Source organism: Mustela nigripes, unplaced genomic scaffold (assembly GCF_022355385.1).
Source record: "Mustela nigripes isolate SB6536 unplaced genomic scaffold, MUSNIG.SB6536 HiC_scaffold_148, whole genome shotgun sequence".
NCBI classification, from domain to species: domain Eukaryota; kingdom Metazoa; phylum Chordata; class Mammalia; order Carnivora; family Mustelidae; genus Mustela; species Mustela nigripes.
This window is the reverse complement of record NW_026739562.1, coordinates 8,037,483-8,100,160: the sequence shown is the minus strand read 5'-3', so window position 1 is coordinate 8,100,160 and position 62,678 is coordinate 8,037,483. Positions and strand designations below refer to the sequence as shown.

General features: G+C 43.8%; 1 long non-coding RNA gene across 1 annotated transcript; it reads left to right on the top strand.

Annotated features, from left to right (window-relative positions):
* Positions 1–2,264: 2,264 nt before the first annotated feature.
* Positions 2,265–42,766, top strand: LOC132008436 (uncharacterized). The gene is made up of 3 exons (XR_009401636.1): positions 2,265–2,972; positions 39,291–39,363; positions 42,200–42,766. It is a non-coding gene; the product is annotated as an uncharacterized LOC132008436 (long non-coding RNA).
* The last annotated feature ends 19,912 nt before the right edge of the window (positions 42,767–62,678 follow it).

Below are 62,678 nucleotides of genomic sequence, written 5' to 3'. Positions count from 1 at the left end.
GGGGTGGGTGAGAATTTCAAGAAGAATGAATGTGATTTGGAGTCTACTCTCTAAAGGGATTCCCAGGGAGATCACCTGAACCCTGGGGTTCAACACTCTTTTTTTTGGAATGGGTGAGGACCAAGTCATTGAGTATTAATGGATTTTCCAAAAAGACAAAAACTGACCATGTATACCTTAAGCATTCTGTCTTTACTAGGGTGTTGATGTTGAAAATCTATTCCATCTGAATAATCTGGAAAGCTGAAAGGGCTAGTGTTCTTCCTTCCCCTCATTATTTTGAATCAGTCAATCCCAAGATTCGGTAACAAAATGACCTGAAAGACATACCCACTTGCCAGCTCGTCACTGTAGTTTGTTTAAGCCAACACTGTCCTTTGAACAGTGGGGTATTATTGGCACTATGGGATTTTGTTGTTGATGTAACCGATGCTTCATAAATATGGCCCAAGCTGTTAAGGTCGCCCACAATGATCATCTGAGCTGAAGGCATGCCAGCTGGGGAAGGGCAGGAAGGAGTATGGACAAGTACATTTCCAGGCCCTGCTTCTGAGGGTATATCTCAGGGCCCAAACCTCCTGCCCAATGGATGTCACCAAGGTGGTATTCTGGAGTCACAGAGCGTGGCCTCCTGGAGCTATCCAGAATGTCAGATGTGCCTGAGCAACAGTCCCCACCTAGAGAAGCAAGTCATTGACTATTGTGGGGCATGAAAGTGGAGCAATGAGGCCAGGAGCTGGGTAGGAACTGGTGAAAGTAAGCTTGTGAGCTCATGTTAGCTTCTCTGCTGCATTCACAACGCTTACACACAGTGGGCTGTCAATGCATGTTTCTAGAATGAATGTCCTGAAAAAATGAGGGAAGGAGCAGAGAGAGGTAAGGTCGGAGAAGTCCAAGAATTTTGCAAGAAGCCTCCTGGGATGCCCAGGGTTCTTCTGTGTTGGGCAAGAGGGGAGCCCTTGTAGTTCAAAGACATAGGGCAAGAGAATCAGAACTGTGAAGTGACAAGTCTTCCGAGGTTCCTTCTGCCTCGGTTTCCCTGTTTGGAAAGGCCTCCGTTAGTGACTCCAGAGCTGAGCAGTCATTGTATTTAACCAAGCCTAGTGACATCATCATCAATAACAATTGCCTCACCTTGACTCAATTCCCAGAGCAAACTTCTGGGAAAATAAGGGGTCTGAGGCAGGGTGTGTGACTAAGACCCAGGGGACAAGAAAATCCCCTAGAAGCCACACTCTAAAACCATAAGCAAAGTGGTGGCCCAGATGGTTAGATGATGCAGACATCCACCAAAAGTGTGATTCGTTTTCCACATTTCTCGGGCACTCACCGATTTTAGACACTATACAGAGCCCAAACCCAGACAAAGCTCCTGTTCTAAGGGCTTATGATCTAAATTCCTTGTGGAAAGTCTGTCTTTCAAATGTTTAAAGCACCTCATTCAGTCCTCATTTCCATTTCAAGTCATGCATCTCCTTCCTGAGAAACCCACCAGGTTTGAAGTTTGTAGCTGGCCTTCCTTCTGTTTTTGCTATTTATGTGCCAATTTAAAGGGTGGGGAGAGCTACGTTAATTTAAAAATAAAACACAAATAGTGAAATGAGGCTTGGTTAAAGTAAAAAACCACAGAAGGCATTTTTTTCCCCTTCTCATATTTTTCAGATTTTCCTAGAACCACCTTTATTTCCTCAGAGCGCAGTCATAGAAAGTGATGCTCTTCCAAGTGAAAGCTACAAGCCTTATTCCTATTCTCTCTCATCGCACCTTCAGGTTTTCTTTTTCCTTTTCAGCCATTTGAGGGAGCAACTGAAAGCCCCTAATTCACATGTGGTATTTCTGAGCACTCTAAGAGTAGATTTTGGGTTGTTTTTTGCTCTGTTTGTATCTTACCTCTTCTGTTCAGTTGGCTCGGCTTGTACATTCTGGGGATGGGAACACGGCTTTAAAGTCAGATCCTCCTGGCGGATGCCCAGACCACCATTTATCAGTCTTGTGGCCTCTTCTATCAGAAGGAGAGTAATGGTGTACTCCTCCCAGGGTTGTCATGAGGATTGAGGAGTCAAGACACATAAAGGGCTCAGCACAAAACAGGCTCTTAAGACACAGTAGCTATTAAAAACAGATCCTTTCAACCAATCTGCTCCTTCCTTAAACAAGCTCCTCCTCCTGTTTTGGAGAATAAAATCAGTTATCTATTCCAAGTCGATGATTTATCCCCATTTTACATCACCAAAGGGCCCGTGAGAGGGGGAACAAAACCGAGATTGACCTTGCAAACGCGCGAGCCTTTTAATGGAGTGAAATCAGTTTTCTTGCCTTTCAGCAAGAGGCGACCAAATCAGCGGGGCAGGGACTTGGGGGAAGACTTGAAGGCCCACGGTGGGATAGCAGGACCACAGAAAATGGGGGAGAGTGATCAGGGAAAGCAGGTCCAGGGCTGAGATGAGGGGCCAGAGGGGCGACAGTCGCCAGGTAAGAAAGCTTCCCACTTGGGGAGTTCTGAGTCCAAGCGTGTGCCTGCCGAGGCTGCCGGGCCCCGGGGTTTGGTGACCACGGGACCCGAAGCGCGTGCGACAGCGCCCTCTGCCGGCCGCGCCGAGCAAGCCAGCGACCCAGCCGCTCTGCAGGTGGGACCAGGGATCCATCTCTCGCAGCCTCCGCATCCCATCTGAGGACCGCGCCGCCAGGTCCCGACAGGATTCTGGGAGACGCGTCCCTATCAGACGCCTGCGGGCTGAGCAGAGACGATGCTCGGAAACGTCCGATTCACCCGGGGATCGGAGGCTGCGGGAACCCACCCAAACCCCGCAGAGGCTGCGCCTCTTGGGACCCGGGGCCAAAGCCTGCTGGGCTGTCGGAGGTGTTTGGAAGTGGCATCGCCTATGGCCAAGACCGCGGGTTCTGCGGACAGAGAGGAGCCCTGGGTTCGCTTTCTGCCTCATCCATTTTCCAGCTAGGTGACCTTGGGCAAGGTACTTAAATTTCCATGTGCCTTAATTTCCTCATCTTTAAGATGGAGAGAATGATCCCGATCTTATGGGTTGACATGAGGATTACATGGGATCAGACAGCCTGGGTTGGAATTCCGGCACTGACATCAACTAGCTGTGTGCCTGGGGCAAATTACTTAACCTCTCCGTGCCCCAATTTCCTTAAAATAGGGATAATAACGGTACTTACCTCCGAGGGTTGTTGCCTGCAAAACGCTTAACACAGTGCCTGGCACAGAGTAAGCGCTCAATAAATGGTGGCTCTTATGGTTGTTGTCGTTATTATTGTTCTTAAGAGCGCTGAGCACACGAGCAGAACTCTAGCGGGCTGCTATTATTAGTCTCTTTCTTGGGTCCGGCTATTTCTTTCCGGGCATTGTTAAAATCTTTACCATGCGGTCGCGTCCTTATCAGTAGTCGAAGGACAGCCGGCCTTCCTGAGATTGGAAAAAATCGAGGTTTCCCTGGAGGAGGGCCAAGGACGCGGCGGCGGGCTGCAAGGACCGGGACCTCCCCGGGGGACACCCGCGCCGCGCCGCCTCCGCCCGTGCCTCCATTAGCGCGCGTCAGAGCCGCAGTGACGTCGCCAGGTCCCGGCGCTGGGGAGGCGCGGCCTGGGCACGCGGGGAGCCTGGGTGGGGGGCGGGGGGTGGCCGGGGTGGCCGCCCCGCTGCAGGAGATGTCCGCGGCCGCGCGGTGCCTTGCTGTCTTCGGCGGCTTCGGCCCAGGCAGCCCCGGGAGCTGCGGGAAGTCCGCGGCCGGTGTAGGCTGTTCCCCGCGCCTGCCCGCGCGGTGCGCCATCGGGCTCCGCCCGCACCCCGCGGGGAGGCCTCGGAGGCCAATGCCAGGCCCGCCCAGCGGGCACGGGGCTGGTCTCCCCGCGGCCGCTCCGCGTCTGCGTGGTCCTCCCCCTCCCACCCTCTCTTCCCACGCCCGCCCCAGTCCCATTACTCGTTGTCCCGGAGAGACCTGCTCAATTTCTTCTTCCTCTACCCTCCTTCCGAACCAGCTCCTTTGCTGCGAGTGGTCAGCAGCCGCCCCAAGGAGGTGCCTCAGATCCCAGCTTGCGGCCCCCCGCGACCCCATCCCTTTGCTCTCTGGAAGGTTCCAGTAGACTTGCCCAGCACGCACCTCCAACTCACCGAGCCTTGTCCTCATTATTGCCCATGACGGCGGTGTGCCCCCACCCAACCATCGTCCTATATGTCTCACCTTCCCTCCTAAATACCTCTCTGGGCACTCTCCACTTCTTCCAGGATGGCTTCGGAGTTCCAGCCATCCTGGTTTGGGCTATTGACATATTCCTCTCAAGGGGATCCTTGTCTGCACCCCAGCCTCCTTCACATGTGTCCTCCACGCGCTACGAAAGCCTGCCACCTACAACCCATGTCTGGCTATGCCTCTCCCGGCTTGACGCTGGCTGCCCAGCCTGGGACCTCAAACCCTCTGTCTTCATGGACACTCTTGTCTGCCATTTTTGAGCATGTCGGGAGGTAGTCCTGGGTCTACCCACTCTATGAAAGGCCCTCCGTGTCTTTATTGCTGCTGGTCCCTCTCCAGGGAATTTGCACCTCACTCCCTCCTTCTCCTTCCCCAATTGGCTTCCTCTTACTCATTCTCCACAACTCAAGATATGAGTCACCTCTGACAGGAATGCCTTCCCTGTTCTGCTATCTTTGGAAGAGAAGTCTCTCGGGGACCCAAAGCTTCCCATCTCTGTTGCTTTCCTCATAGGGTAAAGACCTGACTTTCAAGATGGCTCTGGAGGCCCTGCATGGTCTGTGCACATGCCCCACCCCCCATCATCTCCAACTCCAGTCCTTTTTTCCCTCTGCTCTAGCCACACTGGGGTCTCAGTTCCCAGACCCTGTGCACACCCTCCAGCCCCAGGGTCTTTGCACAGCTTGTTCTCTTGGCCTAGTACAACTTTATGCCCTTCCTCACCTACTTAATTTTTGGCTCTCATCCTAGGTGAGCATCATGTCCTTAGAGACAGCTTCCCTGTCCCTTCCCATAAGCCCACCTCCAATTCAGTCCACTTCTTCTTGGGTAGATCAAAGCTTTTAAAAAAACTACGGGAGAGTAAGATCATCAAACTGGTTTATTCTGCACCCCTCCCGGGACCCTCCAACCTTTGCCAAAGCTCAACATTTGCCCTAATTTCTTCAAATCTTTTTTTTCGAGAACATAAAACATCTTTAGATCTAGATAGGGCCCTTTGAACCCATGTCTGTCCCTCTCCTAAGGTAACTAACCACTCTCCTGCTTCTGGGCTGTATCATTCCTATACAGGCTTTTGTATTTTTACTACATGTGTTTCTGCCTATAAACACGTCATAGAATTGTTTGGCATGTTTGTCAACTTTGGGGAAGTGGCATTATACTGAATACATCATAGTGCAACTTGCTTTTTTTTTTTTTCACTCAGTGTTAGGATTTCAAAGTGTATTCATGTTGATATATGTAGTTCTAGATCATACATTTTCACTGCTGATTTGGGTCCTATTGTATGAGTTCACCACACCCTATTTACCCATCTCTTTCTGAAGGATGCGTAGCTTATTTTCGCATTTTGTGTTGTTAGAAACAATGCTGCAGTTGATGTTTCTTATACCCATCCCCTTGTGTGAAAGTGAACTGTCGGGCCGATACTTGTGTGTGAAGTTGCTGGACCAGGTCATGTCTATTGGCAGCTTTACTCAGCATGGCTGAGCAGTTTTTCAAAGTGGTTGTACCAATGTGCACTTTGATAGCAGCACGTAAGAGTTCCCGTGCTTGGCATCCTCGACAAGACTTGGTAATGTCAGACTGAAACATTTTTGCCAAGCTGGTGGGTGTGAAATGGTATTTCAGTGTTTTAATTTGCAGTTCCCTGTTTACAAGAGAGACTGAGCAGACTTTCATTAGTTTGTTGGCCATTTGCCTTTCATCTTTTAAAAATTGCCCTTGGTTTGACAGTGCTTCTTGGATTATCTCTTATTATGCGTAGGAGCTCTTTATGTATTCTGGATACTAATCCTTTGTCAGGCTGTAGCCCATCTGGTGTGTTTTACTTCACTCAATTACAGTTTGAATCTGTGTGATTATTTGATTAATGTCTGACTTTCCCATAAGACTATAAGGTGCAGGAGAAGAGGGACCATTTCCTGTGACTAATGCAGTGTCTAATACCTGCTAGGAACTCAATAAATACTTCTGGACTGAATTACATTGACCTTATTTGTCTTTTTCTGTGATTCTGCTCAGCCCTCACCCTGAGCCTCTCACAAGGCTATAAATTCCTCTCGAGCAGGAATCTGGTGCTATTTTCCTCATCTTTGTATCTCCGTCTTTGGCTCCATCACGACACAACACCCCTGGCTCAGAGGATCTATCCAATCATTTCTGCTTGAGTTATTTTATTTGAGCTTTCTCTTTCCTTTCTCCTCAACCTATCTTTTATCTCTAAGCCCGGGTAGATATTATTTATAAAATGAATGAATAATCAAAACCTCCTTGGGTGTTTGTGAAAATCACAAGATATAACGTTTGCCGGTAAGAAGAGCAGTGCTTAGCACACAGTTGGCGCTCAGTAAATGGTGACTTCCGTTGTTCCCACAATAATCATTTGGGTGACTAAAGATATATTCTGTTTAACTTTAACAGACCAAATTCTTTGAGAGAGAGAATAAAAGTGAACTTCCTGAAGATCTGGTGAGCGGGTTTTTTTTTTTTCCTTTATTGGCATTTGACCCATTATATAAGGCTCAGTCCCAACACGATCTCTGAAAAGCATCAAATATCATTCTTCTCCTTCTCTTTTATAAATTCCAGACATATCAAAGGCATATGAACCATACATAGAATTCAAACCTTTAAGTGAACACATATAAAGGCCAATTCCACTCCTTTGGCCAGAAGTCAGAGAGCAGAAAGGAGGTCTGTGGGTGATACCAGGGGTGGGATTGAGTGGCTGCAGCCAGGGACAAAAGCAGAATTCTTACATCTGTTTCCTACATCTGCCATTGATTGTGTGACCTTTGATCTATTTATAAAATGAAGACAATAATTCTTGCTTTTTCTGGGAGGTGGAACTTCATTAATTGCGCATTTTAAAAAATGCCTTGAGATCCTTCCCATGAAAGCCGAAAGTTCCGCTATATTTAAACAGTGCTCCGGAAAAACGAATGGCCCAGCCCCACCTGTCCACACAACAGAGGAATATGATCTCTTTCTTACCAGAAAGCAAAGCTCAGGAAGGTCGATTTGCATGCCTGATGTGGTGTGTTGCCGGCAGACCGGGGAAACCCCCTTCATCACTGGCCCCAAGCTCAAAGGCATGAGAAATCTCAGGGCAGCCTTTATTTGATCAAGATGTCGCGCTCTACAGAGACCCACCCTCTCTAGGGTTTTATCCCTGCTGCAGGAAAGCAGGTGACTGTGATGGGCCCACTACAATGTGAGTCCACCAGAGAGAACACGGTGACCGCTGGCAGGGGCTTTCCCCAGAAGACCCAGAAGGAACGAACTTTGCTGCAGGATGTAACTGGAGAAGGTTGGCAGCAGCTTCCCGAAGGTGGCGTAGGCAGGGCCCCCTCTGGAGCCTGACCTTCTCTTCAACTCCGGAGTCTGGGAGAGGGACCTGAAGGCTCAGGGAGGGCTGAGATCCCCAACTGACAGCTCTGTGCAGTGGCCTCCGAGGGTTATGCCTGCCCCTACAGTGGCTGTTGGAACCAGCAACACCATCTTGCAGGCGCTTGAGGAGAGAACCCTGGAACCAGAAGACCAGGCTGTAAACTCCAACTGCAAAAAAAAAAAAAAAAAAAAAAAATCCAGCTGTGCCATTTGGTCACTAAACCCAGTCTCTGAGCCTCAGCGCTGCACCTGTGGGCCGGGGCTAATGATAACTGTGGGGGTTGTTAAGCAAGATCACAAGAGAAAAAACATGCGACAGTACACGAAACACAGACTGTGGAAGGGGGGAAGCCAATACTCATCGAGAAGATGAAAACCCTAACAACTCATTTAAGTCTGAGCAGAGCTCAGTCCCTTATCACAGTTTTTTTCTTTCTATTCTTTTTTATTATTATTTTTTTAAGATTTTGTTTATTTATTTGACAGACAGAGGTCACAAGTAGGCAGAGAGGCAGGCAGAGAGAGAGGAGGAAGCAGGCTCCCTGCTAAGCAGAGAGCCCAATGCGGGGCTTGATCCCAGGACCCTGGGATCATGACCCAAGCCGAAGGCAAAAGCTTTAACCCACTAAGCCACCCAGACACCCCTCTTTCTATTCTTATTTTTTTTTAAAGATTTTATTTATTTATTTGACAGACAGAGATCACAAGTAGGCAGAGAAGCAGGCAGAGAGAGAGAGAGGAGGAGGAAACAGGCTCTCTGCTCTGCAGAGCAGAGAGCCCGATGTGGGACTCGATCCCAGGACCCTGAGATCATGACCTGAGCCGCAGGCAGAGGATTTAACCCACTGAGCCACCCAGGCGCCCCCCTCTTTCTATTCTTAAGGTAACACTTGCACCTGATTAAAAACAACAACAACAACAACAACAACAACCTACACCAAAAACCAAAGAGCCCGAGAGAGGATACAGAGAGAAATGAACATCTCTGCCATTGGAACTTCTTGTAACACTTTCTCCTTCCCTGGTGGCAATAAATATTAAATAACAGTGCCAGGTTCTGGTGTATCTTTCCAAAGATCACCAATGCATGTATGAGGATGTATGTGGATTATAAGCTGTGCCTCCTTTTGACACAGATAACATGCGATCTATGCTTTTCTTTTCTTTTCTTTTTAAAAAGATTTTATTCATTTATTTGACAGACAGAAATCACAAGTAGGCAGAGAGGCAGGCAGAGAGAGAGGAGGAAACAGGCTCCCCACGGAGCCAAGAACCCGATGCGGGGCTCAATCCCAGGACCCTGGGCAGAGGCTTTAACCCACTGAGCCACCCAGGTGCCCCGATCTATGCTTTTCTTATACTCTGCATTTTTTTCTTACTACACAGTGTTCCTTGACATGACTTGCATGTCAGTATGTATAGAGGCCCCTTTCTTTGAAGGCTGCACAGTATTGCATTTGCTCAGCCAGTTCTCTGCAGATAGACATTTAGGTCTGTGGAGTTTCCTGAGGCTGCTGTAACAAATTAGCACACGTTCAGTGGCTTAAAACGACAGAAATCTATTATCTTACGGTTCGGTAGATCAGAAACCCAAAAATGGGTCTTGCTGGGCTAAGATCAGGATGTTGGCAGGATTGCCTTCCCTCTGGAGGAGACTTGAAGGGAGAATCAGTTTCCTTGCTCTTTCTAGCTTCTAGAGACCACCTGCCTTCCTTGGCTTGTGTCCCCTTCCTCCATATTCAAAGCCAGCAATGAGAGGTTGAGTGTTTCTCGGATCACCCTGGTCTCATTCTCCTCTTCTGCTCTCCTTCTTTCACTTCTGAAGACCCTTGTGATTACATTGAGTCTGTTCGGAGACTCTCCCTATTCTAAGGTCAGCTGTGTAGCAACCTTAATTCCATCTGCAATTAAAAAAAATTTTTTAAAGATTTTATTTATTCATGTGACAGACCTCATGAGAGATCTCAAGTAGGCAGAGAGGCAGGCAGAGAGAGAGGGGGGAAGCAGGCTCCCCATTGAGCAGAGAACCCAATGCAGGGCTCGATCCCAGGACTCTGAGATCATGACTGAGCCAAAGGCAGAGGCTTAACCCACTGAGCCACCCAGGCGCCCGGCATCTGCAATTTTAATACCCCTTTGCCATGCATTGTCACAGGTTCTGGGGGGTGGGGATGGGGGACCTTTTGGGGAAGCCATTATTCTGCCCGCCAGAAGGTGATTTCCTGTCTTCTGTTATTACAGACAAAACTGATGAATGTCTTGTATAAATGCCATTTCCTACCTGTGACTATCTGTGTGAGATTAAATCTGATAAGTGGACTGTGTAAAAGGACATGTGTTTTAAAATTTGGGAAAGGTATTGTCAAATTTTGTTCCAAAGGGATTGTACTAATTTACATGCCTACTGAATACCCCTGTATTCTTGCAAGTTTAAAGAAAAATTGGTAGCTTTTATTTATTTTATTTTTATTTTTTTAAGGTTTTATTTATTTATTTGACTAAGAGAGAGAGAGAGAGACAGTGAGAGAGGGAACACAAGCAGGGGAAGTGGGAGAGGGAGAAGCAGGCTTCCTGTGGTGCAGGGAGCCCGATGTGGGGCTCGATACCAGGACCCCCAGGATCACAACCTGAGCCAAAGCAGAGGCTTAATGATTGAGCCACCCAGGTGCCCCAGTAGCTTTTATTTTTTAAAAGCAGTTTTAGGTTTACAGGGAAATTGATCAGACAGTATAGTTCCCACATTCCCCACCCCCCATAGTTTTCCCTCTTGTTTACATGTCGTGTTAATGTGGCATGTTTGTTACCACCGATGAACCAATGCCCATACATTATTATCACACAAAGTCCATACTTTACAGGAGGGTCAGTCTTGGTGTTGTACATTCTGAGGGTTTGGACAAATATATAATGACATGTACCCATCATTGTAGTATCATACGGCGTAGCTTCACTGCCCTAAAAATCCTCTATGCTCTGCCTATTCATCCCTCTCTCTTTTTTCCCAGACCCCTCACAAACATGGTTTTGCCTTTTCTGGAGTGTCATATAGTTGGAATCATATAGTATATAGCTTTTTCATATGGGCTTCTCTCACCTAGCAATAAGCACTTAAGATTCCGTCCTGTCTTTTTGTGGCTTGACGGCTCATTTCTTATTGCTCAGTCATATTTCCTTGTATGGACGGACCACAGATTGTTGATCCATTCACCTATTGAAGGACATTCTGGTTGCTTCTAAGATTTGGCAATTATGAATGAAGCTGCTATATAGTTGACCCTTGAACAACGTGGGGGTTAGGCGACCGGACCCCTGTGGAAAATCTCAGTAGAACTTTTGACTCCCCCCAAAACTTAACTACTGATAGCCTACTATTGCCGTTACCTATAATAACATAAACAGTAGATTAACACGTATTTTGTATGTTGTATGTATGATTTGCTTATTTTTATAGTAAAGTAAGCTAGAGAAAAGAAAATATTATTAAGAAAATCAGATGGGGGGGCGCCTGGGTGGCTCAGTGGATTAAGCCGCTGCCTTCTGCTCAGGTCATGATCTCAGGGTCCTGGGATCGAGTCCCACATCGGGCTCTCTGCTCAGCAGGGAGCCTGCTTCTCTCTCTCTCTCTCTCTCTCTCTCTCTCTCTCTCTGCCTGCCTCTCCATCTACTTGTGATCTGTCAAAAAAATAAAATCTTAAAAAAAAAAGAAAAGAAAAGAAAATCAGATGGGGGCTCCTGGCTGGCTCAGTCATTGGAGCATGTGACTCTTGGTCTTGGGGTTGTAAGTTCGAGTTCTGTGTTGAGTGTGGAGATGACTTAAAAATTAGATCTTAAAAAATTAGGGGAAAAAAATCATATGGAAGAGAAAATGCATTTGCAGGTACTTTACTATATTTATTTTTTTAAATCTGCATATAAATGGACCCACGCAGCTCAAACTTGTGTGTTCAAAGGTCAGCTGTAAACATCCGTGTGCAGGTTTTTTGTTTTTTTTAAGATTTTATTTATCTGAGAGTGAAAGAGAGCACAAGTGTGTAGAGGGGCAAACAGACTCCCTGCCAAGCAGGGAGCCTGGTGCAGGGCTTGATCCCAGGACTCAGATATCATGACCTGAGCTGAAGTCAGACGTTTAACCAGGGGAGCCCCCCGGGTGCCCTTGTGTGCAGATTTTTATGTGGATGTAAGTTTTCAGTTGTACCACTTTTTACACATCTTTGAATGTACAGTATTTTAGAAAATTTTTTCGCCTTGGCTAATCTGGCAGATGAAAAATGGTATCTGGTTGTTTTAATGTACATTTCTTTATTTAAGAGTGAAGTTTGACATCGTTTCATATTTACATTTTTATTTCTGGAAATGGTCTGCTCATGTTTGTTTTTCTGTTGGGTTGTTTTTTCTTAGTGATACAAACACACGTTATATAAAAAGGAAAATTAGAAATGTGTTAAATTTTTGCAATTATTTTATCCGGTTTTCTATTGGTCTTTTTTTTTTTTTTTTTTTTTTTTTTTTGATTTTTTTAACCTTTTTTTTTTTGGTTTTTTTTTTTTTTTTTTTTTTTCTGTGTAGAGATTTAGAACCTTTATAAGTTCAATTTATACCTTTTCTTTCTTGGGGGCCTTTGTGGTTATGCCTTGCCTTTTCTACTCTGAGATTTAAGAAAAAGTTCCCTGTTTACTTCTTGTGTTTTTATGGCTTTCCTTTGGACATTTAAGTCTTTGATACATCTGGATATATTTAGGTAAGAGGAGTAGATAGGTTTCCAAGTGCTGCCCTCCTCCCATTGTTAACCTATTAGGGAATGTATGTCCAGGATCGCTTTCCAGATAATCCATCTTTCCTTTTTTTGGGGAAATTCCACCTTGATTATATACTGAAGTCTGGCAGGGAATTGTATTTTATTCTGGTCTTTGGAAGTAACTGTTTTGCTTACCAAAGTTTTACACCATTTTTTAAAAAGATTTTATTTATTTGACCAGAGAGAGTGAAAGAGGGAACACAAGTCAGGGGAGAGGAAGAGGGAGAAGCAGGCTTCCCCTGAGCAGGGAGCCTGATTAGGGGCTCGATCCCAGGACCCTGGGATCATGACCTGAGCCAAAGGCAGATGCTTAATGGCTGAGCCACCCAGGAACCCCTACCTCCTGGTTTTAAAAGTAACACTTTATTGAGATATAATTCACCCTTTTATATAGAAAATTCACCCTTTTAAGTATACAATTCGGGTTTTTGCTAGCTTCACAGCATTGTGTAATCATCACTGCTATCTAGTTCTACCGCATTTTCATCACCCCACAAAAAAACCCTGTACCTGTTAGCAGTCCTTCTCCATTCTCCCCTGCCCCCAGCTCCTGGCAGTCATGGATCTACTTTTCATTTCTATGGATTTGCCTGTTGTGGACATTTCATATAAACAAAATTCTACAGTATGTGGCATTTTATGTGACTTCTTTGTGACTTCTTTCACTTGCCATAATAGTCTCACGGTTCATCCACATTGTAGAATGGATCAGTACCTCTTTCCTTTTCATTGCTGTGTAATATTCCACTGCGTATCTGCACTACATTTTATCTATCCATTCATTTGTTGATGTATATTTGGATTGTTTCCATGTTTAGGCCATTATGAGTAATGCTGCTATAAACATTTATGTATAGGTTTTTGTGTAGACATATGTTTTCAATTATCTTGGGTCTATCTTTCTATCTATCTAGGAGTAGAATGCTAGGTCATATGACTACTCTATATTTAACTTTTTGAAGAACTGCCAGACTGTTTTCCAAAGTGGCTGCAGCATTTTACATTCCTTCCTAACAGCAATGTATGTGGATTCCAACCTTGTAGGTGTGAACTGGTATCCAATTGTGGTTTTGATTTTCATTGCCCTAATGACCAATGATGTAAGGCATCTTTTCCTGTGCTTATTAACCATTTGTATATTTTGTTTGGATAAATGTCTATTGCAATCCATTGCCCATTTAAAATTAGATTATTTATCCCTTTTATTGTGTAATAAGAGCTCTTTATATATTCTGGACACTAGTCCTTCATCAGATACATGATTTGCAAATATTTTTTCCCATTCTGTGGGTTGTGTTTTCTCTTCTTTAATGGTGCCCTATGAAGCAGAAATATTTTTAATTTTGTTTTTTTTTCCTTACGTTTTTAATTTTGTTGAAGTCTAAATTTATCTGCTTTTTCCTTCTGTCCGTGGTTTCTGTGTTCTAGCTAAAATGCTACATTATGTTTTGATGTCTGTTAAGGAGTCTGTCCTTCCTGCCCCCCCACACACACTCCCCATGCTTGTCAGGCTCTTCTTGCTTATATTTCTATGTGAACTTTCGAATCAGCCCATCTTGTTCCAAAGCAATTCTTTTTGTATATTTTAAAAACTGGAATCACTGTAGGTATAATGATTTGTGAGAACTGACATCTTTACAATAGTACACCTTCCTATTTGAAAACAGGGTATGTGTTTACATTTCTTCAGACTGTTAAAACTAGTGGTGTTCTAGAGCATTCTTCTTAGAGACTTAGCACAGTTGTAAAGGTTGTGTTTTTGTAGTGGCCCATCTGAATGGAATCTTTTTTTCTTTTTAAAAATATTTTATTTATTCATGTGACAGAGCTCACAAGTAGGCAGAGATGCAGGCAGAGAGAGAGGAGGGGAAGCAGAGAGCTCGATGCAGGACTCAATCCCAGGACACCGAGATCATGACCTGAGCCGAAGGCAGAGGCCCAACCCACTGAGCCACCCAGGCTCCCCTGAATGGAATCTTTTAAGAATTAGTTTCTAACTGGTTGATGATTGCGTATGAGAAAGCTACCCACTTCTGTTTATCGGTCTAAAATTGGTCATCTTATTCTATTGATACTGAATGATTTTGCTGATAATTCCTGAGTGAGTTATCTTGCATTTTCTAGGTTTCCAGTCACATTGTCTAAAAATCATTATAATTTTGCTTTCTTCTTTCCTGTTTTCATACTTCTTGCTTTTTTCTCCCTGTTGTATAATTGTATAGGCCAGCACTTCTAGAACAATGTTAAATAATGCTGGTTAGTGAAGATCTTTATTTTGCTCCTGACTCTAAGGGAAATGTTTCCAGTGTTTACAGACTTTGCAGAGAGAAGGTTTCCAGCATCTCTTTTCTTAGTCTTTTCTTTTATTGTGTTCTTTTTGTCAGGTTTCATACACGGTTCTGTTGGCTTCATAAAAAGAATTTGGAAGTTTTCCTGCTTTCTCTTTGCTCTGGAACAATTTAAATAGCAGGTAGAATTCACCCATGAAACCATCTGGACCTGACACTTTTTTGGGGTATATAGCTCTTTGAAAACATTCTCAATTTATTCTGCAGTATTTAATAGGTTTCAGTTTTTTGGAATGTATTTAAAAAAAAATCTTCTGGAATTAGCTGCCATATTTTCTATTTTCCTAGAAAATCATCTCTTCTCCCCAGGGTTTAAACATTTCTGCTTTTGGTTGACCAAAGTAATTGCTTAGGGTTCTGTTAATTTGCTCAGTGTCTATGCTAAGGTGATTTCTCAACTCTCATTTCTTATTTTGTGTATTTGATCTTGACGAACCAGGTTGGGGGGGGGCGGGTCGTCCACTGCAGGACTGTCTGTTGATACGGTCAGCCTGAAATTGAGGGCTCCCAATCATGAAATACCACCCCCCCGCCCCCCGCCTAGCCAGTTCCATTCTGTTCAAGATGGCAGAAGATAGACACTTCTTCCATTACCTGGCTTTAGCTGTGACGGTTTGCCATGTGCCAGACCCTGTGCTAAGCTTTTTACTTTTGTTTTCTCACTGAATTCTCACAGCATCTCATGAGAGACAAAGAACTGCATTATTATTCCCATGTTGCCAGCGAGGAAACAGAGACCCGGGGAGATTAAGTAACTCACCCCAGTCCCCACAGCTAATTGCTGGCAAAGCTGAGGTTCTGACCAGGGCTGTCCACCTCAGGACCCATCTGAATGACAGGGCCCTGCCCCACCCCCCCAGCCCCATTCTGCATTTGCTTTTCTCCTCATCTGCTGTCAGCAGCACAGGACTGGCCCGAGGTGGTGGACTTCTAACTCAGGCCCATGTTTTCTGTACTTTTTTTTTTTTTTAAGATTTTATTTATTGATTTAACAGACAGAGATCACAAGTAGGCAGAGAGACAGGCGGGGGGAGGGGAAGCAGGCTCCCCGTTGAGCAGAGAGTCCGATGTGGGGCTCGATCCCAGGACCCTGAGATCTTGACCTGAGCTGAAGGCAGAGGCTTTAATCCACTGAGCCATCTAGGTGCCCCACTTTTTTTTTTTTTTAAAGGATTTATTTATTTTAGAGAGAGAGTGTGCACACAGGGGATGGAGAACAGGGGCAGAGGGAGAGGGAGAGAGTGAAATCTCCAGTAGACACCCCGCTGAGCGTGGAGCCCAACACGGGGCCGGGTCCTAGGACCCTGAGATCATGACCTGAGCTGAAATCGAGAGTCTGACACTCAACTGACGGAGCCACCCAGGTGCCCCTGTTTTCTGCACTTCTCGTGTCTCATAGTGTGACCCCACTCCATCTCTTCGATGATGTTTGAGGGCTCGTTCTGTGCTAGCCACAGCGCTAGGTGCTGGGACAATGGCTCTCAGGCATGGTGCTTATAATCCAGTGGGGAAGGAGCTGTGTCACCTGCAAAATGATGAATCTTATTTAAATAGCAGCCCCCTCACCCCACCAAAAAACCAGGCATCAAATCATAATGCCTTGAGGTATAATTGTTGAGAGAGCCCGGGACTGGTTTGAATTGCGCAGGTCTGCCCCTTAATAGCTATATGATCAAGACTTGCCCCTCTGTTCCTCCGAGCCTCTTTCCACGTCTATAAAACGTGGATAACAATCGCACGCATTTTTCACGTGGCAGGCATATGTCTTAGAGTTGATGGGTGTCTCACAAGGATCCTTGACAGTGTCGTTGTTTCTGTTGCCTGTGCCACGAAAGAGTGGTGTGTCCTATGGATGGTCTTCGATTTGATGACACATGATAATAATCACATGGTTGTTGTGAGAATGAAGTGACATAAAAGAAAGAGGAAATCTCTGTTAAATAGTGCAGGGAGATGGGCTGGTGCTCTAATCCCGAGTCGGTCATCATTACCTTGCTGGGTGATCCGGGGTTGGGGGGTGGGAGGCAGGTGACCGACATCGTGTGGTTCCCCCCAGTGTCCTTCTCTGGTCTTCCATCTTAGCAAAATGAGAGATTTATTTAATTTGTTAATTCAGCTGGCATCTCCTGAGCCCATTTTCTGGGCCAGGCACAATGCCCCTGGGCCATGGGAGTGCCTGGCTCAGTGGAATGCTGACAGGGAAGAGATTTTCCTTGTGAGCAGTGCAGATGACAAAGATACAGACAGGAAGGGTGAGCTGATCTCATGGGACTCTTCCAGCTTTAAATTCTGTTCTTCTGGAAGGAGGAGGGCCAGATAGGACTGGTGTGTTTGGAGAAGCCATATGGTGTAGGGGTTAATGCACAGGCTTTGGGGTAGGGCCATCTTAAGAGCACCAGTGCTTTTTGCTGTGTGACCGTGGGGCAGTGACTTAACCAACCTGAGCCTCAGGACCCTTATCTGTGAATGGAGAGTAACAGTAGTCCTGAGCTCATAGGATTGCAATGCGGTACGTAAATCACTCAGCTCAGTGAGGGGTAGTAATAAATGACTAATGAATGGTAGTCCTCTTTCTCCTTCCTTCCTTCCTATTCTGCCTCTCCCTCCTGTCCCTCCTCCTTTTCCCCAGTTCACTTTCTGTACTTGAGAGGCAAAAACCTATTGGTGCAGGAATTCCTTGTCCAACATTTCCTACTTTCTGTTTGGAAGTTGGCACAGAAAAAACAACTCTGGTGGATAAATTTGCCTCTCCCATTGCCAGCCTTTGCAGTGGCTCCCTAACCTTGCTGGAAAAAGTAACCTCCCTAACCTCCCTAACCTCCCTTACCTCAGTTCACTGTGCTTGCCCTGTCGCTGAAGGGACTCAAGTGGGGCATTTTCCTCTGCGAGGCTAGGTAGACACAGAACCCAAGGCTTAGGTACTTTTCAAGGGCCTATGAAAAGGTCTGAATTCCAGAAAAAGCTATTGGCTCCAAAATGTGAAGAGGAAACTGTAAAATCAAGAAATGTTTAATTAGAAGCCTATTAAATGCCACAGCGTGTTAACATCATGAATTGTTGAAATTTACGGTTTCTTTATGTTTGAAAACAATTTGTAGGTTGGATTTTTCGCACTTTGCAAGAGTTCCCAAACATGTACAATAGTTATTACTGAGAAATTATAGCCAATTATAAATTAAGTGAGTTGTTCACCAGTTGTAAATTAAGTGTGTTTAGCCAAATTCAATAGCAAAAGTATAAAAAGCCCCTTCAAAAATTTTGCAGTTAAAATTGTTATTATGGAATATTTTAAACAATGTAAGCCCTCTCTTGGGTCTAGGAAGGTCTTTAAAATGCTTATGCTGTGCTTGGGAGGTTGTTAACCCTCTTTTTACTTTCCTCCTCTCCCAAGGATAGCTGATTTTTCTAGCCCTTTGTGAGACATCTAGCATTTAGAATTTGTAATAATTTTTGCAAATATTCACAGTGTAATGAGAAATTGCAGGACATTAAACTATAGATCAGTTTGATCTCAAGTAGTTTAAAAAATTCATACATGCATTAAAAAAAAGACTAGAAAGAAAGATACTAGAATGTTAATAGACTCTCTTGGTAGAACGACGTGCATAATTATCTTTTCTTTTTTATAGTTTTCAGACTTTCCAAATTTTCTACAATGAAAATGCATTACAATCAGAAAAACAATTTTGGTAGTTAAAAATTTTTTTCTTACTACAAAGTAATTTATGCTCATTATAGAAAAATCACAAAATACATATAAGCATAAGGAAGGAAAAGAAACATGCAAATTCCACCCACCCAGAGACAACCACTGGGTCCTTCCAGACCTTTTTTATGCATACATAAACATTTATATTTTTGTCACAAAATGGGATCATTCTGGACATAGTACTGTTTTGAAACCTGCTTCTTTCCCTCACAATATATATTGAGAACATTTTTTTTTTTAATGTCAACAGCACATTTCTACAAGATGATTTTAATGGCAGCATACCACATTTTCAGGATTAACTATAATTTACGTAACCTCTAATTATTAGACATGTATATTGCTTCCCAATTTTCCCTATTACAAAGAGTACTGTAATGAAAATATTTTAAAGCCTTTTAAGAAGTCTTTATTTTCACGAGGAAATCATAGAGCACTACCCAATTTGTTTCTGAATGATGCCAGGCTGAGGATCCAAAGGTGTTTAAGTAGTGATCTGTGCTCTGGAGGAGTTCCCAGTCTTGGTGGGGTAGACTGTGGTGGGAGCCATGAACCCTGCCTGAGAAAACTGAGAAAGACTTCTACGGGAGGGAGACAAGCCTGGGACTTGAGGACTGAGTAGGAGTTCACCGGACAGATAGGGTGGGGTGAGCAGGGAGCCCTTCCCTGGCCCAGAGAATAGGACAGGAGAAAATGGGAAGGTAACCTTTAATTTAAGTACCTGCAAGATGTGCTGGGTACTTATACCTAAGTTTTCTCATTGAATACTCACATCAGCTCTGCAAAGGAACCATTCTCATTCCTGTTTCCCAGCCAAAGAAACTGAGGGTGCGTGTTTGTTTCCAGAGGTAGAGCCAGGATTTGGACGTGGGTCTCACTTTAAAGTCCATGCTCTTTCTTTCTTCCTTTCTTTTTCTCTTTTCCCCGATGATAGCAGAGGCAGTTCTGTGCTCCAGGGAAGGTAGGAAAAGGTCTAATTCATTTTCTTTTCATGTGCTTTTTCTTGGTAGCAAATATCCCAGCTATTTTAAGGCCTGTGCTATTCCCTGCCACAAAGAAGGGCTTAAGTCCCAGCCCTCTTCCTTCTCTTCCTTACAAAGCTTGAAAGTGAGGTGGGAGCATCCAGCCGCCATCTTGGGCGCTGTTCTTTGCCGGTCCTTGAGCAAGCCTGTCCCTCTTCTGTACCTCATTTGTCTTGGTGCAAGGACACAGAGTTAGGTGCAGAGAGGCCCATTTTAGGAACAGTGAGACGGAGCCTGGGGGATGGGGTGGAAAGTGGAAGGCGAGGGCAAGAGAGGTGAGTTGGACAGGTGGGCCATGTCAAGGCCTATGTTACTGATGTTTGCTAGGGGATGGACGTGGTCAGGGGCTCCTAAGGCAGAAGAGTCAGACTAGCTCGGGAAAGGATGGTGTGTCCTAGAGATGGATACAGGTGTTGGAGAAAACGTGATGTGGACCTAGAATAATAATAGGTAACAGTTTTTGATTGCCAGACACCATGCATGTAAAATATTCTTAATCTTGATGGGGTAGATGATACTATTATCCTCGTTTTCCAGGTGAGAAAATTGAAGCACAGAAAGGTTAAGTATCTTGTCCAAAGGCACACAGTAAGTGGAAAAGCCAAGATTTAGACCAAGGCAGCCTGTTTTTACCTTTCTTTTATTTTATTTTATTTTTTTAAAAGATTTTATTTATGTATTTGACAGAGATGACAAGCAGGCAGAGAAGCAGGCCGAGAGGCAGGCAGAGAGGTGGGGAAGCAGGCTCCCGGCTGAGCAGAGAACCCAATGTGGGGCTCAATCCCAGGACCCTAGGATCATGATCTGAGCCGAAAGCAGAGGCTTTAACCCACTGAGCCACCCAGGTGCCCCATGTTTTTACCTTTCCATTTAACTTAACTCTCATGGAGCTCTGTGAAGACAGGGGTCCTCTAAGTTTCACCACCTGTGCAGGGTTGGTTGAACCTGTGAAACAATGCACTGTCAATAAATAGGGTTTATTAATATTTATTATGATGATAGTACAGTTAGGTGTGATGTATTTAATGTATATTATGAGAATTACATATATTAGTGATTAAGTGTGGAAGCGACGAACAGACTAATACAGCAGCACAGCAACGGGAGGGAAGAAATGTTTCTGAATTACAATTACAGGGTTTGGTGACAGGGTGTGGGCTGAGGAGTAGAAGGGGAGGATTCTGGGTAGGTGACTCGGTTTCCAGGTTCGAGAGCAGGGAGATGGTGGGGTCATTAATGAGGGTCTGCTTGGGGGGTTGTGGTAGAGAGTTATGTTTGGGCTGTGTTCCTCCGAGGGGCCCGTGGGCCTTGACCTTGGTCCCTGAAGAGCTCCTCTTGTGAGAATCCTATAAAGCTCGTTCTTCTGATTTGGATAGCAAAACTAACAGGTTTACAAACTTCTCACATGCTAATTAAAAAACTAATTAAAACCCATCAGTTCTAAAAGGCATATGGTTTATTTAAGGTTGATCCAAGCTTGATGTTTGGTTAAACAACATTTTAATAAATCATAAAACCAATTGGCTCTAATGATACTAGTATGCGTTTCCAATTTACTGGGTATATTTCACATGTGGGTCTTTTTTTTTTTTCCCCCATTTGAAGGACATTAAATGAGGCAGTGTAGATAAAAATGCCTACTGCCTTATGATCATTTAAAATTTGTTTTCTTGGGGCGCCTGGGTGGCTCAGTGGGTTAAGCCGCTGCCTTCGGCTCAGGTCATGATCTCAGGGTCCTGGGATCGAGTCCCGCATCAGGCTCTCTGCTCAGCAGGGAGCCTGCTTCCCTCTCTCTCTCTCTCTCTCTCTCTCTCTCTCTCTGGCTGCCTCTCCGTCTACTTGTGATTTCTCTCTGTCAAATTAATAAATAAAATCTTTAAAAAAAAATAAAAAAATAAAAATAAAATTTGTTTTCTTGCCAGGCGCCTGGGTGGCTCAGAGGGTTAAAATTTGTTTTCTTTTCCTTGAGCCCCTCGGCAACTCTGTGGGGCAGGTATAGTCTTTATGCCCATTTTACAGATAAGGAAACAGGCACCCTGAGGAGAGGTGAAGGAACACGTACAAGATGCCTTGGCACGAAGTAGAAAAGTCAGAACTCGAACCTAGGTCTGCTCCATGGTTCCTCTCTAATAGATTATCCCCAAACATAGCCGCTTAAAACAGAAAATATTTATTATCACACAAAGGTGCTCCAGGTCAGGAATCTATCTGGAAGTGGCTTAGCCAAGTGGTCTGGTTCAAGGTCTCTCGGGCAGTTGCTCTTGAGCCATTGCTAGAGACTTCGATCTCTGGAGGCTGGGCCCGGGCTGGAAGTACCGTCTGTAAGCTTCCTCACTGGGCTTTTGGCAGGAAGTTTCAGCTCCTTGGCATGCGGGCATTTCTCTGGGAGTGTTCATGACATAGCTTTACCCAGACTGAGTCATCTGCAAAAGAAAAAGAAAGGGTGAGGGAGGGGGAGAGAGGGAGGGGAGGAGAGCAACCAAGCTGGAAGTCAGAACCTCATCTCAGTAGTAACATCCCCATCAATTTCACTCCGTAGGAGCTAGTCCCTGGGCCAACCCTCCTTTAGGGCAGGGGACTTCCCAAGGGTGTGAATGACAAGAAGCAGGGGTCCCTGGGGGCCACGTTAGAGGCTACCTATCATGGGCACCTTTTCCACTCCATCATACCATATCTTGTCATCTTCATCTTTGCAGCCCCTCCCCCGCTCCGCATAGAATTACTTTATAAACTTCATGAAGTTGCAGTGTGACCAGTTTGGGGCAACTTATATTTTCTGGAAACAGACAATAGCACTGAACTACTTAGCAAACCAGGAAATGGAAAATGGTTATGAGGAGATCCAGTCTTGTTCATTGCCAAGGCAGTGTAAAATGCAACATGTACAAATGGACTTAACTGGTGAAAAATTAATTAGACGATTAAACTTATTTCTGCTTAAATACACTTAGGTGTTAATTGGTAATTTGACTTGAAGTTTATTTTAAGGTGGATTTGTTATCCTGACTCTGTCCTTTAAGAAATGATCTCTTGTTTTAATATGCCATGAACACTCCTGGTCTTGCTGAGAAACAACATCTAGTTCATTGTCATGGTTCTTCTCCAGATGGGACTGATCAGGGTCAGACTGGCCCAGAGAGCAAAAAAGGCATTTGCTTTGGAAGCTCCATCAAGAGGAAAATCTTTCTGTTGCCTGAGGGGCTTTTCTGGGAAGGGTGAATGGTACTGGGAAGGACGACCTAGGATTACAAGTGGAAAAAACAGGGACTCCTTACATTTCTCTGCTGTGCGACTTTGGGCACGTTACTTCTGCTGTCTGGGTTTCGTTTTCTACATCTGTAAAATGAAGTGGTGAGAGTACATAATGTCTGAGGTCACTTCACCCAGAAAATTCCATGGTTGTCAAGAGCTCTCACTACGGCGGGGCAGGGGGTGGGGGTACTCTGCAACAGTTTTCTTTTCCTTAAAAAGAAAAAAAAACAAAAAGAACTCTGAGCCTTGTCTGTTTGCTAGAATTTGTTTCACAGGGTTTCCTATGTTCTGGTTAAACAAAGTGGGTTGGTTACGTGTTTACCGTCATGTTCTCTTCAAGTCCCATTTAAGTGAAAAGGAGAAGGAGAATGGGTAAAGGGACATCAGTGGATAAGAGAAGGGATAGAAGGAGTAGATATTCAAGCCCAGCATGGGGAAATGCCCACAAGAGGTCCAGAAGCTTGCCCTTCAGAATCCCAGAAAGGCCCAGGCATTTCAGGGAGTCACCGAAGGCGGAGTGAAGAGAATTAAATGAAATTTAATGGTGAATTACATTCGCCTCCCAGACCTCTTCCTTCTCTCACCACCTCCAGGCAGGAGACTGGAAGATTCTTCTCTGGAAAACCTAAGCTATCCCAGAGGAAGGAGCTTCCCATTTGCCACCGGTGCAACTAACAGGGAACACCACCGGCTGACAAGCCCCATGTCACAGAGACAGAACTCTCCATCAGCCTGTAGCGCCTCTGTCTCTGTGAAGGCTCAGCCAAAGGTCACCAGGCACATAAGCAAATCATCCTGACAGGAGAGAGGTCAGGAATTTTCCTCAGGTAGATGAGAAGATGCTCATTCAGATTTCTCCTCAACGGTCAGCTCATCGGAGAGACTTCCCCTGGCCACTATGTCTAAAACAAAACAAAACCTTCCACTACTCTCTACCCCTCACTCTGCCTAATTTCAGAAAGAGAGAACAGAGAAATGGAAGGGAGGACATTATCAAAATAAGTAGTAGGAAGAATTTCCTCAGAACTGAAGGAAACAAGCTTCTGGTTTGACAGGTCCATTGGGGGCCAAGCCCAACGCGTGGACAAAAGACCACACTGTGAAAGTTTAGAACCCTGGAGATAAAGGAAAAAAATCCTAAAAGCTTCCCAAGACACAGGTAGATTTGTACAAAGGATCAGCAATCAGAACTGCCTCACTGCTCAAGGAAAACATCAGAAGCTGGAAGAAAATAGAGCAAGTTATCAAAATCCTGAGAGAGGATGATACCAACCTGCAATTCTGTATTTAGTTCAATCATCAATTAAGTATTGAAGGGAAGTAAAGACATTTTTAGATAAACAGGGTTATTTTTCTTGGAATAAACCAAACCAGAAGATGATGTGGGATTCAGAGGCTCTAAATCAGGAGGATGGCAAAAGAAGCTCCTAGGATTCTAGGATGACAATGGAAGCAACCAGTTCAGATGTAAGGAGAAAGCCAGTTAGGGAGGTCTGTGAACAGAAAAAAAAAAAAATCCAGAATGGGTAGAGATGATCCGAATTGCTTGGTTTGAGGAATATCAAAAGGCTGTTAGAAGGCCTAAGAAAAACTATTGCTAGGTATCCAGAATAATAAGCAAATGAAAAAAGGGGGAAAAAGGTAATTATTAACTTTGGGGTAAACAAAAAATTACCCAAGAACAGAAGCATATCTTGGTACACTAGCTTAAGTGAATACAAATTATGTAATCAGAATAAGGTCAACATTAAGTGTGATCGTCAGCAGGGGTTCCAACTATACTGAGTGGAAGAGGGGAACCCTAGTGCTTCAGAAAAGCAAACCATTGGGCAGCGTTCATTGGCTGTCAGAGAGTTGATGGGGAGCTCAGCAGATGGAGACATAGAATGTTCTTTAGATTTGTGGAGGTGAATACCAGAGAAAAACATGCCAAAGAATGATCGTGCTGGCCTCTGGGGTGGAGAGGAGCGGTTTTTCATTGAAGGTGTATTTAGCACAATTTAACTTCTTAAACTAAGAGCAATCATTACTTTGAGAAAGATAAAGGGGACGTTCAAAAGCTTTGCATTTCATGTATGAACCCCTTCTTCATCAGCAGGTGTGAATTGCTTCCTGAGGTTAAGGCCTGGCTCATGCTTACACTGCTCCCTGAGTTTGATCTGAGGAGGCCGGGAGATGCCATCTTGCCCGCAGACCTCACCCCTGCTGCTGGTGGATGTCTACTATATGGAGATGGTGGAGAGGGAAACCAGTGGACTGGAGTTAAAGGATTGGGGTTCACATTTAGTTTCTACCGCATGTTAGCCAAACGGTGTTATGAACAAACAAAATAAAACAAAACAAACCTCCTCTCCGATATTCCCCGAGCACCCACAGGACAGCTGTTAGACTTCGGGGATATACATCCCTGTCTTTGGATTGAGGAAGGGGATGAGTTTGTTTCTTGGCTGACTCAGTCGGTAGAGCATGTGACTCTTGATCTCAGGGTTGTGAGTTCAAGCCCCATGTTGGCTATGCAGCTTACTTAAAAAAAAAAAAAAAAAAAAGCTTTCCTCAGGGATAAAATGGGAGCTCATTTATTCACTCATTCAACAACTACTTCCTGAGTATCTTCTGTGTGCAGGAGCCTGGTACCGAGCTGGGATAAAAGGGCAGCAGAGCCTGGCTGCCGGGGAGGAGCAGGGGTGACGAGGCTGGGGCTCTGGCTGGCCAGCCTGCGGAGCACATGGAAGACTGTGGGGGTGAAGGGTTGCCGGGAAGGCAGCATCTTAGGGCAAAGGCCCAGACTCAAAGCCCTTGAGTTGGGAGGTGGAGTCACACAGCAGTGGTCCTAGTCCCCCACCCCCACCCCGTACCCTTCTATTTTCCTTCTAGGACTATCTTCAGAGGGCAGGGATTTCAGGGTTTTAGGTGAGAGGCTTAAATAGTACCTGGGCCACGGGGCACTGGGGTGGCTCAGTCAATTAAGCGTGTCCGACTCTTGGTTTTGGTGCAGGTCCTGATCTCAGGATTGTGGGATTGAGCCCCTCATTGGGCTCTACAATGGGCACGGAGCCTGCTTAAGGTTCTCTCTCACCCTCTCTCTCTCTCTCTGCCCCTCCTCCCTGCTCCGTGCACTCTGTCAAAATAAATAAATAAATAAAATTAAAAAAAAATTAAAATATCTGGGTCACTAATTCCTACACTTTCGCTATTCCTAAACCAGTAACATTCCTGAGTTGGTGTGGTGGGCTGACAGAGATTAACCAACTTATTTGCTAAACAAAGACACAAGAAAGAAACACCATGGCGGGGGGGTTGGGGGGGTGGTGGTGGGGGGGAACTGGTACCATCTACCATCATTTCACAAAAGAAAGGACAGCTTCCTACAAAAAGTAGGAAAGGCATAATCTCAGATTAAAGGACAGACTTTTCCATTGCATGAAGTTACCTTCCTTCATGAGAACACCTTACGTGGGCCTTATTTTTCTCATTTCACTGCCGTCATGGGGAAACTTGGGGACAGACCAGCTTCAGGCACCGCTTTCATCACCGACCCATTCGTGTTATGGGTAAAGAGATCAAAGGTGAAGCCTCAATCAGATGTCTGGGATTACAGCAGAGCCAGAATTGAGAGCCAGGCCTCCCAGCCTCCCCCTCGGCTTCCATTTGTCTGCTCCGGTGGGCAGGAAAGAGTGGCATCACTGACCAGCTCTTGCCCCGATGAAAGGAGAGACAAAAACTTGAGAAGAATGGCTTCCCAATGAGGCTGCTGTCTTCTCTCACACCTTCCTGACACCCCCAGCCTGCCCACTCTGCAGGGGCCCTCCTCTGTCTTCCTCCGCTGACTCAGGACTCTTGTGGGACCTGAAGCATCTGTCACTTCTGACCGGTCTCCCTCCTTGAATCTCTCCCTCCCCCTGCTGTTTAATGCCAGTGTCTGTTGGGTCCTGTCCCGCTTCCTAAGCAACTCTTTCTCCTTCACTCATTCTTCTTTCTGCCTTGCGATGGTCGATTTCTCCTGGTGTTTACTCCTCAGCCCACAATGATCTCATTCATTACCATGTACATACGAATGGTTCCCAGACTTTTATCCTTGGTGCCATCCTCTCTTCCAAGCTTCAGATTCATGTCGTTAATGGATATGTTGATGTCTCCACCTGGGACTTCTGGAAGGTGCCCAAAGGAGGTGCAATCAGGAAACTTTCTTTCCCCTTCTAAACCTGTTCCTCCTTCCCTTTTTCCCTGCCTCAGGCTACAGCAATCACCCTCCACTCTACCTCCAAAGCTAGACATTTTGGAGTCAAACTTAACATCTCTCACTTCCTGCCAGTTTTGGATCAGTCACAAATCCAACCCATCCTTTCTTAGAAATGCCTTTCTAATCTGGAACGTCATTCAGCCCATCCTCACTGCCTGGCGGTGTCATTTCTTTCCTTTGCTAGCACACCTAGTGCAGCACTTCCCTACTTTGCTCCCATGCAAGCACTCTCCTGCCTCTCTTCAGCCCAGGGGCTCTAGCATCTAAAATACAAACCTGAGCATGCTGCTCTTTCCTAGGAAACCTCTAGTAAAATGAATTTTTTTTTTAAAGGAGAATTTTTAAAAGTATAAGCCGCAGTGCTGATAAGGATGCTGTGAAACTGGCAATCTCATTTATTGCTAATACAAATGCAATTTGTTGAACTACTTTAGAATGCAGTTTAAAAATGCATCATAGAAGCTTACACATATTCAGTCTTTGACTAGTAAATCTATTTCTGAGAAGCTAGGGAAATAACCCCATCTATGGAAAAGCTTCATGAACAAAGATATTTATGACATCATTATTTATATGGAGAGAAATTGGAAATAGCCTAACTATATTACAATAAAAGTAATCTATGATACTGGGTGGCCTATTATATAGCTATTAAAAATGACATTTACTCATAGAACAAAGACAAAATAAAATACACTAAAATGTCTGTAATAATTATTTCTAACTGGTGGGATTATGGATGACTTTAATTTTCTTCTTTATAATTTTCCATATTTTCCAAAGTTTCTACCATAAATAAGTATTATAATTAGGTAAGAAAATTTACTTTTAAATAATGCTTAGAATACGTTTATGGTAACTGAAAAAAAGAGTAGTGTATCAAATTGTACATAAAACATAATCTCAGTACAAACACTAATGTGAATGTAAGGAAATACGACAAACCATTCAAACTGATTGACCCAACGTCATAGCTCCCTGGGGAACTTTTGGTGATTTCACGTACCTGATTTTCAACCTATAGTGGAAGAAGAGTGTGCACACACACACACACACACAGGTGCATACACATGCACACACACGGGACACTAAGAAACCCTCTATTGCCTGCAGGACTTAATCCACATACTTTGGCATGACCTACATGCCACAGGGACCCCAGAAGACATTTTAAAAAAATTAAGCTATAATTCGCATACCATAAAATTTCACCTTTTAATTTGTGCAATTTTGTGGTTTTTAGCATATTCACACAATTGTACAATCATCGCCGCTGTCTAATTCTGAAAGAAACTCTGTATCAATTCACAGTCACTCCCCAAATCCCCCTTTCCCCAGCCTTTTTAAATCACTAATATACTTTCAGTTTCTATTAATTTGCCTATCCCAGATATTTCATACAAACAAAAGCATACAATATGTGGTCTTTTGCATCTGGTTATTTTATTTACCATAATGCTTCCAGGTTCACCTATGTAGTACCACGTTTCATCACTTCATTCCTTTTTTATTGCCAAGTAATACTCCATTGTATGGATATACTACATTTTGTTTATTAATTTATCAGTTGATGGGCTTGGGTTGTTTTCAGTTTTTGACTATTGTGACTCATGATGCTGTGAACATTCATGTACAAGTGTTTATGCAGATATATGTTTTCAATTCTCTTGGGCATATGTATGTGTATATAATGTGTGTATATATATATATATATATATATATATATACACACACACACAAATGGGAGTAGTGGATTTGCTGGGTCATACTGTAACTCTATGTTTAACTTTTGAGGGAACATTTTCCAAAGCAGCTACCCTATTTTACATTCTAACCAGCAATGCGTGAGGGTTTCAATTTCTCCACATCTCCACTGCCACTTGCTAATGTCTACCTTTGTCATTAGCGTCCTTTTAGTGGGTATAATGTGGCATCTCTTGGTTTTAATTTGTATTTCCATGAGTAATAATGGGTCGATTTTTGTGCACTTACTGGCCATTTGTGTATTTTCTTTCGAGAGGATCTTTTGCCCATTTTTAAAGATTAGGTTATTTGTCTTCTCATCATTGAGTTGTAAGTGTTCTTTATATATTCTGGACACTAGTCCCTTCTCAGATATATAATTTGCAAATATTTTCTCCCATTCTGTGGGTTGTCTTTTTAATTTGATGGTCTCCTTTAAAACACAGAAGTTTAAATTTGATGAAGTTCAATGTATTTATTTTTTCCTTTTTGCTTTTGGTGTCATAGCTAATAAACCATTCCCTAATCCAAGATCATGAAGATTTGCACCTAGGTTTTCTTCTAAGAGTTTTGTAGTTTTAATGCTTACACTTAGGCCTTTTATCTATTTGGGTTTTTTAAAGATTTTATTTATTTATTTGACAGAGAGAGATCACAAGTAGACAGAGAGGCAGGCAGAGAGAGAGGAAGGGAAGCAGGCCCCCTGCCAAGCAGAGAGCCCAATGCGGGACTTGATCCCAGGACCCTGAGATCATGACCTGAGCCGAAGGCAGTGGCTTAACCCACTGAGCCACCCAGGCGCCCGCCTTTGATCTATTTGGAATTACTTTTTGTATGTGGTATGAGGCAGAAGTCTAACTTCATTCATTTCCATGTGGATGCCCTGTTGTCTGTGTGCCATTTGTTAAAAAGACTATTTTGTCCTCATTGTGTTATTTAATATGCTGGTTGCAATCCAACTGACTCTAAATATAAGGGACTGTTGATGTTTTCACTTAATTGCTAGTCTTCATCAGACTTCTCAGTTTGCTATGTTTTTCCTATCCTTGATACCTTTGGACAGGTTGGTCCTTCACCTATACCTTCCGCTTGTCTTGGTAGGGGACTATCTTCATTCTTCAGGTATTATCTGTACCCACAGCCTTTCCATCTCCCCCCAGCAGTCAGATTCAGTGTCCTTGGAGCATTTTACACATATCTCTATCATTGCTCTATTCACATCATATTAAAGTTGTTTATTCCTGAGTTCATCTGGCTATGCTTTGAGATTTCTGACAGCTGTGACCACGTCTTACTCCTCTTTGAAACATGCAACACAGCACCTGGCACTTAACAGGTTTTTCATAAATGTTAGTAGAGTGACCATTGACTGAAATTTCTGAAAATAAGCACTATGCCGAGAACTTTAATGGGAAAAGAAAGGAGCAATTTATTGGATCAATGCCTCTCACGCTCTCTCTTTCTCCAATTCTGGAAAATGGTATCTGTTCATTCATTTATTTAAGAAGTTTTTTATGAAGTACCTATTATCTGCTAGGCATTGAGCTAGAAGCTGTAGGTCATGTGGTGAACACAAGCAGACATGGTCCCTACCCTTAACGGTGCATACAGTGTCATGAGTAAAATCAACATTAATAAAATAATCATATAAACATGAAAAATATGAGCGTCCATCATCAGACCATCTCCGTGCTCTGTACCTACCTCCTGCTCACGTGTTCACTGATGGTTTGACTACCCGGCTTGGTGACTTTCTCTGCACCCGGACTCCTGCCATTGCCCATAACGACTGTGAGGCCCACGTAGATGGTCATCTACGTCATCCTGCCTCTTACTTCTTGGTGCCTCCATGGTCCCCTCCTCCTCTCCATTTCAGCCATAGTCACACACAGACTTAGCTATAACAATAGCACCTCTAAAGTTTCCATTCCGTCTCATTCAGACCGTCACCACGTACCTTCCCAACTCAGTGATCCTAGGACTACCATTCCAATGACTCTCGGATCCTTTTGAGGTCTCAGTCCACTGGCTCTGTACCCTATTTTCACCACCTCTTACCTAGGCCCTCCTTCCCTCCTCACCCAGCCTCGACTCTATGGCCTAGTGCTGTGATTTCTCCGTAATTCCCACTGTTAACCCTGGTTAAGCTCAATGGAGCAACCCTTTTGCACCTGCATCTGAGATGGCACAGGAACATGGCTGGAGAAAACGCAGTTTTCTCAAATAACTAGATTGCCTCAGCAATGCCCAGCAATCCCATGACAGTCCGCAGTCAATCTACCACTCTCCAAGATGCCTATTCGTACTTTCTCCTCTTTTCTCCAGCCCCAGTGCCCTTCTTCTGCCTGGTTCTCAGCTGATGATCTCATCCTCCATTCACTGAAAAAACGGAGGGCATCAGAATGCTTATTATCCACCCCTAAACTGACCAGCCTCCAGCATCAGTATGTATGTGCTGTGCCCTCTCCTGTCACAGATTACAAACTGTCCCTGGGCCTGTGTAGTGCCAAGCTCTCCACCTGGGCTCTGGATCTCAATCTCCCTCACTGGGGGACTGACCGCAGTGCTCTCTCTCTTTCTCATGAATCACCTGTGTCACCCTCCCTACTGGAACATTCCTTTTGGCACACAACTATGCTGCAATGCTTCCCATCTTAAAACAAAGTAAAAACCAAAACAGACACCCTCCATAATGTGCATGGGCTTCCCTGGTGGGAGCCCTATCTTTCTGCTCCTGGTTGGAGCAAAATTCCTCAAAAGGCTTGTCTACATGTCCTTCAACCTCAAGGAGTACCTTCCCAATTTGCTCTCTCAACTCTAGGCACGTTGGTCGTCTTCTATTCTTTGGACTTATACTAAGTTCATTCCTGCCCCAGGACATTTGTCCTTGCTATTCTTTCTGTCTGAAGTTGTCTCTCCATATACCTCTTCATGGTTGGCTCCCTCATTTCACTGAAGCCTCAGTTTAAGTGTCACCTGCTCAGAAAGGCTTCCTCTGCTGCCCTTAATCTGAAATTATTACCCCCGCTCCTGCCACCACACTAATCCTTACCCAGGTTTTTTTTTTTCCCCCCTCACAGCACTTACTACTGCCTGATTCTGGTAAACATGTATGTGCTCACTTGCTTATTGTCTCTTCTTCTGTTAGAGTGGAAGCTCCCTGGGGACTTCTTTTGTTCACCTTTATATCCCTCACCTCTAGAAGACTGTCTGGCATATAGTAGACACTCAATAGCTATGAATTAATAAATATTTGGATGGCTGAACATGATTCTCTGAGGGTGTAGAAGGGAAAGATTTATCTAGTCAAGAAAGGTGGAGAAAGATTCCTTGAGGAAGTGTGATATCAGGACAAAAAGAGGGGGTTAAACAAGTGAGCTTAGGAGGGACAAGTACTCTAGACAAAAGGAGTGTGCAAAGGCCCTGGGGTTAGCAGAAGGACAGCAAATTCAAGCTGAGAGAAGGCGTGCATGCAGCCAGGGAATGAGAGGAAGCTGGTGCAAGGCAGGAGCCAGGCCCTGTGGTTCCTCGCACAAAGAATGCCATGAAGGGCCTAGAGGCCGGGGGTGCGTTCTGGCTTCTATCCTAACAGCAGTGGGAGGCCTTGGACTAAAGGCACAATGTGATTAGATTTGCATTTGAAAAGCTCCCCCTGATCCACTTATTATTGCTAATAACGATGATATGATGATGATGATAAATGCTTGCATCTGGGTAGTGAAAGGTCTTTTCAAAGTGTTTTCACACTCTCCACCCCAGCCCCAGCCTCTTGGATCCTTCAGCAAAAGCTGTTGGACCTGAGGGTATAGTGTTCTAGTGTTTGCCTGTTACAGGGATCAGGTTTTCTGAATCCCAAATCAGGGCACATCTAAGAAAGGACACCCCCCACGCCTTTTTTCTAAGTCTATAAAAGCTGTACATTCTAATCACATTTAATTACACATATGACAAGCCACCTCAATTTTAAAAAAATGCCCAGATATTAGACTGTTCCAGAAGGTTAGGGAGAAATTATTACTGTGAGTAGTCCCCCCTCCTCACCAAGACACAGTCACACTTTTAAGGCAATATGGATCCTAATATTGTTGGGTCGTAAATTTGATATATTATGACAATGATTTACAAGTCAACCAAAGTTCTTCTCCCTCCTCCCTTTGGTAAAAGGGCAGGTGCTTCGGGGAGTCTGGAGGTCTTGCTCTGATTTGGGGGTGGGCAGGAAGGCAGAGAGAAGGCTGAGGGCTTGACCTTTTGGGACCCAGGGGCTCAGAGGGTCATGAGCCAATGTCCCTTCAGGGAGATCTCCTGGCTCACGTACACTGCTGTTGCTGTTGTGTATTTTGAGTGATGGTGAACCTGTTGACTTTATGAATAGGAGACACAACCCCAGGGAAGGCAGGAGAGGGTGTATGTTGGGTAGGACCGAGGGCAGATGAGGGTGGACTGTTTAATAGGTTCTAGAAATAAAGGTGCTTATGCACACAAAAAAACACAGGAGGATACTGAAGTCAAGTTCTTCCCCGAGTCTGGCTGGGAGGTGGGCAAAGGGACTTAATGTCACCTTGAGGCTGCATTGGTGGGCCTCAAGAAATCTTTCTAGAAGTTTCCTGGAGGAAAGCAAGAGGAAAGGGTGACTTTCTGGGTGATGACTGTGGAGAACCATCACAAAGGAGAGGCGGAGTGAGTTCTAGGGACCAGGGAATTTATGGCAATCAGCCGTCAGAACTGGAACGTCCATGAGTCACGTTCTTCCCTTTTGCTATTAGTAATTGGCATCATTTGGCCGGGAAATAAAAGGCCGAGACATGATTTTATAACTGCTTTCAAGTAGGGAGAAGGTTTTCCTTTGGAAGATGGTCATGAGCTGTTTTCAGCCCTTAGGAGGGGGAAAACAGTTCGTTCCCACGCTGGTATAGATTTCAAGAGCTTTTCAGCTTAAGTATAAGAACCGCCAGACCCTGGGGCTGGCTCTTGAGAAAGACTCAAGAAGGCCCCGGCATTTCCTGAGGTCTCAGCATGAGGCTTTGGAGTTGGGGCCCCATGGGAGTTGTGGTGTCCTGCCCCCCAAAGCCTCCTTTTCCAGGCCTGGGGGCAGTGGCGGGCGGGCGACCCCAGCACCTGCCCACAGCCCTCTGCACTCTGGAAGGAACCTGAGATGGTGAAACAACCACATTCCGGGAAGGCTGGTCTCCTCTTCTCTTGGGGCAGAGTGGCTGCATTCATCAATGCAAAAGGGCCATGTCCTTTCCCGCGCCATCTGATGTGAGAAGCATGACAGAAGTATGACAGAAGGGAGTCAAAGTGGGAAGAGACAGTAGTCTTCACTGATTGTTGTTAACACGTTTTACAAAAATGTGTGATGATGTAAACTCATTGCTGGGCTCCTCTGAGGGCATTGTAAGGGACTCATGCAAGTGTGTGTGTGTGTGGGGGGGGTAAATTCTCAAAGTTACCTTAGCTTTGGGGTAAACCTGCCTTTGATGCCCACCACTGTACATTCATGACTTTATTTTATCTTTACAATATTTCTATGAAATAAATACTGTTCTTTCTCCATTTTCCCAGAGACTGAGACTTGGGGAACTGAGGAATTTGCCATATAACTAGGGTGTGATAAGGCAGGGGTTTGAAGATTGAGAATAAGGCAGGGATCCTGAGGATCCATTTAAGAACTGGCATTTCTGGGGCGCCTGGGTGGCTCAGTGAGTTAAAGCCTCTGCCTTCGGCTCAGGTCATGATCCCAGGGTCCTGGGATCGAGCCCTGCATCGGGCTCTCTGCTCAGCAGGACACCTGCTTCTCCCCCCTCTCTCTCTGCCTGCCTCTCTGCGTACTTGTGATCTCTGTCTGTCAAATAAATAAATAAAAATCTTAAAAAAAAAAAAAAAGAACTGGCATTTCTAACCACTGCCCCTCTCTTACCCTTCAGGAGCATATATTCCCAGAGAAACCAAGCACATATAAGTAGTCTCCTACCTTCCTTCCAGTGTCTGCTCAATTATTAACTCATCAAAAAGAAAGGGTTAAGCAGGTGATGTAGGGAGGGACAAGTATTCCAGACAAGAGGAGCATGCAAAGGTCCTGGGGCTGCAAGGAGTGTGGTGAGTTGGGGAAGCTGAAAGAAAGCCTGCCTGCGGGCACAGGGAGTGAAAGGGAGCTGGTGTGAGGTGGGCAGGAGCAAGTCCTGGCCATTCCTCTTACAGAGTAATGGTCACCCACCCCCAACCCTGTTCTGATTTCCTCCACCGCACTTCTGATCACCTGCCATCCTCTATAGTTATTTTCTCTCCCCTGACTCCTTGCTCGATTGTGCTCTTCATGAGGGCAAGGACTTCATCTGTTTTATTCAGTGCTATATGGCTGGTGCCTAGGACGCTGTCCAGCAATGCAGGGGGACATTTAATGTATATTCATTGCGATACCCGATTACAGAATTAAATAGGACCAGTGTGTTTTCGATAAATGCCTAGAGCATGTTACAGCCCACAGGTGATATAGTGGTTGGAAGACCGAAAACATTTCAAACCAGGTTATCAGACAGGGTTTCCAAAAGGAGGTTGGCCCGTGAAGGATGGCTAAGCTAATATATATATTTAGGAGGCAATGGCAGGGGAAGGGATAGGATTGGGTAGCAGTCCAGCAAGCTGCTTGGCACGCCTCCCAGCCTCTGCCAGGCTCCTTGGATGTGGGCCTCTGTGCTATATTCACACATCATCTAAGTGGGTTGTGAAACACTGGCACTAGCTACCAAGGGATGCTATGGTTTCTCCTTCCTTGGAGATCTTTAAAAATAGGAATAAGCAATCAACTGTCCTAAATTCTTTAGGAAGGAAAGCACTGGCGTTGTTGGCTCCGACAGTGTATGAGGCCGTTTAACTTTTCCATCTGATACAAGCATCTCAGGAACTCGTGAGGCTGGCACCGATTATCCCTATTTTACAGATGAGGAAACCAAGGCTCAGGGAAGCTCGTCCCACAGGGACGAGATGTGTCTCTCTGACTGCTGAGCCTGTGGTCTTCCCATTACCCAAAGGCTCTGGCGCTTTCTCCTCCATCTGTCTTTTTAGGACATGGTGTTTTCTTGTTTTGTTTTGTTTTGTTTTAAAGATTTTATTTATTTATTTGATAGACAGAGATCACAAGTGGGCAGAGAGGAAGGCAGAGAGCAGGAGAGGGGGAAGCAGGCTCCCCGCTGAGCAGAGAACTCGATGTGGGGCTCCATCCCAGGACCCTGAGATCATGACCTGAGCTAAAGGTAGAGGCTTAACCACTGAGCCACCAGGCGCCGCATTTTATTTTTTTTAAGATTTTATTTATTTATTTGACAGAGATAGCAAGAGAGGGAACACAAGCAGGGGGAGTGAGAGAAGGAGAAGCAGGTGTCCTGCTGAGCAGGGATCCCAATGCGGGGCTCGATCCCAGGACCCTGGGATCATGACCTGAGCTGAAGGCAGATGCTTAACGACTGAGCCCTCTGCCCCCCCTCCCCCCGCCCCAGCTCCCCAGACGTGTGCATTCTGTATTAGATTAGCACGTGGTGCTGCCGGAGGCTGATGGTAACCGGTGGCCTTCTGATCATGGTGGTGGCAGACATGACTCTTGTCATGTGATTGGATGTTAGGGCAGAGTTTCTTTGAGGCAGGAGGCTGGAGCAGACCCCCCTGGTCCTGCCTCCCCTTCGTTGTTGTTCTACTTGAAAAAGGTGGTATGAGTACGGATTTGATGACTCACTGAATGAACAGCAGGTGCCCAGTGTGGAAGGGTAAGTTACATCAGTCCGGTGATGTATTGTTCCAGCCCTGTGGGTTGATGGATATGGAAGTCAGTGTGTGAGAATTTTCCAGGGAGGAAGCAGGTGGCAGAGAAAGTGAAAGTCAGGACTCGGAAGGCACCTGAACTTAACCCTCCATGCGTATCCTTTGAGAAGTGGCATGGGGGCTGGGACATCAGATAGCCTTGGGTTCAAAATTCTCACTTAGCCATTTACTGGCTGGGCATCTGGGGCGAGTCAGCTGACATTTCTCTGTCCATCAGCATTCTTTGGTTGCATGTGATAGAATCCATCTGTGGCTGCCTTGAGCAGGGGAGGGTCGCGGAATAGACAGAAAAGGCCCAGCTTCTGACCTCCGAAAGGGCTGATGAATGAGCTCTTCAGAGCGGTGCTCAGGGCACTTCCTCATGGGTCTGAGGATTCCTCCGTGTAGGCTGGGGAAGGCGGGAGAGGTCTGGGTGCCTCGCCATCCTCTGGGCAGGAGGGCAGGGTGCATTGATTGTCGGTTCCCTCGTTATAGTACCCAGTGGGGGAGGGGAGAGTTCCCTCCCCCGAAAGCAGAATCAGGGCAGAAACATTATCTGCCCGCAGAGCTCTGTGGTAAGGATTTTGAGTTAATATAGCTAAACTGGTTTGCAGAAACTACTTCCAGGAAATGGTAGTTATTGCTGTAATAGAGCCAAATCTTTACTACCCCCTTTGTAGGTGACCCGTGGCAACTTCTATTTATTTATTTATTAATGCTAGGGTGCAACTTTAGAAAAGAAAGAACAGATCACTGCGTCGCTAAATTAATATGGATATCCCAGGTAACACAATTAATAATGATTCTTTTTAGATCACCTCATATGTCCATATTGGGATTTCTTTGGTGACTGTTAATTCTAGCCCGATGACTGCCTCGTAGAGTCTCTCTCTGTGGGCTCAGGAAGGATAAGCTCATTGTAATATTCGCCTAAGCCAAACAGAATTGGAAAGGTACATCTGTTACAGGAAAAAAAAATCATGGACTGTATTTCAAGACTAAATAGAGTTGATCTGGGATTTCCCTCTGTTTCGGTGTATTCAGGTCACCACTCCCCCTCATTAGTACCGACTGTATTTAACACTGCCACAGTTAATGAAAGCTTTAGTAGTTAAACACGTACACGAAATCCCCTATTACTCCAGGGTGCGTGTCCAAGTCTTCCAGCGCGGTTCAACAAACATTTATTGAGTGCCTACTATATGCAAGAGATTTCTCCTTATAACCAGCCTCGTGGGGTTCTCGAGCCAAATTTGGGTGTTTTTTTTTTCCCCCAGTAAATTTTATACATCAGGACAGATTTGGCTGTCTAAAGTGGGAGAGAAGGAGCAGTCACACTACAGAATTACTTATCTATGAATTTTAAGATCTACTAAAAGGAACCCTCCTGGTTCCTTTGGGGACAAACATTTCATAATAGAAATGTTTAAAAATCAACCAAGATTTTTTTTAAAAAGGGTAGCCTGTTTGTTTCTTCTCGCCTAGTGACACTTTTCCCACCAAAGACAAGGGCAAAGAGATTTGCAAAGGAGTGTCTTCTGCAAAATCCAGGAAACTGCAGCCTTTGGGGCTTTATAGAAGCAGGAAAGACAGCAATTCTCAACCTGGAGTCTTCCCCGAAGACGGCTCTTTCCAGCTCCTTGAGTCAGAAATCACTGTCTCCAAGACAGCAGAGAGAAAAAGAGAAGTTGCAAGGCAGGGTTAAAAAGGTACAAAATATAATGTTTTATAAGACCAGCTGTGAGCAGTGATGTGGGGAAACGGGCCCTTCTCGACTCTGCTGTCGGGAACATAAATAGATACAACCTTTCTGGAGGGCGGTTTGAAAATACTATCAAAAGCCCTAAAAACAGTCGGGCTCTTGGAATTGATCCCAGGGAAATAGATAGGGCCATACTCAAAGATTTATCCATAGGAGTAGTCGTTTCAACATTGTTTACAATAGTGGAAAATCGGAAATAATCTTAATGTCTAACCATAGGGGACCGACTTAGGTTGGTTCAGTAACTTACAGGGCATCCTTCCATGATGGAATATTATTCAGACATTAGAAATGATGTTGTAAAACTGGCTCTCAGTTAGGGTCCATGGTTCAGGTGGGTCTCTGGAATTATATGCCAGATCATGCATGTGTATGTGTATGTGGGCACGTTTTGGGGTAAGGGAGGATTCTTATGGATTCTCAGACAGGTGCATGATCCAAGAGAGTAACAAATCATCATTGTAGAAAACACCTGAAGCAGAAAGGTGTTGGGATACCTGAGTGGCTCAGTCGGTTAAGCATCTGCTTTTGGCTCAGGTCATGATCTCTGGGTCCTGGCATCGAGTCCCAAGCTGGTCTCCCTGCTCAGCAGGGAGTCTGCTTCTCTCTCTCTCTCTCTCTCTGCCCCTCCGCACTGCTTGTTCTCTCTCAAATAAATAAATAAAATCTTTAAAAAAGAGCAGAAAGGTGTTGACAACATATTATATTAGAGAGTGAAGGGTAGGGTAAAAGTACTTTTAATATAATCCTATTTTTTGTAAAATATGAGTGTGCGTGTGTGTGCAGGAAAAAGACGAAAAGGTGGACAACCAATTCCAATTTCTTCCCTGGAAAATTCCAATACACTTACTTCCATATTCATCAACCCACTGGGCATGAAGTTTTGTCCACCAAAATGATAATTATGGTTATCTCCAAATGGGAAGATTATAGGTAATACTTCCTTTTTTCTTTGTTGTATTTTCTAAAATTGTTACCATGAACACGTATTACTATTATATTAAAAACAAATATTTTTTAACAGATGAGTATGGACCTTGCACCCTAGAACCACACTGCCTGGGTCCCAACTGACCGACCAGTTGGGAGGGTCTACGGTGAGTTTCTTAACTTCTCTAGGCTTTAATTTCCTCATCTTTAGTATGGGATGATCATGTTCATATTAATAGCTGTAAAATACCAAGGCCTGGCACAGGCTCAGCGAAGACTGGTTATTTTTATTCTTAATAAAACAGAAGTGAGATAAGTGCATGAGCTTCGGAGACACAGGCTTAGGTTTGAACCCAGGTTTGCAACTCCTTAGTAAGGGATCCCTTTGTGAAAGCCTCACTTTTCCCATCTGTAAAATAGACACAGTAATACCTACCTTGTTGGGCTCATTTCAGCACTGGAGAAATATGTGCCTAATCCAGAGTAGGGGCTCGGAAGATGATAGGAAAGTTCCAACTAAAGTAGAACTTTATTCTTTGGGAATTGACAATCGGTGTTTAGAGAACTAATCCTTTGGCTTTTCTTCATGCCTTAACACAAATCTCCTCCTGAAAAACATTTTGGTTGCTTCCAAGTTTTGGTAATTATGAATAAAGCTGCTCTAAACAGGTTTTTGTATGGACATAAGTTTTTAATTCATTTGGGTAAATACCCGGGAGTGTGGTTGCAGGATCATATGGTAAAAGTATGTTCAGTTTTATAAGAACCACCAAAGTGTCTTCCAAAGTGGCTGCACCATTTTGCACCCCCATCAGTAATAAATGGGAGTTCTTACTGCTCCATGTCATTGGCAGTTTTTGGCGTCAGTATTCTGGATTTGGGCCATTTTAATAGCTGTGCAGTGGTATCTCATTATTGTAATTTCTCTAATAGCAGATGTCATGTCTTGTTGCCATCTATATGTCTTCTTTGGGGAGATCTCTGTTAGGGTCTTTGGCCCAGTTTTAACCAGGCTGTTCATTTTCTTATTGTTGAATTTCAGAAGCTCTTTGTATATTTTGGATAATAGTCTTTATCAGCTATGTGTTTTTGCAAATATTTTCTTCCAGACTTTGGCTTCTCTTCTCATTCTCTTCACAGTGTCTTTCACAGAGTAGAAAATTTTTAATTTTAATAAAGTTCATCTGTTCAGGTCTTTATTTCATGGGTTGTGCCTTCGGTGTTGTATCTAAAAAGTCACCACCAAATCCAGGATTATCTAGAATTTCTCCTATGTTATCATCTAGACATTTTATAGTTTTGTTTCATATGTAGGTCTATGATCTATTTTTTTTATGTGCCTTCAGCCACTCTATGACCCATTTTGAGTTACTTTTTGCCAGGGGGTGTAAGGTCTGTGTCTAGATTCAATTTTTCGGCATGTGGATGTTGAGTTGTTCCAGGACCATTTGTTGAAAAGACTATCTTTTTTCCATTGCATTGCCTTTTCTCATTTGCTAAAGATCATTTGACTCTAGTTATGTGGGTCTTCTGCTTGGCTCTGTGTTCCGTTCCTCCTATATGTACTTCATAGAAATCTTGTGCACATTTTGTTAAGACTTATACCTAAGTACTACATTTTTGAAAAGTGCTAATATAAATAGTACTTTGTTTTTCATTTCAAATTCTACTTGCTCACTGCCGGTATATAGGAAAGTGATGAATTTTGTATATTAATATTGTATCCTGCAAACTTGTTGTAATTGGTTATAAGTTCCAGTAGTCTTTGTTTTTGTTGAATATTTCAGACTCTCTACATAGACAATCATGTCATATGTGAACAAAGATAGTGTTATTTCTTCCTTTCCAATTAGCCTGCTTTTGTTTCATTTTCTTGTCTTATTATATTGGTTAGGACTTCCAGTACAATGTTGAAAAGGAATGGTAAGGAGACATCCTTGCTCTGTTCCTGATCTTACAGGATAATCTTCCAGTTTCTTACCATTAAGTATGGTATCAGCTGTAGGTTTGTTTTTTTTTTTTAAGATTTTATTTATTTATTTATTTTTTGACAGAAATCACAAGTAGGCAGCGAGGCAAGCAGAGAGAGAGAGAGAGAGGAGGAAGCAGGCTCCCTGCTGAGCAGAGAGCCCGATGCGGGACTCGATCCCAGGACCCTGAGATCATGGCCTGAGCTGAAAGCAGAGGCTCAACCCACTGAGCCACCCAGGGGAGCCACCCAGCCACCCCCTCAGCTGTAGGTTTTTTGAAGATGTTTTTAATCAAGTCGAATAGATTTCCCTCCATTCCTAGTTTGTTGAGAGTTTTTTTTTTTTTTTTTATCATGAATGAGTGTTTGATTTTGTCAAACAGTTTTCCTTCATCTATTAATATGATCACGTGATTTTTTTTCTTCTTTAGCTTGTTGGTGTAATGGGTTATATTGATTTCTCAATGTTGAACCAGCCTTGCATACCTGGGATAAACCCCACATGATCATGGTATATAGTTCTTTTAATGTATTGTTGGATTAGACTTACTTAATACTTTGTTGAGGATTTTTGTACCTGTGCTAGTGAGAGATTCTGATCTGTAGTTTCCTTTTCTGTAATGTCTTTGTCTGGTTTTGGTATTTGGGTAAGGCTAGCCTCATAGAATGACTTAGAAAGTATTCCCTCTGCTTCTATTTTCTGAAAAGAGAATGCACAGAATTAGTATAATTTCTTCCTTTAATTCTCGGTAGAATTCCCCAGTGAGCCCATCTGAGCCTGTTACTTTCTGTTTTGGAGGGTTGTCACTTACTAATTTGATTTCATTAATATTCAGATTGTCTGCTTCTGTGTGAGTTTTAGCAGATTCTTTCAAATAATTGGTCCATTTCATCTAGGTTATCAAATCTGTGGGAATAAAGTTGTTCATAATATTCTTTGATTATCCTCTTAATGTCCATGAGATCTGTAGTGATGTCCTCTCTATCATTTCTGATTTGTGTCCTCTCTCTCTCTCTTTTTTTTTTTTTTAAAGATTTTTATTTATTTATTTCACACAGAGAGACACAGCAAGAGACGGAACAAAAGCAGGGGGAGTGAGAGAGAGAGAGAAGCAGGCCTTCAGTCGAGCCGGAGCCCCAAGCGGGACTCTATCCCAGGACCCTAGAATCATGACCGGAGCTGAAATTAGATGCTTAACAACTGAGCCACCCAGGTGCTCATGTCCTCTCTCCTTTTTAGTTAGCCTGGCTAGAGGCTTATTGGTTTTTATTTATCTTTTCAAAGAACCAGCTTTTATCAATTTCTCTGTTGATTCCCTATTTCTGCTTTAATTTTTTATTTTCTTTCCTTCTGGTTTTGGATTTCATGTTCTTTTCTTTTTCTAGGTTTCTAAAGTGGAAGCCTAGATGACTGATTTTAGTTCTCTTTTTTTTTCTAAAACATCCATTCAATGCTCTAAATTTCCCTCTATGCTCTGTTTTTGCTGCATGCCACAAATTTTAATAAGTTGTATTTTAACTTTTATTTAGTTAAAAATATTTAAAAATTTCTCTCAAGAATTCTTCTTTAACCTATGTATTATTTAGAAGTGTGTTGTTTAATCTCCAAGTATCTGGGGGGTTTTCCAGTTATCTTTCTGTAACTGATTTCTAGTTAATTTTACTGTGTGGTTCCCGTTGTTTTAAATTTGTCAATGTGTGTTTCATGATCCAGAATGTGGTCTATCTTGGTGAATGTTCCATGTGAACTTGAGAAGAATAAGCGTTCTGCGGTTGTTGGGTGAAGCAGTCTATAGGTCTCAGTTATATCCAGTTGATTGATGTTGCTATTGAGTTAAACTATGTCCTTACTGATTTTCAATTTTCTGGATCTGTCCATTTCTGAGAAAGAAGTGTTGAAGTCCTCAATTGTAATAGTGAATTCAGCTATTTCTTTTTGCAGTTCTATCATTTTGTTGCCTTACATATTTTGACACTCTATTGTTAAACATATCCATACTAAGAACTGATATGTCTTCCTGGATAATTGACCCTGTTATTGCTATATAATGCTGCTCCTCACTTTCCCTGATAACTTTCTTTGCTCTGAAGTCTGTTCTGTCTGAAATTAATACAGGTACTCCTGCTTTATTTTGATTAGTGTTAGCATGATGTATCTTTCCCTATCTAATTAATTTTAATCTATCTATCTATATATTAAAGTGGGTCTTGTAGACAACATATTGTTGAGTCTTGTTTTTTGATCCACTCTGATAATCCCTGCCTTGTAGTTAGTTTATTTAAAGCATTGATGTATAAGGTAATTATTGATATAGATGGATTAATCTCTACCACATTTGTTAGTTTGTCCTTTTTTTTGTTCTTATTTTTACATTATACTTCTTTTCTTTCTTACGTGTTTTTTTTTTTAAAGATTTTATTTATTTATTTGACAGAAGGAGATCACAAGTAGGCAGAGAGGCAGGCAGAGAGAGAGAGAGAGGGAGAGGGTAGCAGGCTTCCTGCGGAGCAGAGAGCCCGATGCGGGGCTCGATCCCAGGACTCTGAGATCATGACCCGAGCCAAAGGCAGCGGCCCAAACCACTGAGCCACCCAGGCGCCCCCTTACGTGGTTTTAATTGAGCGTATTAGATGATTCCATTTTCTCTTATTTCTTAGTATATCGATTATACTTACTATTTTACTCTTTTTAGTGGCCTAGAGTTTACAGTATACATTTACAACTAATCGAATTCCACTTTTAAATAACACTATACCACTTCATGGGTAGTGCAGATATCTTATAATAACAGAATAGTTCTTTTTTTTTTTTAAGATTTTATTTATTTATTTGAGAGAGAGAGAAAGAGAGCATGAGAGGAGAGAGGTCAGCGGGAGAAGCAGACTCCCTGCCAAGCAGGGAGCCTGATATTGGACTCGATCCCTGGACTCCAGGATCATGACCTGAGCCAAAGGCAGTTACTTAACCAACTGAGACACCCAGGCGCCCTGGTAACAGAATAGTTCTAATTCTCTCCTCTCATCCCTGGTATCATTGCTAGTCATTCCTTTTACTTATACACAAGCATGTAAGCCTGCACACACACACGGAATTGAAAACGTTGTTATTATTATTTTGAACAAACCTTTGTTGGATCAATTAAGATAAGAAAAGTAAACATTTTTATTTTTACCTTCACTTGTTCCTTCTCCCATTTAGTTAGATTTAAGTTTTGACCAATATCATTTTCCTTTTCTCTTTTAACATTTCTTGCAAGGTAAGCATACTAGCAACAAACTCCTTCATTTTTTTGTCTGAGGAAAAAACTCTTACTTTAAAAAAAAGATTTTATTTATTTATTTTAGAGAGAGAGAGAGCGAGCGAGAGCACACATGCACAAGTTGGGGGGAGCAAAGGGAAGAATCTTCAAGCAGACTCCCTGCTGAGTGCAGAGCCCAACATGGGCGCTATCCCATGACCTATGATATCATGACCTGAGCCAAAACCAAAAGTCAGATGCTCAACCTACTGAGCCACTCAGGTGCCCCTAAACTCCTTTGTTTTTGAAGGACAATTTCACAGCATACTGAATTCTAGGTTGGCGGGGTCTTTTTTTCTCCCAGCAATTTAAATATTTCATTCTACTGTCTTTTTACTTGCGTGGTTCTGAGGAGAAGTTGGATGTATTTCTTACCTTTTATTCACTATAGGTAAGGTGTTTTTCACTTTTCGCTTCTTTTAAGATTTTTTCTTTATCTTTGATTTTTTGCATTTTGAATATAACATGCCTAGGTATAGTTTTTGTTTTGTTTTTTTGTTTTGTTTTCTTTTGTTTTAGGGTAGTTGGGGGGGGGTATCCTGCTTGGTGTCTTCTGAGCTTTGTGGATCTGTGGTTTGGTTTTGGAACTAATTTGGGGAAATTCTCAGTCATTATGGCTTCAAATATTTATTCTTGTTCTCTTGTTCCTTCCCCTCTTTGTTCTCCTTCTGTTATTCTCATTATGTATATGTTACTTTTTTTTTTTTTTTTGCAGTTGTCCCACAGTTCTTGAATATTCTGTACTGTCTTTCCCCAGTCTCTCTTTTCTAATTTTTTAGTTAAAAAATTTCAATCTCAGAAGTTTTGTGTGGAGATAGCCGCAAGGTCAGTGTTTCTTTCCTCAGCTGTGTCCAGTCTACTGATGGGCCCATTGAAGGCATTCTTTTTTTTTTTTTTTTTAATATTTTATTTATTTATTTTGACAGGCAGAGATCACAAGTAGGCAGAGAGACAGGCAGATAGAGAGGGGGAAGCAGGCGCCCGCTGAGCAGAGAGCCCAATGCAGGGCTCGATCCCAGGACCCTGAGATCATGCCCTGAGCCAAAAGCAGAGGCTTTAACCCACTGAGCCACCCAGGCATCCCCATTGAAGGCATTCTTAATTTCTGTTAGTGTTTTGTTTTGTTTTAATCTCTAGAACATTTCTTTTTGATTCATTCTTTGAACTTTCATCTCCCTGCTTGCATTTCCCATCTGTTCTCGCATGCTGTCTACTTCATCCACTAAAGCCCTTAGCATATTGATCATGGTTGTTTTAAAATGTAATCTGATAATTCCAGCAATACTACCATCTCTGGTAGTCTGGTTTATGTTCTATGTGATGCATGTTCTATCTCTTTATGCTGTGTTTTTGCCTTTTAGTATGCCTTGTAATTTTTGTTTGATGACAGGATATAATGTACTAGATAAAAGGAACTATAGTATATAGCTGTGGGAGGAGGAAAATGTTCTGTAGTTCTGTGATTACGTAGGTCTTTGTCTTTAATGAGTCTGTACCTCTGGACTGTGAATTTCATAAGTGCTTCTCAATCCCTCCCTGCATTAAGTAGGACAGTCTGGTTAGAGAGGGCTGGAGTTGAGTATTTCCCTTCTTCCGTATTAGTTAGGCTCTGGAAAAGCCCTCCATAGTTTAGGCTTCAGTAAAATTGTTTCTCTTGAGGGCAAGCCTTATTCAAAAGAACACAATATTCTGGTTTATTTCAGGTGGTTCCTTTTCCTTAACCCATGCCAGAAGCAGGAGGGGATTTTTCTCCAACATTTACTGTGAAAACCTGGTTGAGTTCCTGGAGGTAAAACAGAATGCAGGTGCCCTTAAAAGTCTGGGTCCCCCTAGAGTTTTTAACTTTCAGACTTGTGTGCACTGAGCCTCTAGCAGTTTGTCAATTAAATTTTAGGTTTTCCTTATCCAGCGCTGCCTCTTACAAAGGTTTCTGCTGGTGACCTCTGCTCTGAAGAGTTGTGATTATCTTCATTCATCTGTCTGTCTCTCTACATTTGGGAAGCAGTGGTTTGCCTTGAGATTTTTTTTCTGTGACAGATCTAAGAAGGGTTGTTGTTTTTTCAATTTGTTCTGCTTTTTACTTATTGTTAGGTAATTTCCAAGTACCTTATACACTGGGCCAGAAACTAGAAGACTCAAGGGGATTTATATTATAGTCTCCTAACCAGTTTCCTTCTTCTGCTCTTGCTTACAACAGAGTAACTCAAACTAGCCTTTAAATTTTAAATAATTTTTTTCCATTGAACATTATTTCCTGCTTTGTCAAAGATTAGTTGACTATCTAGTTGTGGTTTCATTTCTGGGTTCTCTATTTTGTTCCATTGATTCACATGTCTGTTTTTGTGACAGTACCATTCTGTCTTGATGACTGCAGCTTTGTAATATAGCTGGAAATCTGGAATTGTGATGCCTCCAGTTTTGTTTTTTTTCTTTTTCAGAGTTGCTTTGGCTATTTGGGGTCTTTTGTGGTTCTGTACAAGTTTTAGAATTGTGTGTTCTAGCTCTGTGAAAAATGCTGGTTTTTTGTTTGTTTGTTTGTTTGTTTTGTTTTGTTTTGACACAGAGAGAGAGATCACAAGCAGGCAGAGAGGCAAACAGAGAGAGAGGGAGAAGCAGACTCCCTACTGAGCAGGGAGCCTGATGTGGGGCTCTATCCGAGGACCCTGGGATCATGACATGAGCCAAAGGCAGAGGCTTAACCCACTGAACCACCCAGGTGCCCCATGCTACTGTTGTTTTGATAGGGGATTGCATTAAATGTGTAGATTGCTTTGGGTAACAAAGACATTTTAAAGAGTATTTGTTCTTCTAGTTCATGAGCATTGAATGCTTTTCCATTTCTTTGTGTCCTCTTTAATTTCTTTTTAAGTGTTCTATAGTTTTTAGAGTACAGATATTTTACATCTTTAGGTTTATTCCTAGGTGTCTTATTGTTTTTGGTGCAATTGCTAATGGGGTCGATTCCTTGATTTCTTTTTCTGCTGCTCTGTTATTGTTGTATAGAAATGCAACAGATTTCTGCACATTGATTTTGTATCCTGCAACTTTGCTGAATTCATGTATGAGCTCTAGCAATTTTTTGGTTTTCTACAGAGTAGTGTGTCATCTACAAATAGTGAAAGTTTGACTTTTTCCTTGCCAATTTGGATGTCTTTTATTTCTTTTAGTTGCCCGATTGCTGAGGCTAAGATTTCCAGTACCATGTTAAATAATAATAGTGAAAATTGACATCCTTGTCTTGTTCCTGATCATAGAGGAAAGGCTCTCAGCTTTTCCCCACTGAGGATGATATTAGCTGTCTGTCTTTCCTATATGGCCTTTTTGATGTTGAGGTATGTTCTATCTATCCCTACTTTGTTGAGGGTTTTTAATCAACAAAGGGTGCTGTATTTTGTCAAATGCTTTTTCTGCATCTATTGACAGGATTTTATGGTTCTTATCCTTTCTTTTATTAATGTGTGTATTACATTGATTTGCAAATGTTGAACTACTCCTACAGCCCAGGAATAAATTCCACCTGATCATGGTGAGTAGTTCCTTTTTTTTTTTTTAAAGATTTTATTTATTTATTTATTTGTAGAGATCACAAGTAGGCAGAGAGGCAGGCAGAGAGAGAGAGAGAGAGGGAAGCAGGCTCCCCACTGAGCAGAGAGCCCCATGTAGGGCTCGATCCCAGGACCCTGAGATCATGACCCAAGCCGAAGGCAGCGGCCCAACCCACTGAGCCACCCAGGCGCCCCGAGTAGTTCTTTTAATGTACTGTTGAATTTGATTTGTTAGTATTTTTTGAGAATTTTTGCATCCCTGTTCATCAGGGGTATTGGCCTATCATTCTCCTTTTTAGTGGGGTCTTTGTCTGGTTTTGGAATGAAGGTAATGATGGCCTTGTAAAATGAGTTTGGAAATTTTCCTTCCATTTCTATTTTTTTGAACATTTTGAGGGGAATAGGTATTAACTTTTCTTTTAATGTCTGGTAGAATTCCCCTAGGAACCCATCTGGCCCTGGACTTCTGTTTGTTGGGAGATTTTGGGTTACTGATTCAATTTCTTTGCTGGTTATGGGTTTGTTCAAATTTTCTATTTCTTCCTCTTTCTATTTCTATTTCTAGTTCAGCTTTGGTAAATTTACAGATTCCTAGCAATTTGTCCATTTCCTCCAGCTTGCCAGGTTTGTGGCATATAATTTTTTACTATTTTCTTATAATTGTTTTTATTTCTGTGATGTTGGTTGTGATCTCTCCTCTTCTGTAGAACAGTTTGGAGATTCCTCGAAAAGTTAAAAATAGAACTATCCTACGATCCAACAATTGCACTACTCGGTATTTACCCAAAGGATAAAAAAATACAGATTTGAATGGATACATGCATCTCAGTAAAATACAGATTTGAATGGATACCTGCATCCAAGTGTTTATAGCAACATTATTAACAATAGCTAAACTGTGGAGACAGCATATGTCCATTGACTGATGAATGGATAAAGATGTGGTAAGTATAAATTTATGTGTACATACACATACATTTATACATATATATACACATATGTATGTGTATATATGTATATACATACACATACATTTATACATATATACACACACACACACACACACATATATATATATATGCACACAATGGAATATTGCTCAACCATCAAAAAGAATGGAATCTTGCCATTTGCAATGACATGGATGGAGCTAGAGTATATTATGCTAAGTGAAATAAGCCAGAGAAAGACACATACCATATAATCACACTCCATTCTATAAGTGGAATTTAAGAAAGAAAACAGAAGAACATATGGGAAGGGAAAAGAAAAAAAAGAGAGAGGGCAACAGCCATAAGTAACTTTTAATGATAGAGAACAAACCATGGGGGCGCCTGGGTGGCTCAGCCAGTTAAGCCTCTGCCTTTGGCTCAGGTCATGATCTCAGGGTCCTGGGATCAAGTCGTGCGTCGGGCTCTCTGCTCAGCAGGGAGCCTGCTTCCTTTCTCTCTCTCTCTCTGCCTGCCTCTCTGACTACTTGTGATCTCTGTCAAGTAAATAAATAAAACTTCTTAAAAAAAACAACAACCAAAGGTTAATGGAGGGATATGGATGGGGGATACGCTACTAAATGGGTGGTGGGCATTAAGGAGGGAACTGGTTGTGATGAGCACTGGGTGTTGTATATGAGTGAATTCTACTCCAGAAACCAGTATGTCACTGTGTGTTAGCTAACAAAATTTAAATTTGGAAAAAGTAAAAAAAAAAAAAAATTGAATTAGATTATTCTCCTAATCAGAACCTTCCAGTGGCTCTCACTCAGAGTAAAAGCCGAAGTATCAGGTCCATGTGGTGGCCCCATCTCCAATACTCTCTTCTGATGTCCATCTTCTCACCAACTACAAGCTCTCCTCCCATCTTCCTGGCCACCTTGTGGTTCCTTGGACTTTCCAGTTGTGTTCTTATGACTGGGCCTTTGCACTAGCTATCCCCTTTGCTTGGAATAGTCTTCCTTCAGTCATCTGCGTAGTCCAGTCCTTCCCTTCCTTCATCTCTTGGTTCAAATGTTCCTATCAGAACGAGGCTTTCCCTGATCACCCTACAGATCATAATGACCCTTCCAACGATCACCCCACTGGCTTCCTTTCTAGCTTTATTTTCTCCATAGCATTTATCTTTATCACCATCTGATATACCATGTGTTTTACTACGTTCTTGTTTATAGAATGTAAAGTCCATGAGGGCAGGGGTTTTTAATCTACATTGTTCCCTATTGTATCACTGGTGCCTAAAATAATAGCTGGCATTTAATAAGTCCTCATTAAATATTCATTGAATGGATTATTGTCATACTTGTAAAGATGAGGTAAGGCATGCAGCTAGAGTTCAAACTCAGGTCTTCATGACTCAAAGCCCGTGTTCTGAACGACTATGCTACATTGCCACTCAATTCTGTGTTGAATATTGAATATCTGATGTGTTCTTCCAAATGGCTATTTCCTACACCCTGGCGGTTTTCTATTTCTTGGCTCTCACTGGAGTTGATTTTTCTGAGTTAGTAAGAACTCTCTATGAACTGCATCCTAATATTTCCTCAAGATCATTGCATTGCAAAATAGGTAGAAATAAGACTGCCCACTGCATTACCTGCAGGCTGTCTCCTTCATCTCACTTCACTGCAGCCTGTCTGCTAGCTAAGGCAAAGCACACTGGTCCTGGCCAGACACAATCTCAGGTTAAGTAGCTGATATGATGTAATCTGTGAAATAAGTTATTAAAAACCCAGGCAGACCAGTAACTGCCCCTCAAGTTTGCATGTTCAATAGCCTTCAAAGTGCCTTCAGGTTCATTATCTATTTTGAAGCTTATAATGACCTGCTGAATAGATCACTGCTTATCTCATTGCTTAGGTGAAGAATCAGAGGTCACAACTGGTAGCAGTTCTGGACCTAGAAGTCGGCTCTTCTGACCCCCCCCAAACCCAATTTCTCCTCTAAGTGAGTTTCCTTCAGCTGGTTTATCACCATGTTTGACTTACAGATCTGCCAACTTTTGTTCATACACAGCACCTGGAATCTTGTGGCTAGGTGGCTAGGTGAATTGTGTAAGAGGAGAGAAAATGGGGCTGTTTTGGACATGGGTAATTTTTAGCTCCATTATCCAATTTTTGGCCCACCAGCCTGCTTCCTTCTTTTGGTAACAAACCCAGTTTCAGTTTTAGACAATTACTCATGCCCCATTGGTTGCAGTCTCAGTTGGGCTGTCAATCAAGGTGGCAAAGGAAAGGGCATTTTGCTCAAGCCGAGCCCAACAGATTCAAGGACTTGGGATCTTCACCAGAATGGCAGAAAGATAACAATGTTGTGCCAGAAGCAAAGCTGTAACAATATGGTTGATTGGCTCCTATTCTAGGATGTCATGGTTGTTCTCGTTCCCAACTCCACCAGCCACATTCTCATCTGTCTTTTGATTCTGTGAGCTGGGGCCCCACCTCTTAATACATCCCCTTGTTTAAGTTAGCCAAGGTTTGTTTCTGTTGCTTGCAACCAAAGAATCCTGCCTGGAGTAGGGGGGAATTATGGGAAGGCTGGCCTTCTCCAGCAAGACTGGGCCCCTCTTCTTCAAGATGAGCTGGAGTGAGTGGGTGAGTAAACTGTGGTGGTACTCTTCTTGGGCAATGGATTAGTGAATGCCTTTGTTTGTTTGTTTAGGATTTATTTATTTTAGGGGGCGTAGGACAGAGGGAGAAGGAGAGAGAGAATTCTCAAGCAGACTGGCTGCTGAGCACAGAGCCTGACATGGGGCTCTGTCCTGGGACCCCGAGATTATGACCCGAGCTGAAATCAAGAATTGGCTGCTTAACCGACTGAGCCATCCAGGCTCCCCAAGTGAACCTTCTCACCTGGGACCTCACAGCCTGGTGTGGATGTGGACTTGGCAAGGCCCTCAGGCAGGTGAAAAGTCAAGTTGGGGAGGATGTGAGTGAAATGGGACTTCGGGGGTATTCCTCAAGGACTTGAGTGGAGAGAGCAAGGAGGCTCAGGGTGTCTTCCTGGAGCTGAAGGAGTTATCCAGACAGGAGGAACAAAACCTAAACTTGGAGAACAACTCTTGCTTTGCTGAGAAACTTTTGTGGTGGCCAAGGCTTCAGTGTCATGTTCTCGGGTCCTGATTTGCATATTTTAAGTAAATGGAAAAATTGTGAGTCAATTATCATGGAATGGAGAGTGGCACTGATAGATTAAGGAGCACTCCCTGCTGCCCCCAACACAGAGAGAACAGAGCTATTTCTCTCGGGCACCCACTTCCCGCTTGCTGCTTCTCCACTTTTCAGCCCACCCCACCAGTTCTGATGCCTACCACACATCTTCTCTGCCGTGGACAAAGTATGTTGGATTTCCCGTTGCTCATTTTCACGGGTCATATTTAAAGTACTAAACTCTCCCTTCCGAGCACTCTTTGCTATTTGTTTGGAAGTCAGTGGGTTCCGAGAGCTCGCTTCATGCCAGGCATGGCGGTCGGTGTTCTTACATAAAATCTATGAACTTATTTAATTCTCACAGCAGCGTTGTGAGGTAAAAACCTTATGCCTCTTGGGGTGCCTGTCTCGCTCAGTTGGTACAGCTCTTGGTCTCGGGGTTGTGAGTTCGAGCCCCATGTTGAATATAGAGATCACTTAAATAAATAAACTTTAAAAATATAAGGAGCTCTTCAGTGCTCAGCATTGAAAAAATATATTATCCCTGTTTATAGATTAGGAAATCGAGCCAATGAGAGGTTAAATAACTTGTCTAAGCTAGACCACATAACTAAAAAGTGGCAGAGCTTGGTCTTAAACCCATTTGATGAATTTCAAGGCTCTTCAGGAGTCTGGAGCTTTAATCCTGTGGAAACCAGCTACTGTCCAGCTCTGTGACTAGCTCTGCAAGTGAATCTTTTAGGCCCCAGAATCATTTATTAGTAAAATAAAGGTAGACATTGGAGATGAAGATTGGTTTTACAACCTGTGCCAAGTCTGGCTAATTAGTGGCTGTTCAGAGAGGGTGCTGAGAAAGATCTAGAGGCCATGCTAAGTTCATGAGGAAAGAGTTCCGGGATCACTTGGTGATGTTTGCTGTGGGCCTGGTGGAGAAGAGAGATGGTGATTAGGTCACTTATTAGCCCTCCCTGGCCTATGTGCTCACGAGGATGTTAGGCTGTTCAAATGTTATGATTCCTTGATTTAAACATCCTGAACTTTCAATAAATAATCCCATCCTGACTATGTTCTTTCCCGTCCTCTTTCTGTCTTTCCTCTGCTTGTGTCTTCTCCGTTTTCTACACCGGTCCAAAATCCATCATCACAGATTCATTGATCCAATTGCTAAAGCATCTCCTTCCCCCAGCCTAGGCAGCATTAAGTGTATCTGGTATCTATTGCTATGTAACCAGCCATGCCAAAGTGCAATGGCTTCAAACAGAAGTGGTTCGAAGCCATTTCTCATGATTCAGTGGCCCGGCCAGGTAGTTCTACCCGCCATGTGTTGTTAGCTAGGCTCACTCAGGTGCCCACATTCGGCTGAGAACTTGACTGGGCACCTCGGTTTTCCACATGTGGCCTTGTGCATCTCTGTGTGGTCTCTCTCCAGCAGGATAGCCTGGACTTTGGTCCCACATGGCAGCTGCATTCCAAGAGGGAACGTTCCAAGACGATAAGCAAGCTGTGGCGTGCAGGTGCTTCTCAAGCCTCTGCTTTTGTCACTTCTGCTACTGTCCAAGGCTCTGGATAAGTACAGAGTCAATGTAGTTTTACAGCGAAGGTATTACTCAAGGACTTAAATCCCAGGAGGCATGGTTCATTGGGGGCTGTCAATGTAACAGTCTGTCATAATAAGCAATTTCAATATTCCCTGGAATTCTCACTATGCATTTAAGTAATCACGGAGCACTTACTGATGTGTTAAGTGCTAAGGCATAAGAGGTGTAAGGCAGAATCCTTGTCTTTTCGGAGGTTACCAATGGGTGGATAATACAGAACCTGCTCTGAAGGAATGAAGCAATACGAGTTAGTGGGAGTGGATTCCAACATAGAGTTGTATGTTGCAAAAGTTTACTGGGGGTCTATTATTTGGAATATTTTTTATGTAAACAGAATGGCTAGGCCACAAAAACCTGTTTAGCCCATAATACAGATAAATTTATTTTTGCATTTTATTTTATTTTTTTAATTAATTAATTTTTTTCAGCGTAACAGTATTCATTGTTTTTGCACCACACCCAGTGCTCCATGCAATTCATGCCCTCTCTAATACCCACCACCTGGTTCCCCCAATTACAGATCAATTGAGGTAGAGCTTCTTAAGCGTCACACATTTATGCACCAAGTTCATGACTTTTGCTGTCAGCATGTACACTGGAGCTGTTACTTAATATTCTCCTTTGATACAACTTACTTTTTAAGACCTAATTTTATTTTATTTTAAATTTTTTTTTTTAAAGAGGGAGGTTTTTTTCTTTCTTTTTTTTTTTTTAAGATTTTTTATTTATTTATTTGAGAGAGAGAGAGCATGAGAGGGGGTAGGTCAGAGGAAGAAACAGACTCCCTGATGAGCAGGGAGCCTGATGCGGGACTTGATCCTAGGACTCCAGGACCATGACCTGAGCCAAAGGTAGTCGCTTAACCAACTAAGCCATCCAGGCATCCCTATTTTAAATATTTTATTTATATTTGAGAGAGCGAGCGAGTGAGAGCACACAGGTGGGGTGGGTGGAGGGGCAGAGGGAGAGGGAGAAGCAGGCTTCCCTGCTGAGCAGGGAGCCTGATGCGGGACTCAGTCCCAGGATACTAGGATCATGACCTGAGCTGATGGCAGACGCTTAACAGACTGAGCCACCCAGGTGCCCCTTAAGTCCTAATTTTATTTTTAAATAAAATTTTAGGGGTGCTTGGGTGGTTCAGTCATTAAGTGACTGCCTTCGGCTCAGGTCATGATCCCAGGGTCCTGGGATGGAGTCTTACATTGGGCTCCCTCCTTGGTGGGAAGCCTGCTTCTCCCTCTTTTGCTTCCCTTGCTTGTGTTCCCTCTCTCACTGTCTCTCTCTCTCTCTCTCTCAAATAAATAGATAAAAATCTTAAAAAAAAAAAGTTTTATATCCCTGCTCTAAAAGTGAAACTAGTATTATCTGCCATAAACATAAGAATAATATAAAAAAAGTTAATATAAATAGAAGTAAATTCAGCTAAAATGTACAATAGTGATAACACCAATTTTTTTTTTTTTTAAGATTTTGTTTATTTATCAGAGAGAGAGAGGGAGGGAGCAAGCACAGGCAGACAGAGTGGAAGGCAGAGGCAGAGGGAGAAGTAGGCTCCCTGCTGAGCAAGGAGCCCGATGTGGGACTCGATCCCAGGACGCTGGGATCATGACCTGAGCTGAAGGCAGCTGCTTAACCAACTGAGCCACCCAGGCGTCCCAACACCAAATGTTTTTGAGGATGTGGAGAAACCAGATCAGTCATACGTCGCTGGTGCAAGTGTAAAATGGTGGAGCCATTCTGGATGATAGTTTGCCAGTTCCTTTCAAAACCGAAAACTTACTGTATAACCCAGCAAGTATACTTGAGGGCATATATCCCACTGAAAGGAAGGCTTATTTTTATGCAAGAATTTGTACATGAACATTCATAGCAGTTTTATTTGTAATCGCCAAAAAACTGGAAACTACCCAAATGTCCTTCGGTAGGTGAGTGGTCAAACCAATCGTCATACCATGGAGTGACTACTCAGTAGTAAAAAGGAAGGAGCTGATACATACAACTTGAATGAACCTGAAAGAAATTTACTGAGCAAGTAAAGCCAGTTCCCAAAGGTTATATACTGTATGACTCCATCGATAATAAAATTTTTGAAAAGACAAAATTTTAGAAATGAAGAACAGAGTTGAGGCTTTGGTAAAGGATTCTTGAGATGATGGTATTGTTGGGTATCTTTGTGATGGCGGTGGTTTCACAAGACTGCAAATGATAAAGTTGCATAGAACTGCACACACACAGGGACGCCTAGGTGGCTCAGTGGGTTAAGCTGCTGCCTTTGGCTCAGGTTATGATCTCTGGGTCTTGGGATTGAGTCCTGCATCAGGCTCCTTGCTCAGCAGGGAGCCTGCTTCTCTCTCTGCCTCTGCTTGCCTCTCTGCCTGCTTGTATGATCTCTCCCTCTCCTTCTCTCTGACAAATAAATAAAATCTAAAAAAAAAAAAAAAAACAAAGAGGGATGCCTGGGTGGCTCAGTTGGTTAAAAAAAAAAACAAAGAACTACACACACACACACACACATATGCAAGTACTTATAAAACTGATGAAATCTGAATAAGCTTTAGGGGTCATTCCAAAACCAATCTCCTGGTTTTTCCATGGTACTATTGTTAGGTAAGATGTTAACATTGGTGAAGATTGAGAGTAGGTGCCTGGGACCTTCCTGTCCATTTCCCTGCAACCTCCTGTGAATCAAAAATTATTTCAAAAAGAAAAGTAAAATAAAAGTGAATTCACAACAATTAAAAGATGTTTGTCAGCATATTAGCTAAAATACCTGAAATCACTTCAGAAGTCACCAGCGGCACATGGATCCCACAGTGGAAGATTCTGAATGGGGGAAATAATAGAACTAACCTAGGTTTAAGGAATGAGGGCAGACTCTAGAAAACAGCATGGAGGCTCCTCAAAAAGTTGAGAATACAGCTACCCAGCAATTGCACTACTGGGTATTTACCCTAAAGATACAAATGTAGTGATCCTATGGGGCATGTGCACCTGAATGTTTATAGCAGCAATGTCCACAATAGCCAAACTATGGAGAGAACCTAGAACCTAGATGTCCATCAACAGATGAATGGATAAAGAAGGTGTGGTATATATACACAATGGAATACTATGCAGGCATCAAAAGAAATGAAATCTTGCCATTTTCAATGATGTGGCTGGAACTAGAGGGTATTATGCTGAGCGAAATAAGTCAATCAGAGAAAGACAATTATCATATGATCTCCCTGATACGAGGAATTTGAGAGGCAAAGTCGGGGGCTTGGGGGGTAGGGAAAGAAAAAATGAAATGGGGTTGAGAGGGAGACAAACTGTAAGAGACTCTAAATCTCACAAAACAAACTGAGGGTTGCCGGGGGGAGGGACGTATGGAGAGGGTAGTTGGGTTATGGACATTGGGGAGGGTATGGGCTATGGTGAGTTCTGGGAAGTGTGTAAGCCTGATGATTCACAGACCTGTACCCCTGGGGCAAATAATACATTACATATTAATTTTAAAAAAGTAAAAAAATAAAAAAGAATGAGAGCAGGACACTACACAGTATTGGAGAGAGTAGTAACAATGAGCATTTATACAGGGCTTACTCTGTGTTGGGCCCTATTCCAAACCCTTTCCCGAAACTAAGTCATCTAATTCTTGTAATGACTATGGGTAGAAGCGTTAGGTTCCATGGGAGACAGATACCGAAGCCCAGATTTGCATGCAGGAAGTGGGAGTACTCTCAGGGAGACCTGTGAAGGGTGACGGACCCCCTTAAACAGAGGGAGTGGAACTGTTACAAAGAGGTCTCAGCAGATTCTAGGGGGGTGCGCTAGGGCTGGCATGACCCTGCAGAATTGTCCCAATTAAACCCAGGGACCTGAATTATTTTACCTCCTGTTAGCAAGACACTGGATGTGGGCTGCCTCTAGAGTGAAGCAGCTTCCTTTGGCAGAGAGCAATGCCTGAAGAGGAACTGAACTGTGAGTTGTTAGCAACCAACCCTCAGCCCTGAACCGGGAGAGAGTCATCCGTGCAGTACCTCAACATATCCACTACAGTCCACCCCTTGTGCCCAGATCCGCTTGCTTAATATACTAAGTTTGCCTTCTCAGAAGCTTCTTCAGAAGCCTCTTTCTGGGGGCACATAGATGAGGAAGGTAGTAGGACTGCTCTGATTCTCTAGGCTGCTGCTTAATATTCCTTGCTACCTCCTCTCCCTGCATTCCAGATTCCCCTCCCTCTCAGTTAACATCTGCTGGTTTAGGCAGCTTGCTTGGCCTCAGGCTGTGGTTGATGGATTTGTCCATTTACTGCTGAGAGTGGACATTGAGTTCGGAGGGATATAGAGTGTGTCCCAGTGATCATCTGGTGTCACATATCTTCTTTGCTCTCATTCTACTGCAGTCCCACCTCCTCTTAATGACAAGTCTCAGTTGCTCGTTCCAGGAAGGTGAGCCCTTTCCTTCCCCACTGGTCTCTTAGCACAAGAAACTTAAAGTGGCTGGGCAGCCGAAAGTTTAACTGGATTACTGCATCCCTGATAGAAGGAACCTTCTAGTGATCAAGACCTCTAGACTCCTTGAGCTGAGGTCACGGGGAGTAATGATAAGCAGAGCCACTCCTACCTCCACCCCTCAGTCCCCAGACCCATGTATTCCACCTTAATTGGGACACAGCACCATAAAATGGTCACTGATGTAGGCTCTAAATTATGTCCTGGAGGCTGGTGTTCCGTCTTCACAGGGCATTATTTCTGAGCTGTATCTCAGTTGTACTTTCAAAAGACCATTCTATCACCTGGGAGGCCAGCAGCTTCTGAGTACTGCAATATGCCATGGGCCAGGGATCCTGTGATCATATATCCATAGCCATACCTCTTTCATGGGCCCTTTGGTCTCATACAACATTATGTGAGATTCTGTTTCAGTGTATCAAACATTCTGTCTATAGTCAAGCAAATTCATGCATGGAACATGTGTTCATTTTAGTTTGCTGCCCTAATCAGTTTGGAAGGGTTATGGTGTATTCAATTTCCCAACAAGTTCACGTTGCTTTCCTGGAAGGATGGGGCCATGTAAGGAACCCAGCGTTGGTCTCTGTTGCTGGTACATTGATATTTGGCAGCAGCAGTAGCTAGAGCGGTTTCTTTCTTTCTTTTTAAAGATTTTATTTATTTGTCAGAGAGAGAGAGAGAGTACAAGGAGGCAGAATGGCAGGCACAGGCAGAGAGAGAAGCAGGCTCCCTGCTGAGGAAGGAGCCCGACGTGGGACTCGAGCCCAGGACCCAAGCCAAAGGCAGCGGCTCAACTGACTGAGCCACCCAGGTGTCCCTTTCTTGCTGAGTGGGAGCTTATGCTGTTGGGCTCATGCACAGCTTCCCTTCCTGCTCTGTTCGTGCCAGTACCGGGGTGGATGGTGGTAGAGTCTAGCTGACATCAACAACCTGTAAAATTCTGCCTACTTGATTGTTTAGTGTCCTTTCCATGGTGGGTGACCTTTGATGGCTGTTAGCATGGAGAAAGAGCTTCACACGTCATGCACAGCCCCATAGATTCATCTGCCCACCTCTTTCCCAGATCCCTTTGTCCCTAACCTTCTGTTCTTTCTTCTTCCAGACCCTTGACCAATGAATCAAGCCAATCACACCTGCCTTTGAGTCACTATATAGTCTAATTTCAGGCCATTTTTCTCTGTACACCATCTAAAGGATTTCCCTTCACTGTTACCTTCAGAACCACCACTTTCCCCCACCCTTCACTGAGTGGGGCTGTGTGCAGCCACGGTCCATTTTCACTTTGCACCCACATACTGAGCTGACTCATCTGTGACCTACGCCCAGCCTTTTCCCTTTGTCATCTCCTGGCCATAACTGATCCCCCATGTGGTCCTTGATGTGAACTGAGGGAGGGGTACATGGGAGTCTGAGCCTCCTATTCATGAAGCTTACTTATGCCCGCATGCTCGGCCCAGGCTTGATTCTGGATATGCTGCCTCCATCTTATGATGGGGGAGCTCTGAGCCCAAATGTCTTTGGACTTGGTGAGTCTGACAGACCTAGCCTGGGATGGAGCATTTTGACTTCACAGTCACTTAATGTCCCATAACCAAGGGCTCTGTGTCTACCGGAGCTCAGTAGAACACAGGTTGCTGTTTTTTGAATGAGATACACAGTCCTCTGTTCTAGAGGATATGGCCTTGATCCAGAATATTAGGGAACTGCTTTGTGACTCTTCTCAGGGTTTGCCATAAACTCCATCCAGTGTCTTTTCCCATCATGGTGCCTATGATGGGTCACTTGCACCATAGCCAGGCTTGACTGAAAGCTGACAGTCTTCTTTGTCAGTAAGTAAATGGGTGTCTTCAAGCATGGGACGCACTATCTCCAGAACCTGAAAAGGTCTGTCAGGTTGTGGTTGGCAGCCTCTAAGGTGGTCCCCCATGACCCCTGCCTCCTGGCACTCCCTCCTTCATGTATTATCCCCTTAAGTGTAGACTGGACCTAGTGGTTTCCTGCTAATCCATAGAAAATAGCAGATGGATGGTATGGCCCATCCAAGGTTAGAGCCCAGAAAGGCTACGGCTTCCATGTAAGACTCCCTGGTGCCTTGTCACTCTCTCTCCCTGTCTTCCTTCCTCCCTCCCTCCTGTCATTAGCTGCTATGTGGAGAGGACAAACAGGACACAGGGAAAGGTACAAAGGCCTGCTAGCAACTGCATAGTTGAGCTTGGGAAAGGATCTCCTAAGGGCTGCAAAAGTCATGACAATGAGCTTGGACAGATGTTCCAGTTTCAGCTAAACCTCGAGATGCCTAGAGTGCTGACCAGTCTGGCCTGCAGCCTCGTGAGACTCTCAGGGTCCCATTCTTTCTAATCAGGCCTCGATCTTGGCACAGAGGATCCACTGGAGCTGAGGATTCAATCTTCTTGGGAGTCCTGTTCCTCCTATAATTAAGTGCCGGGCCCGATCCTTCATTTTCTCTGCCCTCCAGTGCAGGAGATGAGAGTCTCTCTATATGCTGCCGAAGATGGCCTCAAGCTCTTCCACTCTGCCCTATATTGGTGATTAATCATTCTGGGGCTTTCAGTGTCTTTCTCCAGCGAATCAATCCCCTGTCACCCCCAGCAACAGCCCTCTCATTCAATATTCTTTACAAATAGTACTTACCAGAACCTCCGAAACGCTTGAGATGCTGCACCCCCCCAGGCGCCAGTGTTCACCTATGTCCTATCCCAGGTCACCAGCAGTGAAAGTTTGGGCAACTGCACTCCAGCCATGTGCCAGAGCTCTCTGTGTACCACCTGCCATCAGTAATGGGGTCCTCAGAGCCAGTCAGCTAGCAAGCAGTTCTGCTCCCAAATCCCAGTTTTGAGACTGCTTTCCTAGACCAACCACCTGTTGTAGGTCAGGTTTCCTGGGAAACAGACTTTGAAGCAGAGATTTGCATGCAGGCAGTTTTTTGAGGGGTAGTTTTGGGAACAACACCTGCGAGGAAAAGGAAAGGAAGCTGGAGTGGGCAGAGAGAGAAGTTGGTCTCTGATGCAGTCACAACAGGGACCTCAGGAGATTTTGTGGGGAGATTAGAAGCTGGCATGCCCGCTTAGAGTTGTCTCATCAAGGTGAGGCTGGCCAGGGCCAGCCCTGCCGACTGCCTCTGTGCAGGAAGCAGGCTTCCTCAGGGAGGGGACATGGCCTTGAGCAGTGCTGCTTCCTTTGGTCAAGGTCAGTTCTGGGGGGAACTCCGTATGAGCAGCCAGTGGCCATCACTCCTGCAGTTGGGGATTAAGTGTCTCCCTCTTGAAGGGGGATGGTCATGCACACGGCCACATCCATTCCAGAAGGTACTGGGTAAAAGGCAAAGGGTTGCTACCTCCTGCTTACAGATGAGGAAAACTGAGGCACAGAACAGATAAGGAACTTGTTCAGCCAGGAATTAACAGAGCCAGAGCCCGTGATCTTAATCACCATGCTCTATGCCATTCTAGGAGGAGGAGGAGGAGGAGGGAGAGAATCCTTCCCCCATTCCTGGGATCATGGCCAAGTCAAGTTAGAAATGCAAAATCTGCTTTTGATATTCCCCAGTCTCCATTTTGGTGTCTTTTCCTCACTTTGCAAGAGTGTCTTTCACAGACCTTGAAGTCATGGGAAGAGCATTCCAGGCTCGGGAGTGGAGGAAGTGGTGTTGTCCGGGTGGGTGTAGGTATGACCCACAGGGAGGCAATCAAGGGCCAATCTGGCTATTTAGGAGAAAAGAAGTCTGTGTAGGCAAGCAGGGAGTGAGAAAGGGCTAAAGGTGACCCAGAGGTCTTGATAGTCAAGTCAATTTTTTTAAAGATTTTATTTTTTTGAGAGAGAGGGAGAGCACATGAGCAGGGAGAAGGGGCAGAGAGAGAAGCAGGTTCCCTGCTGAGCAGGGAGCCCAACATGGGGCATTTGAACATCACTTTGTAAAGTGGCCAGGGAAGGGTGAGTCTGAGCAGAGGCGGGTGGATGAGAATGCTGTGCAAAGGGTTTAATGTGTCCCCAGGGCCAAGGATGAATGGGCAGGAACAGAGAGACTGGAGGGAAATGTGCTAGGAGGCTGTGAAGAAGGGCTCTCTGAGGAGGCCAGAGAGAGCAGAGACGGGGAGGGTGGAAAAGAAAGGCAGCAGGGTAGGCGTCATGAAGGAAGAATGTCAGGACACCATATGTGTTAGATGCGACGCTCTTAGACAAGATCAGCAAGGACCATAGGACTTTAGGCACAGTAAGTAAGGGGTCCTAGAGCCAAGCTCCAGAAAGGCAGAAGCTCTTCAGGCTTCCCATGGAAAAGGCCACGGAAATCCCTTACCCACGTGGAAGCCTGAGTGCCCACACAGGAGAGACACCAAGAGCACAGGAGGCGTGTGGGCAGGCGAGAGAATATTTGTCAATCTGGGAAGCATTTTCTTTAACGATAAATACGGTGCTCGC